This window comes from Gastrolobium bilobum, unplaced genomic scaffold (genome assembly GCF_033153095.1).
Source record: "Gastrolobium bilobum isolate Gb01-03AN ecotype WA unplaced genomic scaffold, APGP_CSIRO_Gbil_v1 utg609, whole genome shotgun sequence".
Taxonomy (NCBI): Eukaryota; Viridiplantae; Streptophyta; class Magnoliopsida; order Fabales; family Fabaceae; genus Gastrolobium; species Gastrolobium bilobum.
Window position 1 is genome coordinate 434,231 of NW_026899102.1, and position 72,089 is coordinate 506,319.

The 72,089-nt window shown below is 33.2% G+C and overlaps 6 protein-coding genes, 1 non-coding gene and 1 pseudogene across 10 annotated transcripts; 3 read left to right on the forward strand and 5 right to left on the reverse strand.

Moving 5' to 3' along the window:
• Nucleotides 1-1,364: 1,364 nt before the first annotated feature.
• Nucleotides 1,365-2,528, reverse strand: LOC133287260 (uncharacterized). Its single transcript, XM_061484829.1, has one exon. The coding sequence runs from the start codon at nt 2,240-2,242 to the stop codon at nt 1,607-1,609; it is 636 nt and encodes a 211-aa protein (XP_061340813.1). The 5' UTR covers nt 2,243-2,528; the 3' UTR covers nt 1,365-1,606.
• Nucleotides 2,529-16,679: 14,151 nt separating this feature from the next.
• Nucleotides 16,680-20,509, reverse strand: LOC133287253 (probable carboxylesterase SOBER1-like). Its single transcript, XM_061484819.1, has 6 exons — nt 20,273-20,509; nt 19,972-20,024; nt 18,344-18,467; nt 18,079-18,200; nt 17,145-17,252; nt 16,680-17,059 (listed from the first exon to the last, which is right to left on the reverse strand). Exons 1-6 carry the CDS (start codon nt 20,418-20,420, stop codon nt 16,970-16,972), a joined length of 645 nt encoding a protein of 214 aa, XP_061340803.1. The 5' UTR covers nt 20,421-20,509; the 3' UTR covers nt 16,680-16,969.
• A 2,298-nt stretch (nt 20,510-22,807) lies between these two features.
• LOC133287228 (mitochondrial pyruvate carrier 4) lies at nt 22,808-26,612 on the forward strand. 2 transcript variants are annotated; one of them, XM_061484794.1, is made up of 5 exons: nt 22,808-22,926; nt 24,281-24,325; nt 24,606-24,658; nt 25,777-25,850; nt 26,299-26,612. In XM_061484794.1, exons 1-5 carry the CDS (start codon nt 22,872-22,874, stop codon nt 26,336-26,338), a joined length of 267 nt encoding a protein of 88 aa, XP_061340778.1. In that variant the 5' UTR covers nt 22,808-22,871; the 3' UTR covers nt 26,339-26,612. The 2 variants fall into 2 exon arrangements, with proteins under 2 accessions (XP_061340778.1, XP_061340777.1); XM_061484793.1 differs by having other exon boundaries at nt 24,227-24,325; nt 26,299-26,607.
• A 543-nt stretch (nt 26,613-27,155) lies between these two features.
• On the reverse strand, nt 27,156-32,552 carry LOC133287263 (uncharacterized). Of its 3 annotated transcripts, none has more exons than XM_061484834.1 (3): nt 32,073-32,552; nt 28,077-28,250; nt 27,156-27,660 (listed from the first exon to the last, which is right to left on the reverse strand). In XM_061484834.1, exons 1-3 carry the CDS (start codon nt 32,415-32,417, stop codon nt 27,535-27,537), a joined length of 645 nt encoding a protein of 214 aa, XP_061340818.1. In that variant the 5' UTR covers nt 32,418-32,552; the 3' UTR covers nt 27,156-27,534. The 3 variants fall into 3 exon arrangements, with proteins under 3 accessions (XP_061340818.1, XP_061340820.1, XP_061340817.1); XM_061484836.1 differs by having other exon boundaries at nt 27,156-27,666; nt 28,068-28,250; XM_061484833.1 differs by having other exon boundaries at nt 27,159-27,666.
• Nucleotides 32,553-33,083: 531 nt separating this feature from the next.
• On the forward strand, nt 33,084-33,188 carry LOC133287274 (small nucleolar RNA snoR109). The gene has a single exon (XR_009748222.1). It is a non-coding gene; the product is annotated as a small nucleolar RNA snoR109 (small nucleolar RNA).
• A 5,504-nt stretch (nt 33,189-38,692) lies between these two features.
• Nucleotides 38,693-39,806, reverse strand: LOC133287239 (uncharacterized). Its single transcript, XM_061484804.1, has 2 exons — nt 39,380-39,806; nt 38,693-39,213 (listed from the first exon to the last, which is right to left on the reverse strand). The coding sequence occupies exons 1-2, from the start codon at nt 39,804-39,806 to the stop codon at nt 38,693-38,695; spliced, it is 948 nt and encodes a 315-aa protein (XP_061340788.1).
• A 17,624-nt stretch (nt 39,807-57,430) lies between these two features.
• LOC133287240 (WAT1-related protein At1g25270-like) lies at nt 57,431-59,307 on the forward strand. Its single transcript, XM_061484805.1, has 7 exons — nt 57,431-57,624; nt 57,747-57,809; nt 57,911-58,027; nt 58,142-58,391; nt 58,491-58,649; nt 58,763-58,914; nt 59,022-59,307. The coding sequence occupies exons 1-7, from the start codon at nt 57,431-57,433 to the stop codon at nt 59,305-59,307; spliced, it is 1,221 nt and encodes a 406-aa protein (XP_061340789.1).
• Nucleotides 59,308-67,514: 8,207 nt separating this feature from the next.
• LOC133287241 (WAT1-related protein At1g25270-like) lies at nt 67,515-69,374 on the reverse strand (annotated as a pseudogene).
• Between the last annotated feature and the right edge of the window lie 2,715 nt (nt 69,375-72,089).

Sequence of the window (72,089 nt, forward strand, 5' to 3'; positions counted from 1 at the left end):
TAAATTATTTAAGATTTTTAAATACAAAATGTTATCATGTTTTCTGTCAATTGAATCGAACATTGATTTTGATTTCTGTCGTCGTACATATGCCACAAAAGTCTTTACGACTAACAAACAAAATATGAATGAGAATCATTATCCTTTTGTAGAAAGAAGGATAAAACTTAAGACTTTAATTATGAGTGGTGTAATTACATATTATATGCTATTAAAAGTATAACTTTCAAATAATTGTATTCATAATTGAATTTATTGAATGATGTGATAATGTGAAAATTGCAATTACAAAAAACTCTTTACATTTAAAGCGGTGAAAATTAAACTCAAGTTCAAAATTACATTATGAGTTATATTAGTATTAATTATTATTATAAAGAACAAAAAATTCATAAAATCCTCTTACATATATAAATATACCACAGATAACCAACGTAATACCAGCTGCACCCCGCTTTCTTCCCAGAATTTTTGGGAAGGGCAAATTATGTCATTGAAAATGCTCTTCCCATAATTTTTAAGGAGGGGCAAATTAAGTCATGAAATTAAATGTAATTGTTAAGCTTCTCATGCGACATGTGCTGTAATGTGAAATGATCATAAATAAATTAATGAGTATAATTTTTTTCATTATTTCATGGTTCGATGATATCGTTTCAGACAATTTCACGCCATTGCCTAGAGAATTTAGTTATGGTTTATTTTCAGTATGAAACGTTTTTTTTTTTTTTTTTTTGATAACAAGTATGAAACGTTTTAATTAGTTTTTGAAGTAGTCAATCTGACCCATCATTATGGCAAGAATATATATATAAATTAGTAAAACAAACTCACAAGATGTCTAACAAATGAGCATTTTACTTTTTTTAAGTAATCTAAAAATTTAAGTATGCACTTTCCAGTCAATATACTTATCAAGGTTTAATTTTCCCTGAAATTCATGTATGCTTGTAAGTTTCCTCACGGAAAGAGAGAAGGGATAAATAAAGACAACTAAAATCTAGAAAATTTCCTCATAAAAAGGAACTAGTCAAATTCAACTTCGACATCATCTAATTAGGAAAGAAAGCAAACAAATTTGCCAATTTTGACCTCCAACATATCAATAAGACCCTAATAAACACCATTAATACTTCAGTTATACTAAATACCTAGATTAAACACTGACAATGCTAGAACCAGAAAATAATTTCACCTCAATTAAAACTGTCTTCGGTACCAAAAATTGAGGAGTAACTTTCTCTCTCTCTCTCTTTTTCTACAACTTCCAGGAAAAAAGAAAAACCTGTTCATAAACTTTTTACAATGACACAAAACTAACCCAATAAAACATCGTTTTACCATAAATTGAAAATAGAATGAACAGATTCAAAACAAAAAGAAGTGGATTGATATATATGATTTGATTGATTATATATAACAAAACCAATCCCCTGGTTCATAAAACCAAACATCCACTCCATTTTTTTAACATTGCAGGGTAATGATTAATGTACAACAAAAAAAAAAAGGAAAGAAGTATAAACCTACCTTACCTATTCTTTTCCTTTCCTTTCTTCTTGTTCTTTAACTAAATTACCTTATTTATTTTTTCTTCCAAATTCATTCACTGTCCCCAACCACCCCAAATCCTTTCTCCAACGAAACTCATGAACCTTCTCACCGACCCTTTTTCCTCAGCAACAACCCCATCACCACCACCTTCACCGCCACCGCCACCGTCACTCGTACTACTCTCCCCCACCGATTCTGACTCGCTACTCGCCGAACTCATTAACTCAGCCCGCTTCAACTCGCCCGAGTTCTTATTAGACCCTTTCTTGTTCCTCTTCTCTTTCTTTCCGTTACCCTTCTTCCCACCTTTGTTACTCTGCGCCAACCAATCCTCGAACGCATCGATGATCTCATGTATGAGCTGGCGATTCGGTGACTCGTCCCACCTAACCCAGTAACTCGTGTAGCAATTGAAGCAGCTGCAGTTGAACAGAGGGGAGTGATCGCCGTCCACGGAACCCTTAGCGACGGCGCTCTTGTTGGCGCCCCTCCGTGAGTTGCCGGAAAAGTTGGCGAAAGCAGGAGGGGTGGCGGCGGAAGAGCAAAATATGAGATAGGCCAAGACTTCCCTGTCCTCCGGCGAGAGCGCCGCCGCTAGGGTGAGGATGGTGGCCGGAAGGAAGGACAGCTGGTCGGAGATGACCGGCGGTGACGGATGAACCGTCGCTTTATGGTAGAGCTTCTTCATGGTTGAACAAAGAGACAGAGCTATAGAGAGAGAGAGAGAAAGTGTTGATACTCTTCTTATCTAACGCTGAACAGAGAGAGAAAGAAAACGGGAGAAAGGTTTGGACTTTGAAGGGTTGAAGAGGTATTTTTTTTTTTTTCTGAGTATAGAATTTAGAGAGAGAGAGAGAGAGAGAGTCGCTAGCTATTGGAGTTGGTGACGTAGATTTTGGGGTAGGGGTGTGTTCCAGTGCATCGCGAGACTTGGAGATGCCGTATTGGGGCACTCTTACGATGGGACCCATGTCTCTCTGATTTGTCCCTGTCTTCTTTTTTAGGTCTGGTTTTCGAACACTTTTTCTTACACGGATTTGGATTTTTTTTAATTTTTTTTCATGTTATAAAAAAATACAGAAATAAATGTAGTGAATGATAAATTAAAAAATAATAATAAATTTGAAAATATAATTTTTCATGTTGCATTTATCTTATGAAATATTTAAAAAAAATGGATAAAATTTACTAAAAAAAACTAAGTTCTATTATTTTTTTTATGGATATGAAATAAAATTTTCTCACTCAACATAACAAGCAAATTATGTTACTTTAAGGGGACGTTTGATATAGGAAATTTTTTTATTTATCCAAGAATCTCGATTTTTAAAAATATAACTTTTACATTCAGTTTACAATAATATCTGAAAATTTAAATTTTTAAAAAATTTAGCTTCTCAAAAATCCAAAAATACGTGTACCGAACGGCTCCGACATTTTTATCCCATTGTATCTCTTTCCTATTTCACACACACACTCGAAGTAATGTTTTAATAATGTCGGCTGCAACTGCCGCAAGTACGTCGTATGATCAATTAGGGTTTGTTTGGTGGGATTCGTTTGGCTTATTATCGACTTTTTTACCCGCTCACATGAACTTGTCACCTAGATCTATTATTATTAAAAGGATTCTACATGCACTTCAAAAAAAAAAAAAAAAAAGGATTCCATATCGTTTATCAGTATATTGCTTTTCCATAGTTTATCTAATGGATCTTTCCCTCTTACTAAAGCCAGGTTTATTGATGAAAAATATATAATTTATTATAATCTTTTTTTTTGTTAAACTTGATAGTTTTATCGATTTTACACGGGGGCGCCTTGTCTAAATTAAATTTTATTTCAAAAATAAAATAATATTTGCTCTCCCAATTCTCTACCCGTTATTATCTTTGTTTTATAAAAAATAATTGATGTTTTCATGCTAATCTGATCCAATTCCATTTACAATGCTGGCTTTGAAACTCGACTTTTGAGGTAAGAAATTTTTTGAGGTAAGTGAATGGCCAAGTATAAATTTCCCTAGTCCGATGTTATGTCAAAATGTTGTTTTTATTATCTTAAGGAATAAGAAGTTAACAAAAGAAGTTTTATTTATGTTGAAATCTTATCTTTTAAAAGAATCAATGGCAATTTTTTTTCATTTATCTAAGTTGACGTTTAATCTAGAACTAACCATGAATATTTTTATGTTGACCATGAAAGTTCAAGATCATAATCGATTTTATAATTAGATGTGATTTATATTTTCCTTGCATTCAAATACACAATTCAATCATTACTAAAAAAATACACAATTCAACCTTCCATGTAAACACGACATTCTATGGCCTTTGAAACAAGAATATGCAGTCCGGTCCACGGACCACGGTTAGAATTTTTAACAATATATTTATGAGTTTAATATTTATCATATTGTAAAAGATAAACTTATCTCTTATATACATATAAAAGTATATAAGTTCTATATTTTTTTTTCTTATTGATCATATACACTTTTATGTGTGTTGGAAATAAATTTATATTCTATAGTATAAAAAACATTAAATCTTCTATTAGTATAAAAACTATATAATGCTGTAAAATGACAGGATTATTTATTATAGTAATAATAGTGAAAATACCTTTTTAGATTGAGTGTAACATAACTAATAAAAGGAAAATTTTAATGAATTAAAATTTTGGATGACAAAGAAGAAGAAAGTTTTTTTTTTCGGTGGTTAAGAAGAAGAAAGTTAGTCTAAAGAGTAAAGAAGAAGAAGAAAGTTTCGTTATCATTTAAAAAGGACAAAATAACAATTTATTTGGTGTCAAGTAAATAAAAGGAGCAATAACTTGATTTCCAAATCAACGGATCTAAATTTCGTAATGAATTAAAATAAGCTGTCACATAAAGACGAATTTCATTGCTTATAAAAAGGGATTAGAATTCTCTTTCTTATAATATAAAGAGAAATGCAATAAAATAACACACTAAATTTTATACCAAATTGAATTTTAAGGACTATTGTTACGATTTTTCTTAACTTTTATTTTTTGATTTTCATCTATTTTGAATATATATTTTTTTGGTAGGATAACTATCGTAAACATTTATTATTATGAATTTGGGAGAGACCTCCGTTCTTGTCTATTTTCTCTCTCTTTTTTGGTATATATTAAATGTATTCTCATCCAATCTCCTTCGGTCACTTTATTCTCGAAGTACAGTCCCGTAGACTATCCCTTATTGGAAGGGCGAGTACATTGAGTTTCGCCACTTAAAAGAAAGATGAGACCAATCCCCTGTAGGCTACCCCTTATTGGAAGAACGAGTACATTAAGTTTCACCACTTAAAGAAGGATGAGACTAATCCTCTATCCGAGGAGAAAAAACAGGTACTCTCACTCCCAAATTTACTTAACTACCCTTGGAGTTAATAAAAGACTATTGATACTTTCATTTACTATCATTCATACACATTATGCGTATACCTTTTGAACAATTTATTAATTTATATTGTTATTTTAATATTGTTTCAATAAATACTTTTAAAATAAACCTTACTCATTAATAGCTATGAAAAATCTATTAAATTTTATTAAATTATGAGGATTTATTAAAAAAATTTAAATAAATTGCAGAAATTTATATTTCACAAAATAACAGCTAACTGAATAAGTTAGTATATTTTATTTGACTTCTTAAATGAATTTTATAGTTTAACAAAAATATTAATAACTATTAAAGAGTAAGGACCTAATTAAATTTTTTTTAAAATATAAGAAATATTTTTTAAAAAAACTAAATTATAAAAAATTATTTTAAAATGTGAAACTTCATCAATATAAAAAAAAAAAAAAAAGCGAAACATGTACGAATATAATTCTCCCTTATTCAAATGCTTACTAATTAAGAGAACTTAACAACCAAAACTATTTGATTAACTTTGACCACGCTAAATCTTATTTAATGCAAGAGAATAAATACCCCCTAAAAAGAAGAAGAAGGCAATATCCTCGCAAAAAGTCCACACCATGTTTGACAGAATATGCTAAATTTTCTTTCTTTCAAAATTCAAACTCAGCCAGAGTCAATTGAAAACTTTGTGGTTGTGAAGGGAGTCCAAGATGTGCGAGACTGACTTCTTCTTACTCCACAGAGGCTAAAAATTTTCTGAGGATCGGGTCATGTTTGGTTTTGAGTTGGCAAAACTGAGTTTCGATGAAGGAGAAGCAAAAAATTATTTTTTCTTCTCAAATAAAGGTTTTACCAAACATGTATTAGGCAAAGTGAAACTATATTGGTACCCCTCAAACCATGGTTTGGAGGATGCAAACTGTAAACCAAATATGGGTCTAATAGTTGTCATCATTTATCCTGTAAAGACCCGAAGGGCACCATATTTAAAGTAGCATTTTAGGGGCCGGGGGGAAACAAAATAAAATGGGTTTTTTTAACCATTTAAATGCCATTTTTTTTTAAAAAAAAAAACACTAAAATAATTCAAAACTAAAAAGAATTATTAAAATAAGAGAAAAGTGTTTATCATTTTAAATGACATAAAATTATGTCATTTTAAAAGAGAGATAGACACAAAAAAATATTTTTTATTTAAAATTTAAATTAAAAAAAAACCACTCACTTTCTCTCCCATGATTTTTATTCTTTGTGTCTATCTCTTTCTTAAAATGACATAACTTATGTTATTTAAAATGACAAACACCAAACCCTTAAAATAATACAGTAAAATATGTATCGAAAATGCACATTTAACTCACGTATGAGATTGGTGCACATTTAGGCATTGATTGAATCAGTTGTTGCCAAGTGGCGTAATCTTAATTAACCACCTTATGCGTAAGTGGTTATATTGAATTTAGCTTGATCTATTAAAACTGAATGAATAAATAATAATACAAGGCTTAACTCTATATATACAAGATCAACATGATCTGATACTGATAAGAGAAACTAACAAAAAGAGCCTAATGATGCATAACAGAATCTAACTGACTCCATTAATTACTCTAACAGAATCTAACTAACTCCATTAATTACTCTAACAGATTAACTGCATTTGTTTCGTTTCTTTGATGATTAGATGGTCCACGTGGAGAATGAGTTGAGAAGGGAGTTTCACTGCTACATGGCTTTGGTACATGAGAGCTGGAACTTGTGTGTAATACCCCCCCGCAAGCTGGAGTGTGGATACTAAGCAATCCCATCTTGGAAATGAATCCAGAAAACAGTGAAGGAGCCAATGGTTTAGTAAAAACATCAGCAAGTTGTAGTGCACTGGAAATAGGGAGTAAGTGAAGTAAACCAGATTGAAGCTTCTCACGAGTCACGTGGCAATCAATGTCGATATGTTTGGAACACTCATGAAACGTAGGATGTAACATCCCCGTCTCGAGCCGGTTCAATTAACATACACATGATATAAACAGAAACAGCGAAAGACTTAACTTACGAAAATATGAGCTAACTTTTTTCTTTTTCTAACTTAATTCTCATTCGTCGTAAACGAAAATCGGGCAGAGTTTCCTCTATAAATCGGACAACTGGGGATTTTCCAATCCCACACAGAAGCATTTCCTGATAAACAGTTTATACAATTATAATCAAATGCCCATCCATGGGCGCATGCATAACTTGGCTTAGTGCCACTATATCTAACAGCATGCAATCCAACACGTAAACATATCTGAATACTACCTCATCATATAATGTGCCTGAATACTCAAATGTACATGCATCAAACTGACAGACATGTACAAAACATATACAGGCCATATACAAAATAAAGGATCAATGTCATGATCCATCAAAGGCGGAAATACAAAATGACATGAATATACTTCCAAAAATTAGTAGCCTACAGCCACTCAAAATCCGATCCGTCAACTGCCTCAGCCACGTGTCGCGTCCCTATTAGTGAGGACTCACCGGGAATCTGGGCACCTGAAAATATGTCCCCAACGAGGGGTGAGATTACAAATCTCAATAAGCTCCAGGTTTATAGAGAATTCTCCATACCCCTGGCTCACTCCTGCATGAAAGTCAGATACAGAGTATACAAATACAACATATAACAGATATCATAACAGAACAGAACATATATCCATATCATATCAGAGATGTGCGCCGTCATTCCCAAGGGAGGACCCCAAGCGGAAATCAACGCACGTGTTCCCAAGGGAGGACCCCAAAGCGGAACCAGACACATCAGAGGCGTACACCATTAGTCCCGAGGGAGGACCCCAAAGCGGACATCAGGGTACAATACAATCAATGGCCAGAGATTGTTACAAAAACCATATTACAGAAGTCATATCAGAGCAAAACATATCATGATATCAATTAACTCTATATGAATGCATCTATACAAAGCATCTAAATCACAGTCATACAGTCCAACCATAGTTCACTAACCATGGTGGAGCACTCAAGCAGGAAAAGACTCCTTAAACATAGAGCTTACCTCTTGAAGCTTTACCAATACCCTTACTTGCTGCACAAGTTACTTATATATCTTCAAGAGATTCTGATTCCTTTTTAGTCCCTAGGTACACCTAGAGCAAGAATCCACAAATACCAATTAATAAAATGCCATCATGCCTAGCTTTCACATAAGGCATACATTTTATCGCTTCTTTTCATTTCTTTGCATTTTTGCCAATCCTATGCCAATACACAAGTCTAGACCTCTTTATAACCGTTGGTGTTCTTTAATTTAATCATCCATTCCCTTACGAATTTCCAACATAAATCATAGCATTTTACTTTAAAGGACCGTGGGCCTAAAATTAGGAAATCAATATATTTTTCCATGATTTCTTTTCAAACCATTTCACTTCATGACTTATCATTTTCATACTTTGAAACACACATATTTTATTAAAATAAAATATGACAACATCTTTCCCTAAACACCCTATATGTCGACTCCTTTAAGGGAATTTCCAAGGATCCTTCTCTTTTACAATACATTTTCCTCACTTAATTTAACAACTACACGTACATAAATATATAATATATACCAAGTTCCTATTTAATTTTTTTTGGGAATCTCAAGCTCTTTAAATCCTTCAAGGCCGAAACATCAAGGGTATGTTTCAAAGGATTTTCTTTCAAATTTAACATTCTTACTAACTCATCAAATTTCCTCTTATTCAAGCACATTAAACCTTCCCAATACATACAATAAATCTTTGCGCATCACCCCTAATTACCCTATCAAGGCCAAAATCTAGGGTATGTCACCATGGGTTTTTTTCCAATTTTTATACATGTTCATATGCTTATTCCATATTCCTATATCCAACACATCATCAATCCATCATCAATTCAAATTTTAAACTAATTTATTTCACACCAACACATGCTCACAATTTCTATGACACAAACCATCAAAATAACATCATGGAAACAAAAGTTTCTTACCATTAATCAACTTCCCAAAGCCTAGAAAGCAACCTCCAAGCCAAGCTCCATCAAAAACTCACTTTTTCCACCTTGGATGAATAGTGCACGAAAATAGGGTGATGGATATCTCCCTCCACAAACGAAATCAGCTCAAATGGAGGGGTGGAATAGCTTCCTTGGATGATTTCCTATGAGATTGGTATAATGGGTCAAAGATTTGGTTGCTTAATCATGGAGAAATCAAAGAAAAATCAAAACAAGCCCTAAGCTCTATTCTCCATGGCTGTCACGGTTTGGGAGGGAAGAGGGAGAGAGAGTGTGAGGAAAAGTGGTGACTTTGAGTCACTTAATGTACTTTTTAGCCTATGTGGCTTTACCGGATGTTTTTCCTACGCATGTTTTTACTTAAACGGACCCGGAATTAACTTAAAGCTACGGACATATTTTTATTTTTCTAAAATCATTTACATTACTTTTTATTTCTTACAAAACAATATTCATAATTCACAGTATGATTTTTGCACCGTTTTTGACTAAATGCACTGTGAATCACTAATTGTACTTCATTTACTTATGAAACTTAAACTTATAAACTTATCATTTTCTTGGGCCTATATTGACTTGCTTGGCATATATTGGACTTTCTTATTCTTATTTCATCAATTATTTGTTTCTGGGCTCTACCGGTTGCTTAAACAACAATACAAAATACCCGGTAGAAACACTATTCACGAGATTTTCATGGAAAGTGCCAGACTATACAATTTTTCGTTCTGAACTCATATTTGTCGTCAGAATTATCAAATTATGTTCCTAAAATTATTTTGCTCATTTAAGCTCTACCGGTTAATTCACAAAACTGTAAATTCTCCGGAAGAACGCACTGTTCATAACATAGTCATGATTACAGTCAAAATACTCGAAATCGCTCACTGAATCTAATTATGGCATTTAAATCCTTAAATTAAATCTCTAACTAAGATTTACCAGTTAGGGTCATTATATAGGATTCTTAGTTAGGTAAATGGCAGACCTACTGTCACAGAATACGGATGCTGGTCGTGACCAAGGGATGTGAAGATCATTGAAGAGATATTGAAGCCATTGAAGCTCACATGTCAAGCTTGCAAGAGCTCTGTATTCCGCCTCAGAAGAAGAGCGAGAAATGGTGGATTGTTTCTTCGAACGCCATGAGATGAGGGATGCTCCAATGAGAACACAATAACCGGTAATGGACTTTCTGGTATCAGGGCAACAAGCCCAGTCCGAGTCAGCAAACGCAGAGACCGTGAGATCAGAATGAGAAGGGAAAAATAAACCAGTGGAAGGTACCCCTTTCAAATATCGAAGAACACGTTTTGCTGCTGCCAAATGAGTGTCTTATGTGGGTGGGATTTGTAAAGGAGAGGGAATGGTATCTGGGTTTGGTGTTGCATGGAAAGGGAAGTGAGTTTCATAGAATTGTGACATTTCAGGATAAAAATAAATTGTGAGAGCTAAGGTCATATAGGAGATAACCCTTGGTGGCCTCTTTGTATCCAATGAACACAGCCTTTCTTGCTCTTGGGGAAAATTTAGTGCGGCCTGATTGAAGTGTGGATGCATAACAGAGGCATCCAAAGACTTTGAGGTGAGTTAAAGTAGGAGGAGTTCCATATAGTAATTAGAAGGGTGATTTCTGGGCAAGGTTGGGAGAAGGAATTTTATTGATTAAATGAATGGCATGAGTGACAGCATAACTCCAAAGGTTGCTGGGAAGTTTGGCTTGAAAATAAAGAGCACATGCTGTGTTTAGGATGTGTTGATGTTTACGTTCAACAATCCCATTTTGTTGAGGACACTCTACACAACTTGTTTGGTGTAAAATTCCCTTTTGGATGTAGAAATCACGCATCAGAAACTCTTGGCCATTGTCACTGCGTAATGTCTTAAGCTTGGTATGGAAATGATTTTCAATGAAAATGATGAAATTCTGCAGGTGTGAGCGTGTTTCAGTTTTGGTTTTCATCAAAATGATCCAAGTGAATCGACTGAAATCATCCACTAATGTAAGAAAATATCTATGTCCATGGATTGAAGCTACAGAGTAAGGACCCCAGATGTCAGCGTGTAAAAGCTCAAAAACTTTGCTACTTTTATTAAAACTTGTGCAGTAAGGTAATCTCCTCTGTCTAGCGAGATGACATACATCGCAAGGATTTATATGAATAAAGGGTATAAAAGACATTTGCTGAGACATAGTGCGTAAAACGTCTTCAGAAACATGACCCAATCGTTGATGCCATAGAGTGGAGTCGTCTTTATTCAATGCATTGCACTTTATTCCATGAGAAAGTTGATTGTGCTGACTTGTATTGACCACGTTGTTAACTATCACGTAGAGACCATTCTTGAGCTCAGCAGTACCGATCATCAGTTGGGTACTTATATGTTGAATAAGGCAGCAAGTATCAAGAAAGGTAATGGAGCAATTAAGAGAATTAGAAAGTTTTGATATAGATATGAGATTCACATGAAATTCAGGTGTGTAAAGAACATCAGTAAGGGTTAGTCTAGATGATAGTACAATTGTGCCAGAATGATTAGCAATAATGCGTGATCCATTGGGTAAAATTATGGCAATTGGGTTAATCTTTTGTAATGAAGAAAATTGAGATTTGATGTGTGTAATATGGTCAGTTGCACCTGTGTCAACTATCCATTGTGCACCTGAGGAATTTGGTTGTGAAATTGTTTTTGCATTTGAAACAGTGGCTGAGTTTATTGCATGTACTGGTACATCATTCTGAGTCACATTGGAATTCTGCAACAACTCCATAATCTGCTGATATTGAGTCTGTGAAAGATTAACTCCTAGACTTTCTGGTATAATTGGATCAACTTCTTGATGAATTGATGCATTTGCTGCGTGTGGATCATTAATTCTTGTTCTATAGCCTGGTGGAAAGCAATGAACATGAAAACAAGTATCAACAGTATGATTTCCTTTACCACAGTGAGTACACATGCGATTGGGAGCTGAGTTTCTTCCTCCGTAGTTGAAACTTCTTCCACGATTAACAAGGCCACCTCTGCCAGATCGACCACTATTATTAAAGCCTCCTCGATTGAAAGGAACAAAGTTACGATCTCCACCATTGTTAAATCCTCCTCGACCAGAAGGAACATAATTACAATCTCTGTTGATATTCAGAATTTGAGTAGCTGCAGAATCATTAGTATGATTTTCAACTAAGTATTGCATTTCTTGCTGCACAATCATAGAAAAGACTTTGTTAACGTTCGGTAAAGGATCTATTAGCATAATCTGCGAACGAACAGGAGCATATTGCTCATTTAATCCTTTCAAGAATCTGATTGCATGATCACGTTCACGGTAATCTCGCATTTTGGAGATTTCTCCACAAACACAGGGAATTGGACAGCTACATGTTGGCAATGGCTTGAGGTTTTCAAGCTTATCCCACATAGTCTTCAGCTCAGTGAAAAATTCAGTTACATTCTTGGATCCTTGCTGCAATTTATACATTTCTTCTTGCAGATCCGATGTACAAAACAAATCAGATTGAGAGAAGCGTTCTTGCAGATCCAGCCACGCTTCTCGAGCACGTTCAATCCATATTATAGACTTTGTTATCGATTCCGAAATGGAACGATGAATCCAAGCCATAACCATATTGTTACAGCGTTGCCAGACTGGAAAATTTGGATCCTCTGTACTTGGAACTTCAATGCTTCCATCAATGAATCCAAGTTTATTCTTGGAAATCAAAGCTACTTTCATACCTCGCGCCCAGGTATGGTAATTGGCTCCTGTTAACGGAGGAGAAACTAGCACCAATGAAGGACTTTCATTTGAATGCATAAAGAAAGGACTTGATGAATCTATGGCCTGATTTGCCATTGTTGAAGAACGAAGGATTTTCAAGAAAGGAAGAAGGAAAGGAAGAAAGAAGGATCGAAAGTAAGGTTCTGAGGCAAAATACCAGAGCTCTGATTAGAGCTCTGATACCATATTGAATTTAGCTTGATCTATTAAAACTGAATGAATGAATAATAATACAAGGCTTAACTCTATATATACAAGATCAACATGATCTGATACTGATAAGAGAAACTAACAAAAGGAGCCTAATGATGCATAACAGAATCTAACTGACTCCATTAATTACTCTAACAAAATCTAACTAACTCCATTAATTACTCTAACAGATTAACTGCATTTGTTTCGTTTCTTTGATGATTAGATGGTCCACGTGGAGAATGAGTTGAGAAGGGAGTTTCACTGCTACATGGCTTTGGTACATGAGAGCTGGAACTTGTGTGTAATAGGTTAGCTCAGCAGATTATTCTACTTTCTTGAATAAATATTAGCCACAGTTGAATTGTAATAAATTGACCGTGGCTAATGTACTCTCCCAATATGCATTTTATTGCATTATTTTGATAATTTTTTTAGTTTTGAATTGTTTTAGTATTTTTTAAAAGGGAAAAGTATTTATCATTTTAAAAGACACAACTTATATCCTCTTACTCTCACAAAGAGGTTAGACCCACACCTTTATTTTTTTTATCAACTCTCTCTCCTCTTTTATCTATCTCTTTCTCTCTCTTAGAGGTCGTTTGGATTGACTTTCCAAGAAAGTCCTTTTTATCACTTTCTTATTTTAAAAGTACTTTCTATAAAAGCTACTGCTATTTTGGCTTTTGACTTCTGCTTTTTTTAAAAGCTAAAATTTTTAGCTTCAGAAAAAAATAGGTTTTTGACTTTTTTTATGACTTATGCTTTTTTTAAAAGCAGGCATCCAAAAAGAATTTTTTCGAGAAGTGCTTTTTTTTCTTAAAAAAAGCAACTTTTGAAGAAAAAAAATTCCCATCCAAACAAACCCTTAACATGATACAACTTTCTATCCTTTAAAATGATACACACTTTTCCCTTTTTAAAAATATTGAATTATAATGGACAAAAGAACATTGTTGATTATTACAACATGCTTGTTACTAGATACTTAACATGTTTTGAGAAATGAATTATTCAAATGTTTTGAGAACCAAAATGATGCACACTTTTTCCTTTACCTGAAGTAGGGGATAAGAACCAAAATAACATGTTTTGAGAAATGAATTATTCAAATGTCACGTATCAGAAAAAGTCATTTAAAATGCCACATTTCAAGATTTATTATCAGTTTCATCAACTCCAGTTTCTCAATTGTGATCTGTGTAAAGATTAATTCAATCTAAAATTTTAAGGTGTTGAATAAAGATTTTTTTAATAGTTTATTTTATTCTCTAACACCCCATGCAAGAGCCTTTTGGATTTGAAACATGAAAGTACAAACACAATTTGATAAAAAATCAATTCAACCTAAAATCTTAAAGTGTTCGGTGAGAGTCTTTTTAATTATTTATATTATTCTATAACAATATTGACAAGGACCTATTATAAGAAATAACGGGTCTAGGACCTGTTGTCTTAAATAGCAGGTCTAGGACCAGCTGTTTCTGACAGCATATCTTTGTCCAGATGATATTTGACAAAACAATAATTTAACTGTGTAAAAAAATATTGTCTATTTGTCACGTGTCGTGCGGATAGGGGCCACCGTCAGAAACAATATGTCATGAACTGTTATTTATGACAATTGATGTTCTTTTAGGTGATACATTTTTTTTGAAATGTAATATTTGGATAATTTATTTTTCAAAATGTGTCATTTTAGTCTTTGTCCCCTCCAAAATAGTTGTGAATATTCTCGGCTCGAATATGATTACCTCTTGAATACATGTGATTTATTAAAAAAAAATGTTTTACTCCTAGAAACTTTTTCAATTAATGAAAATCAATCTCCCATAATATCTGTTGTTCGTTCATTCAAATTTCGATGTCAATTAGAAGTGAAAATAAATTTTTTCATATTTTATTTTTTTATGATATGTTATATTGTTATGTAAAAAATCTCATTCATTTATAAATTAATGATCAGCAATTAATATGATCTTTTCCTGATCTATATTTTACAAATTTTATTATTAAAATCGTAATCATTGGTATGTGAATAAACAATAAAGATTTTTCACGTGAAATGATAATCTTAAAAGAAAACATGAGATAATTCATTTTTATAAGATATAATTTTGATTTTTTAATTTTATTAATAACATCTTTCATTAACTTTTACTCTAAACTACTTTTTTTAATAAATAAAATTTAACCTCTCACAATGCACGTAATGCATTTATTGAGAATTGTTAAATGAGAGGTATTTTTTTTTTTTTTTCAAACTCTTGCCGATAGTCGGCAAATCAATCCATCCTTCATCTTAGGCACAAAATAGGAACTCTTGTCCTTGAAAAGAGGATGATGTAATGCCCTTATTCTACTTTATTTCTTTTCTTCTCTTATAAATGATATTTATCGTGACCCATTAATGCTCTCATTTTGATATGATCATGGGAAAGATCTCATCTTTCATTTATAAATCAATGATAGTGAATTTTAATAAAAGAAGTTTGTAAAACGGGAAAGAAGAAATTATTATTTTAATTACTCATTATTGATTTGTGAATAAAAGACTAAGAAAATTCGTTCCCATTTGTTACCCTTTGACTCCACTGGATGTGGATTCTCGAACAAGAATACATGTAACTCTAGCTTTTATTTATCATTCTTGGTATCAACAAATTGCCTACTCGTATTACATATTAGAACAACAAAAAAAAAGTAAACAAATCTCCTCAGTAGAGTTATTTACTTATTTGAATCGAGCTCGCTTGGCTTGTTTGTTCATTGTAGCCTTGTAGGGATGCATTTATATTATAATTATAATTTAATTATTAAAAAGGGAAAATACCACTTGACAATCTCTAAAGAGATCTTAGTTCGTTTGGTACTTGTCATTCTTTTATTATTCATTTATTTTTAAGAAGAGAGACGCTAAGTGGATTAACGCTTTGTCTTAATTGCGCCTCATGTCATTGTTATCCCAAACAAGATAAATAACTTTTTAAAAAAATATTACTTTGATAATATTTTTTACCTAGAATGGTCAACCAAATTCATTATTACCTATAATTTCATATACAATTTATGCCAATGGGTTTTATTTGTGTTTGGGTCCACGTCTGACAAAAATCTGAACATGACACAAATAGAGTCTCGTATTAAATCTCCGACATGAACATTATATGAATAACTTGCTAATCTTAAATTTTTGTGTTTTTGACATTGATATGATATTACATAACACAAGTAATATACATACTGAATGTCCTTTCACCAATTAGTACTAATAATTAAACAATAACATGTAGTACTAATAATTAAACAATAACATGACATAAATAACTCACTGATAAAAACATAATTAATTATAAAAATGCGGGTTAATATCATGTTGTAAGTTACACGCAACAATACATGTAATTTTTATCACTTTTTTGCCAATTTGAATGTAAATGCGGATCAACCCAAACATGAAATTATCATTGTGTTCTATCACTGGTAAATTGCCATCCCTAATTTCATAAATGATTGTTAACCAAAAATAAAATAAAAAATAGATCTTTAGCTTAAAACAAATTATTGCATTCACGAAGAGGGAGAAAAACCTAAAGTATATTTTTGTCAAAAAGCTAATGGTGATATGGGAAAATGAGTAACTGGTCAAGATTTTGTTTTTTTAAGTAGAGGTCAAGAAATTTTCGATTCATGTTAAACATTTAAAATAAGGATGCCAATTCCCTGTAATTTTTTGGGATCCTCCTACAAATTGTAAAATTACAAAATTGCTTTTATATATATATATATATATATATATATATATATATATATATATTACACATACGCATATACATATAAATTTATGTTTTTCCATTCAATATTACCATAAATATGCAATGCAGGTAGCCATCGCTATCTCCCCATTTGAGTAGGAATAACTGTCTTGCAGACCATACCAAACTACACCAACTAGAAAAAGAAAAATATTGCAAGACCAGAAAACATTAGGAAGAACTCTGTAGGCGTGCCTTGATCCATAACTCAAGATATCGCAGCTCCTCATTGCTTATAGAGTGGGCAAGACCAGGATAAGCCTGCAATTAGAATAAATGTCTATATCATGATGAACACGAGGGTCAATGAACCAATTATTGAAGTGTTGTAAACTTGAAATATCACCTTAAACTCACAGCTAACACCAATTTTTTCAAGAAACGGGGGACCTGCTTGTCCGGCCTTGAACAAGACTGTACTATCGACCATCCCATGAGACCATAATATAGGTGTCTGCAGATATTTATTGTATACAACGTCAGTATAAATAAAGGAGAAGGATCCGTTTACAAACTTTTTTTACAAATTACACTAAGTATGACCGATCGTACACTTTTCATTGAAGTATGACCGATCATACTTAGTATAGTTTGTAAACAAAAAATTTGTAAATATAACATTTCCCATAAATTAAATAGATAATAAGTACATATCAGATGAGTGAAATAGTAATTGACACTGTCTATGTAAATTATAATGCCTTAAAAATCTCAATACCCCATTGATTTATACCGAGTTATTCTGGGGTCAGGCTCATGCTTCATATGAAAAGTGGTTATCATGACAAAAACAACTTGAGATTGTGCAGTGTCATTGTTCCAAGGAAAATTCTATATCAGCCGAACACAGGTCCCATTGAGGACAACCACATGACTGCCATCTTTGCTTGACCGATGATGAAAATAAAAAATCCATGAAGTTCAAGGTGGTGTGGTTTTGTCGGTACATATATAGCACACCTCTTGTTCCACAGATAAGGTTTTAAAAAAAAAAATATTTCCAGCTAAACATTTTATAGCCTATGTGTTTGAGATGCAGAAGGAAGTCTTTGTTTCCTTTTAGGCCTATGCTGTTGGGATTCATGCTTCTTTAAATCACAACTAGACATATTGCATCAAACATTGCATCATGTTGAGAAAAACCTCAAACAAACAAGCTCTTGATCTAGAGGCAGTGAGTTGTGAACCAAGAGAAGGGACCTAGTTCGACTAAGAGGAAGTATGACAAAAAAAGGAGAGGGAATAAGATGGGACATAATGATATTCTTGTAGATTAGTACCCGCTTTGCCTCAGGTGTAATTTGTTCTATAATAGATGAATTAAATGGAACCCAGCCACTAAAGACTGCTCCTCCACCTAAAGTTTTTGGGTACAGTAGAACACTAGCCAAGGTCAAGGCACCTGCAAAACGTTGTCAACATTATCAAGATGTTTATACATTTTCTTTTCTTTTAAGGAATTGGTAGGAGTGAAGAGAGATGTACGCATATATAAACACAGACATGCATAGACACATACAGAGACAGAGGAAGCAAGAAAGAAACCTCCTTGACTGAATCCGCAGATAAATACATTGTTAGGGTTTGTGCCGGTAGCTATTTCCTTGTCTATGAGAGCATGCACATTCCGAACAGCTTTAAGCAAACCATTCTCGTCTTTTGGAGAATCCTGAATACGTAAGCAAAATAGTTTTCAACATAAATCGATAAAATCAAGTGATCAATAACTTCATCCTGAACAAGATAAAATATAAGCACGCCGATCTTAGTAAATATTAAGAACTTATCTCTTGACTCAATTGTGTAACAGGGAAAAACTGAAAGTTATATGACTAAATTATCTCTTAAAAAATGGATGACTCAAGTTTCTCAGCCTGTACACTTAAATTTTTTCGTTCATAAAGTTAAGTGAGCTGATAACTGGAAAAAAAAACCTTCTATAAACTTGTTACATGACATTGAGAAGATATGGTGTGACTTCTGATACTTAATACAGAAAAAAGATCGTGTTTATAATCACATGCGATTTAGATAAGGAGGCACACTGGTGGGCCCCAAATAAAAGAAGGGTGTAACTTGCATTGCACAGAAATTGGCAACTTATATAGGGGTAGGACTAGCCAAGGACAAAAAAAAATGGGGAAGATTTATATATCGATGGCAGTATGCATAATAATATATGACCAACTATCAATAATTCAATATGTATATCTGAGACAGAAGGTGGGGTGAAGTTTATACTTTATTCCAATATTATGTTGCCAGTCCACAAGATTATCGGCAGATTAAGTATTATGATATGGTATGGCAGAAAATAAATATGGAAGAATACATGTGAGGAAGAGGTGTAGGGGATTAGAAGACCCACATGCACAGCATATGTTAGAATTAAAGGGTGATTCATATTGGGGGATGGAGGGAAAGTTGGTTAGAGGAGTCACATTATTTGCAATCAGTTTGTTATAAATAGAAAGGGGAAGACTGAGGAAGGATCATCTAGGAAAGTTAGGACTCATGGGCTCTTGGGAGAGAACCAGAACCTCTGGGCAATAGTTACCATTTAGATCTTTTTCTTCCATTTTATCTTTGTCATCTGTATTTCTCTTTTACTTGCTCTGTAATTTTCCCTTAAACATCATATTGTAACACAGTGTTAAGGTTCAGAATTATCAATCCACGCTTCTTTCTTAATCTTTTTCCCTTCTTTGCTTTGGTACCTAACATATTATTCACTTGAGAACTCCAACGAATTCAGGTTATTGTCAGTAACTCAGTACATCGAGGCATTAGCAAACAAACCATTATGAAGGCTAATACAGAAGAGAACTCTGCACATTCCATGATTCTTATTTAGTTAACACCAACATGAAAAAATTACAAAAGGGTGATGATTTACACAGAATCATGCTCACTGCCAAGTAGACATGTGGATTCTATCACAATAAAATACACATACTCCAAATTTACTTTCTGAAGGAAATCTGCAACATAGAAAAAAAGTGGGAGAATGGAAATATAAAAAAGCAACGAGGATTGCTATTGACTGATAAACTGTACATTATTTTCCTTTCAAGATTGACACTACAGCAGTGAAATTAAAAAAGAAAAAGAAAAAGAAAAAAAAGTACTTTTTAAAACTAAAAATCAAAGAGAAGAAGGAAAGCTGAACTCACAGCTGTCACAGGAATCTCATGAATGTCAAACCATGAGGGCATTTCATGGCCATCTACACGAAGAAACAGATAAATATATTCATTAGCTTTCATAGTGAAAAAGCATGTGGTATTTTAACGGAATCATATCTACAACACCACCGGATGCTTTTAAATTTGGTTGGATGCACAGTTAAATATACAAAACAAACAGAAAATTCAAGAGAAAAACAATAGAAGAATAGGAGGAGATATAATTATACAGAACAGATAGAATACAAGCAATAATAAATTGATAGAAAAGAGAATAATTAGGACTTACAGTTGCAAGTGACTGGAGAGGAAAGCGCAGAGGGAAAGAACCATTTGGTGTTGGTGAATTCGGGGGAAGTGAATAAGGTCTTAATGGGTTCGTTGGCAGGGCCTGAGTCACCAAGACCGTGAAGCCACACAACAACGCTTCGAGACATCTGATTCTGCTCTCTCTCTCTCTCTCTCTCTCTCTTTTTGTTGGTTTGATCACATTCTCAGCTAAGGTTCTTCTCAATTTTGATAACCAGATATGTGAAAAGTCTTTAACTACCCTTCTCTTTCGTCAATTCCATGTTCTTATTCCTATCTCCAATTGTTTTTTTTGTAAACCCAGCCCATCTGAATCATCTGACAACTCCACATGGGTCTTGCCCAACCACAGCGTTCCAACATCCTCGTATAATAGTATTTGGTTTGTTTTTTATTTTTTCGAAAATATGATGTTTCTTATTTTTAAGGTTTTGTGAAGAAAATGTTTATTTTCACTATTTTTTTGGCATAAGTATTATAAACAAGAATTTCTACCAAAAAAAAAAAAACAAGAAATAAAGTAGAAATAAAATGAAATTTTAAATATTATAAGTGAAAAGAGATAAGTTGAAAATAAAAATGATAAAAATAAATAAATTTAACCAAATCTCAACCTTCACATCAAATTTCTCTAACAAATCCAAATAATCTCTATTTACCGGACTTCTTATAAATCCATAAAACATCGATTCAAGAGCTTAAATTTAGAAGTGAACTCCATCAATAGTTTTTATATATTATATTTCTTTAATATATCTTCTCACGCAATAATTTTTGGGTTTAAAGTATGAATATTGCACAAATCTATTTTTTTAAATTTTACCTTGTGCTGATTTAATTTCAATAAAAAATAAAAGCGGTGAGTAGTAATCTTTGTAATCATCGACCATGTAAAGCAACTATTACATCTAGAAATTTAAACTTTTGAATTAAACGAGTTATTTATCATATTATCAAAGCCATGGTGACTACAGACTCATACTATAATAAGAAAACAATTTAATTCAAGATCTTAAGCTTAAAATAAAGACAGATCAATAATTTATATATTATATCTTTTTAACATAAATCGCGGGAATCTTGTGTTTACCATAGATACTTTTGATTTCTCAGTCACATTTCTCAAATGGAGGACACTCAGAAGCACGTTTGATAATGTCCTAAAATATTTGAAAAGAAGAAAAACAATAAAGAACAAAATTACCACCCTTGATCGTTTTTTTTGTTAAAGAGACAGGGTCAGACACCCAAGCAACAAAAGAAACTACACACATTTCTATAAAAGAGTACATTTGCCATGTCAAGAGACACCAAATGGACAAGGAAAGGTGCCACCCGATGATGAACAAATAATTCAGCTGGTTTGAAGCTATCATCAATTTCACAATAATGAGCCAAAGTAAGAGCATTATCTATTGACCACAAGTTCACAGCAGCTTCTTTTTTTAATCTTCCTAGAAATTCACAACTTCGTTTTTCTCCATTTAATTTTGGATAACTGAACATAGGTTATCTTGCTAGGTTGTGACAGTTCGCAATGCAGGAGGAAACCATATTCATGATTACTCTAGTAATATGTAATGTACTTACGATATAATTTTTAGAAAGTTGTGAATTTGGAGTATAAAGGATTTTTGTAACTGCATAAAGCCTCACAAATTCATGTTAGCTCCCCAAAATTGATTCTACAGTGTTAGAATTCATGAAACTGATTTTGAGTTATCTGGCAAGTTAAAACTCATGGCAGAATGCATTTTAATCCCTCAGACAGAACAAACATCAATTCTTATTTCTTCTAGCTAGAATGAGTTTCTAACAATTTGGTAAAATTTACTGACGTGCCACCAAAAAAGCCACATTTGTACAATAATTTAAGGGGTTGGTATTTCTTCTTAAAATTGATGATAATTTTATTTCTTATATACATGAAAATGAATAGAGTTCAATTAAAAGAAGAGAAAGAAAGAGAAAAAATAAGATATTTATTTTTATGTATTTATAGGAGATAAAATCATCTCCTATTTGCAGAAAAAATATTAACCCACAATTTAAATATTTATTTTTGGAAATTTCACTCTCAAGTAATTTAACCCATCCTAACCAAACAGGAATCATTTTTACAATGTTATTTTTAGCAATCATTTTTTTTTTTTTTTTTAAAAAGGACTATAGCTTGGGTGAGCAATGAATTTAAGTGCCAATGATCACTTATTAACTTCCTCGTTCGCTCTAATTCAAGTCTGAATTATCATAAAAAAAAAAAAAACGAGAATATTTTATAACCATCAAATAAACTATTCACTTTTTTCTGCGACGATATTTTAGCTTTGCTTAGCTATTGATTTTACCAATTTGCCCCAAACCTAACATAGGTCAACGTGAGAGGTAGGTTGACCGGGTTTGAATCACGTGTCGCGCTTTGATTGACTAAGATTGTGGAGTCGATCTCATCCATCCGTAGATGACTGAGCTATATATTATAAATAATAACTTTTCATTCTTTCTTTGTCGCAGTAGCAGAAGCTGTACCCGTTTCGCGTTGAATCGAAGGTAAGAAGAAGAAGAAGAAATTTCAATTCATGGCGGCTTCAAAGCTTCAAGCTTTATGGAATCACCCAGCTGGGCCTAAAACCAGTGAGTTACTTCGCTTTTTGTTTTATCGAATCCTTTCGTGTTTTTCTTATATATTTGTCGTTTTCTCTTCGAATGGCGCTTCGGATCTTCATTCCTCAGTTGTTGATTTTTCAATCCAACCCATTTGGCTTAGATTAGAATTGCTGATTTAATGTTTTGTTGAAAGGTCATGTGCACTGTTTGGTTTATAACCTAAGTTTTTTTGTTTTTTAATAGTAAATATTTTTTTTTGGTCCTCAAAAAACTTCACGAAGTCCTCTTTAGTCCCTAGTAAATAAGAAGGTTTAGTCTCTAACAAATAAAAAGGCTCACCGTGGTTTCTAAGAAATTCAAAATGGACCCATCTAGTTGAAATTGACCCATTTAGTTGAAATTGAGGTACTCATAAATTCAAAAAAAGACTCATATTAGTCCCTCGTAAATTCAAAAGGACTAAAATGAGTCCATTTTGAATTTCTTAGGGACCACGATGAGCCTTTTTATTTGCTAGGGACTAAAGGGACACTGTCAAATTTGATGATCACCAAAAATGATATTTACTCTATTTTTAATTAACTTGATATGACTTTGGGCCTTACCTTGAGAAAAGAAAAAATGGTCTTTTTTGGTTGTTAAGGGTTACACAAGTTTTACTTAGATGTTGTGGATTTGTGGGATTCGTTTATTAGTCTCTGTCTTATTTCATTTTACTCGAGTATATTGCTTGGTGTGTTTATCCAAATCAAATTTATCTTGATGGACTTGCAATCTCTACACGCTTCATGCCTTGGGGTTTTAATTGCATCATGAAATTAGTTATTATCAAAAAATCAAAAACCATACAAGGAAAATGTTGGAAGTTCAAGGAGTGATGGTTGCATAATGAGGGCCTTTTGGAGAGAAGTTAATTAATATTTATATATGTTCTGTGCAACTATTGAGATTCGGATGTTACGAAGTACTAACTGAGGTTAGATTCAGGTGTTGAGACACAACTTTGTGATTTATCAACCAACTTTTGAGAGTAGCTTCAATTTTAACAGACCTAAGAGTATATTGGTGCTTATATGGATGTCCTTGAATAGCTGTGAATATGTTTTCTTAAGTAATGACTTAGGTTTGAATATTTGACACCATATGTCCTGTTAAAAGATTTTTAGAATCAGTGGCATTCTTAATCTCCAAGGACTCAAAACTCCGGTCTTATTTCTTGTGTATTAAGTGCTAGCATTCCTTATTAGTCACCAATGTTGTTATTAAGTGTTAGCATTGTCATTTTCAACCTATATCAATTCATAAATTAACCATTTATTTTATGCAGTTCACTTCTGGGCACCTACGTTTAAGTGGGGTATCAGCATTGCCAATATTGCTGATTTCTCTAAACCACCTGAGAAACTTTCCTATCCTCAGCAAATAGGTAGGCATGTGCATATACAACTGCATTTACTATTATGTATTATGGACCTCTCACACACACATGCTCACGGGTGCGCACCCGCATGTGTTTTTGCTCGTCATTCACTCTTACTGTCTTACATACATGTGCATGTCTGGATTTCTTGAAAGGTACAGACGTGCACAAGTGGATGGGTTTATAGAATGCTGTATTCAAGTTGCAAGCAGTTTTAGCATATATTGTCATGTTTTGGGTTTTATTTACATCTATAGGTTGCCGATGCCTTTTGTTTTTTACACAGCGGTCACAGCTACTGGACTTATCTGGTCACGTTACAGCACTGTAATCACTCCAGTAAGTTTGATTTTTTTAAAGACAGATTGCTCTTAACTATTTCAGCCAATAATGATGTATATGTCGACAATGAGAATGATGTATAGACTTTAAATGCAAGCTAAATTTTATAATTTTGCTTCATCACTTACATGATATGTACATAATTCTGGTTTGTAATTGCATAGTTCTCTTTTCCTGCATTGCAAAAGTATGACTTACTTGGCTTGTTGGTTATATGACATCAAATAGGTTGTGACGTGGTACTTTTACTATGCAATTTATTCTTGTTTTTCATGGTCTAATTAAGTGATGAGATAAATAATATAGTTCTTTTGGACATTTATTATTTTCTCCATTATCCTTGGTGTCGCATAGTGTTTCATCTTTTGTATGCTTTCTCTGAATTTTTATTGTATACCAAACAACTCCCCTATGTGTGTGTGATAACTGTTCACTCCGAGTGGATCGTGAATGTGTATGACTGAATGTCACTAATAAATCTAGGATCTGTACGCTCGTGGTGGTCTGTGGAAGAGACTCCGTAAGGGATGACAGATCATTGTATACTATGGTGGAGGTGCAAGGCCAAAGGTGTGGGATGTGTGTACAGTGACAATTACTATAGTAGGGTTCGAAGAGTGTGTACATAAGAGGCTTAATCCATTATTTATAGGTGGGGTTACTTGTAGGTGAAGAATCCTAATGAGGGTTAAACTGTTGGGGAGATAGGATAGTGGATTATATATTTTATCTCTTTTGCTTGTCACTTATCTTGGTCAGTTGCTTCTAGAAGCTGTGGGACCCGCTATGAGGGTCCAGAACAATAACCATCTCTGCCTAAATTTTAAATTTACATACCAGGCTCAGTGTATAACTTGAAACATACATACAAGAATTTTGATCTCTTAATTAACACAATGACATTTAGGACTACTTTTTTGCTTGACAATTACTTTCTGAACTTTTGTTTACTGATCATAATGGCTAAAGAGAAATAACAGTGGGAAAAATGAAAGCTACTTTATAGATTAATTTCTGAGTTATTATCAAGAACATAGCTTTCTTTTTTGCTTCTGGGTACAATACAATTTTGCATAATCCAGATACATTTATGGCAATTATTTTCTTTTTTGCAGAAAAATTGGAACCTATTTAGTGTTAACGTTGCAATGGCAGGGACAGGCATATACCAACTATCACGCAAATTGCGGTGAGTGATATTTATCATTATTTATTTGAGTTGTGGTACCATTGCTACTTTGTGGCCTAGTTTTTATGGGTTTTAGTCACAGAAACAAGACATTTGTGCATGTGGGGGGGTTAAGGTTGTGTACATCTAACTCTTCCCAGGCCCCAGCATAGTGGGAACCTCATACATTAGCCGTACTTTGTTTTATCAATAATTAATGAAGTTTACTTTCTTGAGTGTATTGGGTCTAATTGATCAGAATATCAAATCTTGATATTTTCCTCAAAATTTAAAATGTTGGCAATAAGTGGGAAGAAATACATTTACAAGATAAATGAAACTCTGCCTTATGTTTTAGATTATCTTTGGGTGATAACCTACGCTATATTTTGGTACTGTTGCAATGATTGTTGTTGGCACTAGACATGCATCTCCATGATACATATATTTAACTTACGCTACTTTCCAGGCATGATTATTCCTCAGAGGCAGCTGCTGCAAAAGAATGACGACGAAGAATTTGAAAATCATAAGTTATTGTGTATTTGGAGTCGGATGCCCTGATTGTAATTCAAACTGTTAAATCATTCTCAAGTTTGTGTATTTTGCTACAGTATTTGATTGTTAATAGAATAAGGGACTCAAGATAAGTGGGCAATTAAATGTTACAGTTCTAATGGGCGTCTCGATACTTTTTATTATCATTATAGATCCATAGCTCTTCAAGCTATTACATTCGCTGTTTATCTGCAAATTAAAGTGGTTACCATTACTATTAGGTCTTCAAGCTATTACATTCGCATTTAATCTGCAAATTGAAGTGGTTACCATTACTATGCTCGCCAGTATGTGCTATTGTAGATGGGTTGAATATTGCCTAATCTTCTAATCTAAGAGTGAAGGATTCAGTTCCAGTACAGAATAACAAATTTAGACTCGGAAGTTGTTAAACTGGTTGGACTAAATAAAATCAGTAGAATATGTAGATTAATATGGGAATTACTGAAAGTTACGAAAGTGGGAGAATCCCCAAGCATATGTGGACGATGATGAAATAATATAGCATATGTACAGAAAAATGGGTCATTACTGTTCTCTGTCTACATATTCGAAGTGGCTGACATAATTAATTGTTTTTCAAGTTTATTAGACAGTCACTCTGTACGCATAAAACTAGAAGATATTGCTTTTCAAGTTTATTATACTGTTACTATATACATATAAAATTAAAAGATGAAATAAATTCGCTAACTTTAGTAGTAAGTACAGTGCACAAAGAAAAATGGTTCTACCGTAACCACAATGAGGTACTCAATCGCACAATTTCATCAAGAATGTTGTTTGAATTAAACAAGAAAAAAAAATATTCATTTTAGCTCCAGCTTCTAAGTCCAGGATGTCCTATCTCAATAAATATCAGGGGGGCAAAATCTGTCCAAGGATGGGAAAAGGTATATTTTTTGTTCCCGCAATACATATTACAAATTACAATTCAGTCCAGCAAGGACACTTGAATAATAATAATAATAATAATAGAAAAATCAATACTTTTGGCATATGCCGTCACAATAATCCAACCTAAATTAACCAGTGGGCGTTCCCTTTCATCAGACAAATGTATAGACCGAAGCATTTATGTTCTCACTGTCCAAAGAGAATCATGAGGCCCCTGTTCATATACCAGTAACACTTAGTTCACCTTGCGTCACTGGCCATCTCTTGTTTGATTAGTTTTCGAATCAGAATCATGTTCGTCATCATGTGATGTCAAGCCCAAACTTAAATCCAATGTACTTTCATTTAAATCTTGACGTACTACTTGATTTTTGTCCTGAGACTGAAATATAAGACCAAAGTCAATATTGAAAATAAAATTATAAAAAGAAATTAGATCAAGTAGCTCATTAGTCACTGCTGTGGAGTGTGGACTTTAAATTGAGTTTGGGCAAAGACAAGTTTGGGATATGTAGATTACTAAGTTACATGATAGTAATGTTCAATCCATAACTTTTCAAATTGCATAATGCATTAATGCTTGTTTGGACCACATAACTTGTCCGAAGTCCATAAAGACAGATGAGAACCATCATTATCTAATTTTAACTGCAGGAATGGTGCCTTTTCATCAATTTATATCAGCCTAGTATAGATTATGGATTGCAGTTATTACTTTCTAGACAATACTTCGGAAGCATGGAAGAATATGCGAAAAAACAAAAAGTAAATGAAGAGACAAGCAAAGTTCACCTGACTTTCTTCCATCGGAACATCATTTATGTCAGGTTTTTCATCCAAAGTCTCATTCTTGTGAGTTGGTTCAGCTGCACTTGCATCAGCATCCATAGGTTTAGATTCATCTTCAACCTTCTCAGCACCCTCATTTTCTGCAGCCTCATTTCTCTGCTCCTCTAGTAAAGCAACCTGCATCATCCAAAACACCAGATTACTTCGTCTTCCCAATCCTCATTACCAATTAACAGAAAAAACCAGTATTAATTCATTATCATCAACCAAGTCTAATCAGAACCAAAAGCAGGAACACTGAAATGATTCCTCGACAGTGTGAGTGTAACAAAGAGGACTTCAAGTACACCATGGAACACAAACTCCAGCTAGTCAATTATATTTATTATTGTTGAAAACCACAGTTTTGTGATAATTTTTAACAAAGATCATATGTATAATACTATTGAATTTGAAAGCAAAATCACTGGTGATTCTTGTTCTGAGGGGTAAACTCTACCTAAGAGCCAGAGAATGTGTTCATAGAGAATATGACAAACACCATTGAAGGTTGCACATATCATCTCCAACAAAAGTGTGAAGTACACAATGCAACACTACAAGTCTACAACAGTACAACACAGACAAAATCCCAGGATTACGCCTAGGTATGTGATATGACTCCACCCAAGATGCAGGTCAACCGTATGAAGAAATTCAGGGAGTTATGCACCTTTATTGCTGACTCAGCAAAGAAAGAAAAGTTTGTTATGGAAAATGGTTAAGAGGTGTGAGACAACATGTGTTAAATGCGGAGGGAATTCTGAAGGAATATGACATTTTAGGCATTGAAGACTTTGGGCTTGGTAGAGACCATAAGCTCTCCAATTCTTCTGGGAATTTGTTTTCTGTTTATCCTTCTCCCTTACTGTTATTTCCATTTCAGCATTTGTCTCTTGAGTTATCTGTCCTGTAGTTTGTCACTGTTATCACTTTCATGGTCAAACCTTGTTGTTAGTTCCAGTAATTTCAATACAGATTTGAGGTTTTCTTATAGATCCATCTCTTTTTTAGTTTCTGGTTTGTATCAGTATGTGATCAGCATCCAATCCAACTATTGTTGAGAAACAAAATCACGTGAAAGCATCATTAACGAGAGGAGACAGATGACTCTTTGACAGCCAATCTGTGGCTAACTACATTAATAACTCTACTCTGAAATTATATCAGTGATGCAGTATTGGCAAACCACTTTCTTTAGATCTAACAAACTAAAGATGCATCAGGATGGTTAAAAGTAGAGTGATCCCCCATTTTAGTCCTCAAATGATTTTCAGAACATCAATTTGGTTCTCGAATAATATCTTTTGACATGAAAATAGTCCAGAAGTTATCAAGTTACTGTTTACCGGGACCAACTTGATATTATTTGAGGACGAAATTGATGTGGCTAATTTTTTGAGGACTAAATTGGGGGTTTATGGTTTAATAGAATTATTATGCTTGTCTTAACACACTAAATATACCATTACCTAAAATAATATTAGAACAGACAAAAAAGCTTAACCAGGATATTCTACCAATAATCCTACAAGTACAAACATTTATCAGGAAACGAAATGATATTATCAGCTGTTCAGAAAATGAGATCAGCTATCCCATAGATGTATTCAACTAAGAACCACCTGCCAACACAGGAAGCTGAATTACCCCCGCCCAAAAAAAGAATACATAAGTTGAAGAGATAGATCAGGATATCTACAAGTATAAACACAATAACGAATTACTGAAAAATAGTTTGGCTGTGGGTGAATAGTTCTGCCAAATAGATCCTCTTTTCCCATTAGACTCTATCTAAGGCGACAACCTGCTTTGCAAAGATATCCTTCCTTTCCACTTCCACCAAAACAGCCCTGGTTTCCCTCCAACACTCTTTGGTTCTCATTTCGTTTTCCTTTTTCATAGAACTCTGGTTCTGATATTTGAATCATGTCACTTACTTTTATCATACAAGTTCCATACTTGCATTCATCATGTGTTATTTTCCAAATCCTATCCTCAGTCAAAACCACCACCACTTTTTGATAGGTATTCTCCTTAATTACCTTTATTTTGTTACCACTCAGACACTTTTAGCACAGGACTTACCATATTTCCATCTTGGTGCATTCATAGTTTCATTCTAGAGTGAATTTCATTTCTTAAACAAAGAACTTGCACACTTGAAGGTTAATAGAAGGCGGGACAAAAAATTATAAACCTTTTTTCTTGTTACTGATTCTAGCTTCTTAAAACTTTTGGCCAACTGTATCCCAAGCAGTACTGCAGAGTAGGTAGTTTCACATGATGACATTTGGGAATATGAATATCAGCCAGCTAATCTACACCCCCAATATTATTTCTTGGAGTTTCCTATAACAAAAACTAATTGGTTCTTATACTTTTGTCATCTGGAAAGCCACACACAAAAAAAAAGGCATTTTAGTATTTTACTAAATAACGAGAGAAAAATTGATCTTAAAAAATAAGAATCCTCACAATTCTTATCTTTCTTCCTTTTCTCCGTCGGTTTTAATCACACTTGAAAAACAGATTCTATGAGGTATATGTGGAAGAATGATAAATACCCTGTGCTACCTAATTCAGTCGAATGTCAATTCCAATCAAAATTATATCTTGGAAAATTTGAATACTCTCTCTCTCTCTCTCTCTCACACACACACACACACATGCACAGGGAGTAATATATGGCTCAAGTTTAATTTAAAACTCTTATCAACATAATTTAGTCCCATAATATCTTGATATCTTCAATATATATAAATCTAAACCAGAAAACTAGGAAGCTGCGGTAAATGACCAGTTATTTGTAATTTCATTGCTCCATTATTTTCTTATTATCTTCTAAATAAAAATACAATTAAAAAATAAAAAATAAAAATGGAATGACCATATGAAGGCATATCAAGACACAAGTTTTAATAATGCTTGAAAAATAAAGGACAACAAGAAAACAAGTAATGCCAAATAAGACCCAATTTATCAGGATATCCAATATTGTAGTCCTTACATTCCAGTTTAGCCAATGTGAAGTACGCTTCAAGTGCATATTACTTGGGTTACCAACCACAGAAATTGAATTTGTCCCCCAAATTTGATGAATTTGAGAAGGGGGAGGCTTATGTTGTAGTTGCTGTTGTTGATGAATTTAAGAAAATTTAAATGCAAAAATTGACAGAAATACGAAACTAACTATTCAGCCACGGAAAACCAACGAGGATCCACAAGAACATATTTGATAGCATCCTTGCACAAGACTAATAACATATTTGGTGGACATAGGTGTAAAGAACCACTTCAACCCAAAACCTTAAGGTGTTAGGTGAGGGCATTTTTAATGGTTTATATTATTCTCACATCCCCTCACGCAAAGAGCCCTTTGAGCTTAAAGCGTGAATATTCAAAGACCCAATTTTTGGTTTACCATTACCTTGTGTTTATTTAATTCCATTAGAAAGTTGGGGATTGAACTTGTGATCTCGTGACTATTGAAGCTCTGATACCATGTAAAAAACCACTTCAACCCAAAACCTTAAAGGTGTTGGGTGAGGGTCTTTTTAATGGTTTAATTATTCTCTAAAACATTCAGCCGCACCCAAAATGCATTTTTTCAGCCCTTAAATCTATACATATTTTTGGTATGCATATGCAGAACATTTGGTTGTGGCACATTAACTAAGCAGGGCAACACATATTTTCAACGCATTGATAAAAAGAGAAAAAAAGAAGAAGTCCTCTTTAATGCACATTGCCATTACCATACAAATGCTTTTTTCATCTTGGTCCCGAAAAGGAAAACCAAGCTCATAAAACCCTAGTCTAAACTCCAAATCCTAAGCACCAAATCTTGTTATGCTTCTCTCAATTCATCGATAAAACCCTAGTCTAAACTCATGAAAACACAATCAAGATTCAATCCAAGGCCAATAAAACAAAAGGAGTGCATTGTAAACGAAATACCGGAACATATTTGAATTTCCTCCGAGGTGGCTCTTCCGTTGGTGGTGGTGGTTCCGCAGCCGCAGCGTCCTTAGTGTTACCATTACCGTTGGTGTTGTTGGCGTTGGTGTTCTGGCTTTGGGTTATAGGGGTCCATTTGTAAAGAACAAGATGGGAACCGTTATTACCGTTAGAAGTGTGATTGTGACTGTGATTGTGATTGTGATTGGTGTTAGAATTAGAGGAAGCAGTGGAGGGCGAAACGTGAACCCATTTCTTCTTCCACTTCCTCACCGGTCCAGTGAACACAGTGGCCGGTCCGTACCGGGTTGAGGATCGCCCGAGTCGGGCCCCAACTCCCTCCATCTCAGATCTGCCGGCACTGACTCAGGTGGTGACTCGCTGAGCCCTCCGATTCGCGTTACCAAAAAGTTGTTATTTTTTAGTAATAATTGGAGTTTGGATTTGGAAATTCTCTCTCCCTCTACAAAACCCTTTCTTTCTCTCTCTAAACGCAAAGTCTCTTTTACATAATATTTATAAAAGTGAAAAAAGAATAATAGATATGTTTCATAATAATTTTTTATTTTATTATTTCATTTTAAAAAATATTGAATTATATCATATCTACTTAAAAAAAGAAAATTACGGTTCCTTTCCTTTTTTTTGGAAAATTTTCTTCTCATATTAATATTTAATTATACTGGTCACTTCTTATCCATCAGATTGGAAGAAGATGAACGGCCATGATCTGTTCTCAGCCCAGAGCTACATGCTGACTATAAATACAGAGCTAGACCCCTTGTAAAGCCCAAATGTTTTCTAGGGTTAGGGTTACAGATGGGGTCGTTTATGCCTCTTGAGTTAGCAGCCACAATTTCTGATTTCCTCAAATCTTTCAAATTTTCTGGTTGTTCATCGTTCTTTCTGAAATTCTTGGTTATGAGTTTATCTTTTTGTGGGGAGGCTACATGTACCAAGGGAAGGGTGGAAACGAAATAACCAGTACCCTTGATCTTGAATGTGCCATAGTGGCTGTAGCCAAATGAATTCGATTAGAGAAGCTATCTGGCCGGTTGTTGTGAGATCCATTTTGGTTCTCTGTCAACAAATCTGCTTACCGAGCTTCTTACATTTCATTTACTCTGTTCCTTCCAAAGTTCAATTTTTATTTTGTTTTATTTTTTTTTTAGTTTGTTTCACCGTTTTAATATTGCGATGAGAAGGGGAGAAGAGGGAAACAAGCCTAAGATTTGGCTTTTTTCGAAGACCTTTCTCTTACATTGAAAACTTTTTTTTTTTTTCTGAAAAGGGTCACTTTCCAGGCAATCTGCTTTGTTTTATCAGCAGCTTGCGTCTAACAGTGCCTACATTTACGTATTCTTTTGATCTGAATAAATTTAAATTGTTTGTGAATCTCAGCCAACTTGCGGCAATGAGAAAAAAACACCACTTTTTGTAGTTGCAATTTTTATGTCTAAATCTAAGGGCTGTTTGGGAATTGGAAAACAAAAATATAGTGTTGAATCAATTTTAGCCATTGTGATACTAACAACAAAAAAGTATGTAAAAAAAAGTACCAAAATAATCACTTGCAATGGGTAAAATTGAGGGAGAGAGACAGGAGTCTTGACTTACTAATCATAAAAAAAACTGGAACATTATCTGGCTTAAATGTAAATTTTCAGATTTTTTTTCTGACAGTGTCATGAAAAGATGGATTGAAAATGTAAATTAGCTTCTGGTGTGTTATGTTGGCTGTTTTGGAAAGAGAGAAAGTATTCAACACAACTAGCATGAGACCTCAAGATATCTGACACCAGGCCCTTGTGACAATTAGAAACATTGAGCAAGCTGATGATGTGCTGTTATCTGCTGGGTAAGCCCCAAAACCAGCAATAGAAACTTTGATCAGATGGAATTTTCCTCCGGTTGGTTGGCTAAAGATAGTGGCAGCAGAATGGCTTGTGGAGGGGTCATAAGAGATAGGACTGGGGAATGGCTTACTGGTTTTTCTAGAAGATTGGGTCAACAGACAACTCTATTAGCCGAGCTTTGGGGTTATCTTACTGTCTAGAATGGGCTTAGAGTCATGATGTGAGGCAAATAATCTTGGAGGGGGATTCTGTTGATGCGCAACAGCTGGTTACTAAGACATGTGACCCCTGTCCCCTCTCATCCGTTTTTCTTTTTGATTCAGAGGATTAAAGGTCTGCTAGCTAGACCTTGGAGAGTGGAGGTGGTTCATGTCCATAAAGAGGGGAATAAAGTGGCGTATTGGATGACTACTCATGTTAAAATATCTGATTGGGAAACTATTTGGTTTGAGATTCCTCGGAAGGGTGTAAAGATTGTTGCTGAATGATTCTATGGGCATAGCTAAGCCCAGGAATATCTATAGCTAGTTTTTGCTGTTGTTTTTCTTTACATTTTCTCTCTTATCCAAAAGAATAAAAAATAAAAAAAAATTGTAACATGAACCACATGTTATTAAACTCGATTCAGTTATCAATCCGGTCGAGGTACTGGGTTACTGTCAATCCGGTCGAGGTATTGGATTACTGAGTCACTGATTCAATTATGGGTTACTCAATTAATGGGTTACTGGTTGAAATGTATGACTATGTAAGTATATGTAAATTTATAATTTATTTTAAAAAAAAATCATAGACATTCAAATAGCTATAAAAAATAATATCAGTTTTAAATATTCTAATATAAAAAATTGATCCCACTCTAATAACTTCGAATAAATTAAATACATGTATTAAGATACGATGGCTGATCCATTTTTTTTCATTCCCCACATATTTTACCGAATTATACATCATTGTTCAACAAATTATCAATAATTAAAATTTAGTGTCAAAGAATTATATATATAGGGGCAGAATATTCTTACACTGGTCTAAGAGTTAGAAGTCTTACACTCAATATTGACCATTGATCCACTTGTATCAATGGCTCACATTACTAAAAAATTTGAGCCCTTAGATATAATTGGGATCAACGGACAAGATTGAGAGTGTAACTTACACTAGTGTAAAATGATTCTGACCCTATATATGTATATGTATATGTATATGTATATGTGTGTGTATATATATATATATATATATATATATATATATATATATATATATATATATATATATATATATATGAGCTTATCGTTTCTCAAGCTGCCAGAGATAACTTTATTTCCGGCTACTAAATCATAACCGTACAAAGATGGATCAATGGTGATAAAGGAAGAGAGAAAAAAAAGAAAATCATAACCATTCAAAGATGAATCAATTAATATAAGAAAATAAATAAACAAAAACGTAGTTTTGAAGTGGCTGAAAATAAACTTATCTCAAGTTGTCGGAGAAATATTTCTCCAATGTATATATATATATATATATATATATATATATAAACCAGCCCATATCCTAAAATCAATAGTTTTACACTAACCAAATTATATTGTTTGGGCTAGTTATTGAAATTAGCCTGGATCTGCATGTCGTCAAGCCCATTAGATATTTGCAGTTTGCACTATTTTGTTTTGTTTGGCAGTAGTTAAGTTGAGCATATCTAGACCACACAGTCCACAACAAACATCCCATGAAGCAGTAGTGTTTGGTTTCCAAAAGGACAAAAAAAGTAAATAAAAAAGAAAAGAAAAAAGAGAGATGTACGAAGTGGATGACGCAAATCACAAATTTCAACCGTTGATGATTTTATAATCAACAGCCAAGATCACTCTTCCCACTTGCAGCCAAAAAGACATAAATCACACCCAGCCAAAAAGACACTGATAGTTTTACTTAGTTTTGTGGCATTGTTGGTTCCTACATGAGATTTGCTTGACCCTTCTAAGCTAGCATGGATTGTTAGTTATATTTTTGCCTCTGCTTCTGTGAAAGTTCAGGAGCTTGGTTGGTGGTCGCGATTCACGTTTTCTTCTTTGCTGGGAGTAGATCTGCTGTGTGTTTTGCCATTTCCATGGTCTAGACTTCAGATCTAGACTTTTATTTTCCTCACGATGTCGTCTTTTTTTTTTTTTTTTTTTTTTTTTATAAAAAATATACATGACTCAACAGGTTCAAATTCAAACCGACCGCCTCACTGATTTTTTTCAAAAAATCGACCGGGCCACATCAGATATACTACTTAATCGATCCAACATGAAAATCGAAGCAATTATATGATAGATTCACCGGTTTTTGGATCGACATGGCCGAGCCGATCCGATTTTTTCAACACTGATATGAACTATTAGATTTAACTAAGAACAATGAGTAGTAACATAGGGATAATATATATATATATATATATATATATATATATATATATATATATATATGGGATTAATGTTTCTCATATTATAATAGATAATTTTATTTCCTACACATATATAGAAGTATGCGGGGCTTATATTTTTTGTTTTTCTCTCTTCTCTTTACTTGGCCCCATATAAGATTGGAAACATTAATCCACACACACACATGATACCGATTATACTTATAACTGAAAACTTTTACTACTAAATTAATTATCGTTAATTTTCGTCAATCTGACGGTTATAATTTTTGAGAATTAATAATTAATAAATAAGTGTGATCCAAAAAATTATAATCGTTAGATTGATGGAAATCAACGATCATTAATGTAGTAATATATAGGGAAATACAATTGTCCCCTACAACACGAAAATTGTTCTCTCATGTCATAGATCCATTGATTTTTGTGATTGAGTTTTTTATTAAAATGGGCCCCACTTAATCTTCTCTCTGCAGGAATCATCTCCCCCCTCCTGCAATATGATATTCGACAAGCTCATGTATATAGGGTTAATGTTTATCATGTTATAGGAAATAATTTTACCTTCTACACACATATAATATTATAGGGGGCTCATGTAAAAAGAAAAAAAAGATGAATCTCATATATTTTTATGTGATGTATAGGAAATAAAATTATTTTCTTGAGAAACATTAACTTTTATATATATATATATATATATATATATATATATATATATATATATATGCAATAAACAAACTGTTCTCATTAGTTTCATCCTAAATTCTATTTTGGAACAATGAAGACCAGATTCTGTTGAGCAATGGAAGAATGGAAGTGAAAACATGCGTATTGTGTTGTTACCTCTTTTGGACAAACTATAATCCTCCCTTCGTCAGTAAAATTTTAAAAATGATATCATGATACATAATAGTAAAAATGGTACATTTGAATTAGGAGTGTTCATTAACCGATCCAAACCGAGCCGAAAAGCCAAAACCAAAACCAAAACCAAAAAATGCTTGTATATTTTAATTGGATTTGATAAGTTTTTGATTTGGTTGGTGAAAACTGCTGATTCAATCCAAAGCGATCAAATGTATTATCCATTTATTATTTTTGAAAGATGGTGACTTGAAATCTTGTTGTTTTGTAGACTTTGAATCTTGGATATTATTGATAGCAAACTATTTTGTTTTAGTTTTTATTGTCTATTAATCTATTTTAACTCTTCATGAGTTTTAAGACTTGTTTTAGTTTGAAACTTGAATTTTTCAGTAGTTTGTAACTTTGAATGACTTTATTTTGATATAGCTAATGATTTGTATTGCTGAAATTTTAGACTTTTTGAAAAATCGAAAACCGATCCAATCTAAATCGTATAAAATTGGATTGTATCGAATTTAAAAAAATACAAATCGAATGAATGATTAAATGATCTAATCGAAGGGCTTGGATCATATGATTTTTACTTCAAAATTGAAAATCGATCTAATCCATATCACGAACACGACAAACTTAAATAGCAAAAAGAAGAAGAAGAAGCGGTACACACTACTCTTTAGAAGCAATTTTATGTATGACACTTTATGATAAATGGTATAGCGAATTTAAAGAGTTTTTTCTCTATCTTTTTTGTGAAAACTTCAAAAATTCTCCTACGAATTTTCTTAATTATCACTTACTTTTTTCACAATTTTTTTGAATCATTTACACCTTTATTTAGATTTTTTTATCACTTATCCCTTTGACTTAAAGTTTCTTTATCACTTACCCCCTCACTTAGGGAGTAAATTATAAACAAACTTTAAATCAAGGGGTAAATAATTCAAAATTATAAGGAGGAGATAAATGATTATGAAAAAAGTTAGGGGACCATTTTTTGGTTGAATAATGGGCAGATAAATTTATCTTTGTTGAATAATTTATCCAGAGATGCGATAGTTTATTCTTCATGATGTGTTTGGCGCTTATAATATCATTTTGCGGGACCACTCAATCAGGCAAAGCAAGTTGGATGCAGACCCCTAATGTGCCATTATTTTTCAGCCATTCTGCAAATCGGATTAATGTGCTGAAAATTAGATATTTGAAGGCTCTACAGATCCCTTGCCAAGAAACCAATTCTCTACTGTACAATGATTTTCACTATAATTACTATTCTAAATAAAAAAAAAAAAAATGCTAGCATTTTGCTTACTACATCTATCTACCTATAAAGCAAAAATACGGCAGAGCTGTGCATCAGAGAAATTTGTTCTCAAGCACTTTTTTGTCCTAAGGCACTTCACACAATCACTTGCCAACTCCAACCACCAAAAAAGCACTTCTATACAATAGAATCAGGATAACTATAATTGCATATCAAAGTTATCGGAATTAAATACAGCTGTCAAATAGCCGATTCTGAACCCAGTATTGCTCACATAATCATCCCTGCAATTGAGTGTTTTCACAAGCCGTGCTTCAAATCCAATCAACCTTTTAGGAAATAAAGACTCAGCAGACAAATGTGATGGTTCCTTTTTAGTTGCAACTACATTAGTTGTTCGCTTGTAAGAACCAAACCACTTGGCTTGCATGTACCCATTCCTCCTCCATGGAGGTATGTGCAAGTCCATTCTTTTCATGGAGCATTTAATAGCAGTGCACATGAACCTCACAACCCGCTTGAGCTCTTCCACTTTACCAACAAATATCAGTGGGAAAACATCTAGCAAGGAAGAATATTGATTTGTGGGACGACCTATTTCATACTCAGCAGAAAGGGACACTTCAACTATGTAACGTTTTCCCGAAAAATTGACATCAATGTATTCATAATCACCCGCTGTTAAATTTCCATTTTTCTCCCACTTGGATTTGCAAAGCCCTGTGCAAAGAGGATATAGAATTCATTAAAAAAAGAAAAGAAAGTCCCATAACTTGATCATCATTTCGATATAGAGCAAATAGCAAAGCCTATTTTGGAGCAATAACTTGAATGCTATAATAAAAAATAATTATAAGGAACATAGTAGCATGTAATTGTTACTCACCAGCATCAAAACCTATCTCCCGCAACCGAGACATCAAGCGGCGTTTGAATCCGGGCAAGGAATATTCCCCAACAAGTCCACATGCAAGTTCAACCTCTCTCCTAATTTTTTCTTTCGCGTCCCTTTCATCCTCGTCATCAACTTCATTCCCAGCAAACAAACCCTGCAACATTTCCCTCGTCACTGATTTTTCAACCTCTTCTTCATCACCCTTTTCTTGATCTTCATCACGTTGAAGAACAACACCCACATCTTCTCCTTCTCCTTCTCTCTCGTTCTTCTCCATGAAAGACTTCACGAGATCAGACAAATCGGTTAAACTCTCTGGCGAGTGCTCGCTCCCGCTACTCTCGCAGAGCTTCACACGCGCCACATCAGCGTCAAAAGCCTCTGCCACCCTCTGAAACCTCCCTGAAATCCTTGCCATGTCTAAAAGCATCTCTTTCTCTATTGTGCGTTAGAGCTCAAGAATATATATATATTATTGGGAAAGTAATGATGGGGTGAAGCTATGTCTACATATGTCGTTAAAATGGTGAAATGGTGTTTACATTGAAGGACGATTGAGAAGAGGGAAATGGCGTCATATTTATAGATAATGTTGAATAGTATGTAATTGCTTCACTTGTGGGACTCTGTGCTGTAGAAATTACAGCATTAATGTAGGACATGCTAGACTCATTTTGCGCAATTAACATAGCCTCTAAAAGCGTCCGGGTACGTGAGTCAAATGTTGTTTGAAGAGGAAAAAACAAAAACAAAAACTGGCGTATTACTCTGAGACTAAAATATTTACTAAATTTTTTTATCTAAATATACGCGAACATTGTTATTTCTCAATCTGTCACGGGGACAAGTTCGCTACCCAGTATAACGAACTCGATTTGTTGACGTGTCACGTTTTTAGTGGACACCAAGTTAACTTGGTTAAAACCAAGTTCGCTACCCAATGTAGCAAACTCCATACTTTTTTTTTTAACTTGGTAACAAACTTGCTCCGTGTCAGATCGAAAAATAACATTGTTCACGTAACATTTTGGTGAATGTTACTATTACTCCGTGGTACGCGATTAAGTGCAGCCAAAACTTTTTTATGCCAAATTAGACTCTGGTGAACTTATCTAGCCTCTTAAAGCGTCCGGGTTCGTGGATCAAATGTTATTTTTAACAAAAAAAAATAAAAAAATTGCCATTGGCATATTACTTCGTATTACAGTATTAAGCGCCGTCAAAACTTCTTACATGCATCACACACACAATTATTCTAATTTATTAATCACAAGAACTATTTGATATAAGTGGTACCAAAACTACCAATGACTAATAATCTACTTTAAATTAATGTACTCACTCTTTAAAATGATGTGACTTCTTCTCCTTTAAATAGCACTTTTTTTAAATACTTTATTTTATTTGACGTATCATCATTGTGAAAATTCTTTTTCAGATATTTACATATGATGTTATATTGTTCTAACTATTTACATTTATTTTTTCATATCTTTTAATCTATATCATCCAATCATTTCATTTCATTTCAAAACTTAAAATATTTAGAAAATAACAAAAAAATTAGGAAAAAAAGAATAAGTTATCTTTTTATTCTAAATTATAATCTAATTTATTTAGAGGGGTTTAATTTCTTAGTTCATTCTACTTCAAACATTTTTCTTTTCAATTTAAAATTTAATTCTTATGAAATAATTAAGCATATATTTATTTTGGCTTTAATGTTTCTACAGTTAATGTAGATAAGTTATCTACATTTACTTCTAAAATAATATCATTTGGGATTGAAATATTAAAAAATTATAATGAGAAAGACTATTATAGTCTTAAAATAAATTATAATTACAAAAATATCTTGATTTTCGTTACAAAATGATGTCATTTTGAACTCAATGTAGATAAATTATCTATATTAACTGAGAAAAAAGAACTCATTTATTTTAGGTTCTATTTAAATTAATTATACATATCTTATTTATTATTTTAATTTGTAATTAAATACTTAATTTTTTTAAATTTTCTTAAAAATTTAAAAATATTCGTAATATACGAAATATTTATTAATTTTATTAAATCTAAATTAAATAAACGGTGAGTTGAACTCCCGAGAGAAAGAAAGTGTGGGCCATCATCGGTACTCTCAGTCAGCAACATAATTTGGCCAAGTGTAAAACTTTTCTACTCAAATCCACCTCATCTCGTGGTTCTTCAAGATATCTTCATTGTTACGTATGTATCGAGTTTTTTGTATATTTTTTTTTATTTAAAATATGATGTGTCTTATTTTTATTTAAATTATTAATAAATAATTTATTTTAAAATTAGTGAACGAATAAATAAAAAATAAAATACGTATCACATTATTAATAAAAAATATACCAAAAATTCGGTGGACCCGTCCCATTAATTTTTTTTTTTCGTTTTTCTTCGTTTCCTTACATTGCAATGTGGAAATTGGGCGCTGTCGTGTTTGTCTGAGTTCTGGTGAGCACCGTTTTCTGTTATAATGTTGTGTTAAAATGCGACGAGGTTCAATGAATCACAATTAAGTGTCTCCATTCATTGAATCTTACTCAGATTTTCTCTCATGCGTTTCTTCTGGTAGTGTACGGCAGCCTTTCTTTTTTTCTAAAAAGAAATTGGTTATAACAATTTTGAAAAAAAAAGTAAAGTGGATTACCACAAACTGAGAAATGAACCCTCGTGTGAAAAAAAAATTAACATAGTTATACTAAAAGATTATAATCATATAAAGATGAATCAATAATTATGATTTTATAATTAATTATTTCAATATAACTATTTATTTCAATATTTTTTTCTCCATTTTTTTTAACATAACAAGATCCATATACCACGAACGTAAATTAAATGGCATAGGTTATTCTAATTTAATTAATGATCTTGAATATAATTTTTAAGTATGATTTTTTTTTTTTTTTTTAGTAATTTGTGGCTAAAATTGGAAATTTGTTAGTTAATCAATAAATCAGTATAAAAATAAAAACAATAAAAAGAATGGTCTCTAATGTCATATTTTTATTTAATTTTATTTATAAAAAATCATTTCCTTAAATGTTAGACTTAAATTTCAAAACCTAAGTAAATAAAGGAACTAAAGAATAAAGCACATGTATAATGTACACATACCCGATACCCCAGTCTAAAATCCCCTAAGACCCGATCTTTGACCAAAACTTATAACGATGCTTACAAATGACTTCAATAAAAAGATCATTAATAATATTCAAACTGAAGAGTTTTTACACTATAAATTTTTGTTGTAGCAATTAAGTCAACTTCCATTAGCAACACTATTTTAGTTTACATTGAAATTTATTTGCACTCATTCCTTGGCCTCACAATTTTTGGAAGGGAATAAATTAGAGTAATCATAAATATTCAAATATGTTGGGATTTCTTCCATTAAAAGTTTAACTCATACTCAAATTCCCATATCTTCAGACAAATTATTTTTATAAATAAAGGGTTAAACACAGATTTTCTGAATTTTACTCCTGTTTAATATCATTATGCACACACACCGTTCATTTGACTTCAAGTATATACAATAATTTGTCACCCATTATAACGATATCTTCCAGTAAATTCCGTGAACATTGGATCAAAAACAATCCAAATTGGACTAAAAGAAATAATTTTATGCAAAAAAGAGCAAGCATGATAAAATAGCACAAAGGATGCATACGACCCAATCCTTAACCTTACGGCTGTGTTGGGTCAAATGGGTCATTGGAAAAGCTGGGCTGTTTCTATATACCATGTACAATCTTGGGAACATTCCTTCATCATCTGCTTCTAAAAACAATGGTGAATCAAGTTCAGGTTATAGTAACCGTCCTTTCATGTCTGAATCACCCTAAAGGGTTCTACTATAAATAGAAACTCTTATAATAGACGAGCTTTTGAGCCGTTGATTTAGTCTTTTTTTTTTTTTTTTTGATAACAATTTAGTCTTATCCTCTACTTAGTAGCAACATTATTTTTTAAAAGTAAATTGTGAAACAATTATTTTTCTTTTAAATTAAATAATTCATAGTAAGCACATAAAAAAATTTGCCAGTGAATTTATGGAATAGTTTTTATTTTTCTACAAAAATTCATTTTTATATCATCATATTAAACTTTTATTTCTTTTACTTATTTGCCCTATTCTGGTGCATATCTCACATACAAGTTCAAATAAAGAAGAAAAAGAGAAATTAAGAGGCAAGATTAGGAATCATAATTTGGATTGACACGATATGACATGAATTTAATATGAATTTATTCAACACAAACACGACACAAATTTGAAAATGGGTCCAAACTTTCAAGACGAACACAACCCATTTATTTTGTGAATTGACACAACACGACACGAATAACCTGCAGTGAGTCACTTGTTATGCGAGTAAAAATAATATGACACGACACGAATAAGTTGTTGACATTAAAGTATGCCTCTTATTATGCGGATTGACTCGATACAACTTGGATTGTCGTGACATGACACGAATAATCTTTAAGAAAATTAATGCCGTTCAATTTCATGTTTGCGAGTTGACAAGCAATACGACACGAATTTTAAAGAGTTAATCCAAACACAAATTTTTCATGTGTTTTAAAAATTGTCACACCTTGACAAGACCAAATCCTTTATGCTATGAATGGTTAAAATTCCACTAGATAATTTATGAAATACTTACATAATTAATTTGGCACAATGAATAAATAAGTTACTGATATATTATAATTAATAATGCACTAATAATTTATTTACACAACAATTTCTTTTGGATTGATTTCATGTATGAATGTGTATCCAAAGTATTTACAGTCAACTTATAGGTGCATCACATGTGTATTGTAAAATCTCCAGGCTAATTATAACCAAAACGAGTTATATATTTTAAGGATTAATGTTGCTCATGTTGTAGGAGATATATAATTTTACCTCTTACACATACATAAAAATGTGTGGGATTTATGTTTTTTATTTCTCTCTTTTCTCCTCACATGGCCTTATATGGGTTTCGCATAATTTTGTGTGTGTATAGAAGATAAAATATCTCCAACAATATGAAAAACATTAATCCCTATATTTTAACGTAACAAGGTGATCAGAACCTAACATATGCAAGATAGAGGTCCAATCCAATAAAGGCCCACAGAGGCGTAAGAACCATCATGTACAAACTGAAGGAATCTCGCTTACTTGGCTAGCAAGCCAAAGTGACTTAACATGAAAGAAGACATCATGAACGGGAGCAGCATCTCGGGCAACTTGACCGCCAGTTGAACCTAATGAACGAACAAAAGCACCAACTTGCCACTACATCTACGAAGACTAGCCTAACCACAGGCTTCACGACCAAGGAATAGCCTGTGAAAGGTTGCCTATCTCCACCAAATGAACACCGCTCTATGAGAGGCGACATAAAGCAAGACATTCAACACTATAAATACAGAGGTGTTCAACCCAGGTAAGATATCTCTCTTTAAATACTTGAACCACTTTGAATATTGAACTGACTTAAGCATCAAAGTGCCTTACAGGTTCCCCCTTCCAATTTCTTCCAAACAGCACAGACAATAATCTCTCGACCTCCCTATCTCGCTAAGCAACCCAACATCTCGGCAAGACTCCACTCAATTTTTCTTCTCTTCATCAACATCCTTTAACTTCAACCGTGTGTGATCAGGCCCAGCCCAATATCTGTTAGACCGATCATTGGCATCGTTTGTGGGGACGATAAATTTCTACTCCCACTTCATACAAATAAAAAACAGGGTTGATACTCGGAGCAAGATGACAAAATCTCATAACGCATCCAAAAATAAAAGATGGGGAGGCTAGGCATCTAGCCAGAGAACAGTCTCATCTATAGCTCCAATTTCTCCTCAGCAAAATAATCCGCCATAAATTCAGCAAGTGGTTGCAACAAATAAACAAATCATGGAGCTCCTGAGACAACAAAGCCAGAAGCTTGAGGAACAACAAAAAGAGATACTAGAATTGAAAAAATCACAGATTGATCATGAAATGCAATCGAATATAGAAAAACCTGATGAACATGAAGAAAACAAGAAAGGACCAGAGCAATCCCAAAAAGATCCTGGTCCGTCACAGGAAAAAGAAAAAGAAAAAACTGAAACTCCTTAAACCTATATTATCCATGTTGCTCAACCACCATATAGATCAAAATTCCCGTTAAAATCTCCAAGGATAGTTTCCAAAGTGGCTCATCCCTTCACCTCACAAATCATGGATTTGCTAATCCCCAAGGACATAAAGATTACCACTGAAAAATACAATGGCAAGGGAGATCCACAGGAACATTTAGAGCAATTCCAGAAAAACATGATGGCTCAGGACATTCATGACGTCATAAATTGTCGACTCTTTCCAACTACATTACAGGAAGTAGCTCTAAGATGGTATTTAGCCTTACCACCAAACTCTATCAACAACTGGGATAATCTCACCAGCCAATTTCTGGTGAGTTTGCAACTAGCAAAACTCAATATAAATTAACCCATGTGTTGAAGAAAGTTAGGCAAGGCGCTAGAGAAACCCTGCGAGATATTCTGAACAAATTATTTGATGAAGCTTTGCTGGTAATAGATCTTGACCCTCAAGTCTTTTTACATCTTATTACAGATTATCTATAGAATGAACCGTTTTCCACGTCTTTGGAAAAACAAAGGATAAAAACCATTGAGGAATTGCACGCAAGATATGAAAATTTCATAAATCTAAAAGATTATCAACGATGTCACGATGACCCAATTGAAAAATCCATATCCAATGAATTCAATCGAGATTTCAGAAGGATATTCAAAGATATTAAAAAGTTCGGAGACTATACGATGTGAAAAATCTCGCATTAAGAAAAAAAGTCTTTCAAGCTGGTTTCGTCAACTTCACCAAACCCGCACCAATCAAGAGAGATAATTTGGATGAAACCAAATTTTGCGAGTTCCGTGAAGATGTAGGACATTCCACGGAGGAATGTTTTGACTTGAAAAATACGATCGAAGCTTTGGTCCTGGAAGGCAAACTCAAAGAGTTTGTTGCTAATTGCAAGAACGAAAAAAATTCAAAGGAAGTGAGATAAGAGCCCGGATCGAGATAGAAACCCTCCTAGAAGAAACTACCAAGATAAGAGGAATTATAGGAGAAAAAACTATCGGCGAGATGCCCGACAAAGAGAGAAATATCTCCTTGTGAAAGGAGACGCCAAGGCGAACAACCTATATCACAACATGAACACAATCAACATGAACTCCCTAATAATGTCGCTAGGGTATTGGGGACCATTGTAGGAGGTGTTGCATTTGGGGGAGAAACATACTCCCAGAGAAAAATGCATTCAAAGGCTATTATAACAGTAGCCAACTATCAAAAATTTCAATCTTGCCCAAGGAAGAAGAGTCCAATATAATTTGATAAAGATTACTATGGTGACATAGTACCTGAACACGATGATCCCTTAGTTATTTCAACTTACATGGCCAATTTGCAAGTTAAAAGAATTTTCATCAATAACGGCAGTTCTGCCGACATCATCTTCTGGGAAGTTTTCTCGGGATTGAACTTCCCTGAGGAACAAATGACACCTTGTTAGACTGACCTGCTAGGATTTTTAGGAGAATGCGTACAGGACAAGGGAACAATTGAACTACCAGTGACCTTCGGTATCCTCCCTAGAGAAAAAGTTACTAAGGTATGCTTTTATGTTATTGATTGCCTATCTACTTACAACATTATTATTGGCAGGCCAACCATGGTTGTTCTTGGGGAAATTATTTCCATGCCACACTTGCTTATCAAGTTAAAGACCCCCCAAGGGAGGGTTGTGGCAGTAAAAGATGACCAAAGACTAGCAAGAAGTTGTTATAACATCAGTCTCAAAATAAATACTAAACCAGCTCCAAGATATCATCTCACAACTGCTGAAAAAGGAAGGCATCCATTAATATGATTTTGGACGTACACAAAGAGCTATGAGATGTTCGCCCCTAACCGAATGGGGAATTAAAGGAGATTTAGGTTGGCCCTCAACTTGAAGATACCACTAAAATTGGGCAACATATGCCCAAGGAGGAAAAAGAAAGGATAGTTTGAACCCTTTTAAAAAACAAAGATATGTTTACCTAGATAGTTGGTGACATGCCAGGCATTGACCCAACGTTTTGTTGTAATATTCTCTCCCAAGACCCAAAAGCCAAACCTATGGCTCAGAAAAAAAAAAAGAAATATTGCTCCAAAAAACAGAAAATCATTGATGATGAAGTTAGAAAACTTTTGGAAGCAGGGCTCATCAGAGAGATAAACTATTCTACTTGGCTGTCTAACGTCGTCTTTATGAAAAAAGAAAACGAGAAGTGTAGTATGTGTGTTGACTCCACAAATCTTAACAAATCTTGTCCAAATGACTCTTACCCATTACCCAATATTGATAAATTAGTGGATAACTTATCAAGTTATCAAATCTTATCTTTTATGGATGCATATTCAGGGTACAACTAAATTTCTATGTGTAAACCTGATGAAGAAAACACGACTTTCATAACAGACAAAGCAACATATTGTTATACCATGATGCTATTTGGCTTGAAAAATACTGGTGTCATATACCAGAGAATGATGAATAAAGTTTTCTGTGGACAAATAGGTTGCATACTAGAAGTCTGCATCGATGATATGATTGTGAGAACTGTTAAAACATAGAGACATATTGAAGATCTCGATGAGGTGTTTCAACAGTTACAAAAGTACAACATGTGAATTAACCCCACCAAATATGCATTTGGAGTGCCGCCGAAAAATTCTTGGCCTTTATGCTGACATACATAGGAATTGTAGCCAATCCAGATAAATGCAAAGCAGATATTGATATGGCTAGCCTAAGAAACATGAAGGAAGTACAACAGCTGATAGAAAGAATCACCACATTAATAAGATTCCTGTCAGTATCAGCTCAAAAATTCTTACCCATGTTCAGACTCCTAAGGAAACAAACTGCCTTTGAATGCAGTCAGGAATGTGAAATGGCCTTCACCGAGATTAAGAAGCATCTCGCTAACCTACCAATCTTAGTGAAGTCTAAACCAGACAAGCCTCTGATTCTTTATCTCGTTGTGAACTCTGAAGCAATAAGCTCAGTTTTGATAAATGAATCAACAAATAGGCAGCAACTTGTTTATTTTGTGAGCAAAGCGCTACAAAGACCTGAACTGCGATATCAACAGTTTGAAAAGGTAGCATTTGCATTAATTATAACATCTCGTAGGTTGAGACACTATTTTCAGCCAGATAAACGAACGGCAACACCAGCTTGCCACTATATCTGCGAATACTAGCCTAGCCACGGGCTTCACGACCAAGGAATATCCCGTGAAAGCACCTATCTCCACTAATGAAAATGAACTCTGCCCTATGAGAGGCGGCATGAAGCAAGACACTCAACACTATAAATGCAGAGTTATCCAGCCTAGGTAAGATATCTAATTTGAATACTTGAACCACTTTGAATATTGAACTGACTTGAGCGTCGAAGTGCCTTGCAGGTACCCCCTTCCAGTCACCTCCAAATTGCATAAATAATAAACTCACGACCTCCTCATCTCGCTAAGCAACCCAACATCTCGGCGAGACTCCACTCAATCTTCCTTTTCTTCATCAACATCCTTTATCTTCAACCGTGTGTGATCAGACCCAACCTAATATCTTTTGTACTGTCACATGTTAATAAAGTTGTGTTGCGATTAATAATTATAACACCTTTTATTATCTATGATGGACTAGAAAAAAAGAAAACATGAAAGAAACTGTATGTATATATTCCTTTAGTGAAGGAAGAATTACAAGAATATATATATGAGCAAAAGGAAAGAGAAAAAACAGAAAATACAACCAACATTAATAACAGAATACAACAGTGATAACAAAAAAATACAAGCAACAATAAAAAAGATACGACCAAATAAAAGAAAGGAGAGTGAATGTTTATAACTCCCAACTTGGTCAACAAAATTGAAAATTTAAAAGGAAGTAGAGGCTTAGTAAAAAGATAAACAAGATGTTTGGAAGAAGGAATTGTGAATGTCTTAAGTTGACCTTAAGAATGTGTTCACGGACAAGGAGGTAGTCGATCTCTATGTGCTTCGTGCACTCATGGAACACTGGATTTGCTGCTATATGCAAAGCAGACTTATTATCACAAAATTATCAATAGGACCCGAGGGCAAAACATGAAGATCTTTAAGCAGAGAAAATAACTACAAGAGTGTTGCTAATGGAAGTTGACTTAATTGCCAAGAGATATTGTTGGCCAAGAAATGAGTGCAAATAACTTTTTTGGTAAACTTAAACAATGTTGCTAATGGAAGTTGACTTAATTGCTACGACAAAAAATTATAGAGTAAAAACTCTTCAGTTTGGAATATTATTAGTGATCTTTTATTTAAGTCATTGGCAAGCATTATTATAAGTTTTGATTAAAGATCAGGGCATATTAAATTCTTATAAAAAGAAATTTGGATAGTTTATATTAAGTTATGTAAATATTATTATTGTATAAAAAATGTAACTTTTATTTTTCTTTGACTGCTGTAACAGAATCGTACGTCTAAGGTGATTTTGCTATTCTATAGCATGAGCAGTTGCAAATGTATTTTTTCATTGCCCTCATATGCGTGCAATAATAAAAATATTTACAGAAAATAATGTACATGACTTAGTTTTTTTAAAAAAATAAAAAATAAAAAACTGTATTTCAAAATCCGCGATTCTAGAGAGGTTTGCAATATTTATTTCTCGTATACCTCTCCCCTATGAAGCACCGACACTTCAAAAACTCTGATGTGTCGTGTTCGACACTTTTCGACACTCTGACACTCTAACACGTGTTATAGAAATTTAAAAAAAGGTTTAAAGGTTGCATTGCGTTGAGTTTTTAGTTTCAACTATTAGATTCACTTGAAATAAAAGGGTATTTGAAATATTATTGAATCGTATTTGAATCTGTACATAGGGGTCTCTATTTATAGAGACTTCTTGACCTAATTTTGACCTAATGGGCTTGGCCCAATATACAAGTAACAAACTAAATAAATACAAATAAATGACTACATAATTACTAATAAATGACTACATAATTACTATTTAATACAAATAAATGACTACATAATTACTAATAAATGACTACATAATTACTATTTACAACACTCCCCCTCAAGCTGAGGAATAGATATTTATCATTCCCAGCTTGCTAGCAAGTTCTTGAAATCTATCTGAAGGAAGCCCCTTTGTCAATAGATCAGCTAATTGACGCCTAGTGGGAATGTATGGAGTGGTAATCAACCCGCTATCAAGTTTCTCTTTGATGAAATGGCGGTCGACCTCAATATGTTTAGTCCGATCATGTTGAACTGGATTATGAGCTATACAAATAGCGGACTTATTATCATATAGCAGCTTCATAGGTCCCTCACATTTTATTTTTAGATCATCAAGTACAATTTTCAGCCACAGTAACTCACAAATGCCTTGAGCCATAACTCGAAATTCAGCTTCTGCACTTGATCTGGCGACCACATCGTGTTTCTTACTTCTCCATGTCACCAAGTTACCACAAAGAAACATGCAATAACCAGTGGTAGAACGACGGTCAGTCACGGATCCAGCATAATCAGCATCTGTGTAGACTTCTAAAGATAGATTGCCATCACGTCGGAATAACAACCCTTTACCAGGAGTACCTTTCAGATACTGAAGAATTCTCTCTACTGCCTGCATATGTTTCTTCTTTGGATCGTGCATAAACTGACTGACAACACTAACAACATAAGCTAAGTCTGGTCTAGTATGGGCCAAATATATCAATTTCCCAACTAGCCGTTGATATTGTCCTTTATCAACTGGAGGACTCTCCTCTTCATAACCCATCTTGTGATTCTGCTCAACAGGAGTATTAGAGGGTTTACACCCGAGCTTTCCTGCTTCTTTGAGAAGATCAAGAATATATTTCCTCTGGTTGATAAAGATTCCTTTGCTCGAATGAGCTACTTCTATCCCTAGAAAATATCTCAGTTTCCCAAGGTCTTTGACTTCAAACTCAGAGGCAAGCCGTGTTTGCAGAATCTGTCTCTCCACAAAATCATCACCTGTGATAATAATATCATCAACATATACAAGGAGCACAGTAAGCTTCCCATTTTGGGAGTGCTTGAAAAAAAGAGTGTGATCTCCTTGACTTTGTTTATATCCTAAGGTCATCATAACCTTAGTAAACTTTCCAAACCAGGCACGAGGTGACTGCTTCAATCCATACAAGGCCTTTTTTAATTTACAAACTTAATTTTCTCCCTTCACAGAATCAAAACCAGGCGGAATTTCCATGTAGACTTCTTCTTCTAACTCACCATTGAGGAAAGCATTCTTCACATCAAATTGGTTTATATCCCAATTGTAATGGGCAGCAAGGGATAACAAAACTCTCACCGTATTCATCTTTGCAACTGGAGCAAATGTTTCTTCATAATCAATGCCATAGGTTTGAGAGTAACCTTTGGCAACTAATCGAGCTTTGTATCTCTCAAGAGTTCCATCAGAATTATATTTCAGGGCATAAACCCATCTGCACCCTACTGCTTTCTTTCCAGTAGGTCTATCAATAACCTCTCATGTTTTATTTTTCTCCAATGCATTCATCTCCTCTTGCATGGCTTGAGCCCAATTCCTATCTTTCAAGGCTTCATGTACTGATTTTGGGATTGCAATAGAGTCTAGTGCTGAAACAAAGCTTTTGTGCTGCACAGAAAGATTAGCAGAGGAAACAAACTGGGAGATAGGGTATTGAGTACAAGAGGGACAAGATTTCTTGGGACAAGCTCTTTTTCCTTTTCTAAGAGCAATGGGTAAATCATCAGAATCAGTAGTAATGGGTAAGTCATCAGAAGTATTAGCATCATGATCAGAAATATGAGATTCAGGACTTACCAGTGGTTCAGACGATTGAGGTTGCTGCTGAGACAATGTGGGCTGTTTCCTTCTTTCAGGTGTCATAATCTTTCGTATCTCTGGTGTACTTGATGTATCAATCACATGAGAATCAGTCACAGGAGGATTACTCACAAGAGGATCAGACACAGGAGGAACAGACAAAGGAGAAACAGACACAGGAGGAACAGGACCAGGTGGAGGATACACTGACATAGGTAAAGGAGTAGACACTGATGATTCAAACTCAAAGAAGGGAGGTGATGAGATTTCTGGTGAAGGATTCTCCCCCTGAAGATGAGGATCTTGGAAAAAGGGCTCAGATTCCTGAAATGTAACATCCATAGAAACAAAAATTTTCCTACTACTAGGGTGATAGCACTTGTAGCCCTTCTTATCAGGAACATAACCAAGAAAAACACATTTAATAGCCCTAGGGTCCAACTTACTGCGATGATGTTTATGAACATGAACAAAAGCAACACACCCAAACACTCGTGGAGGAAGACTCATCATAGTTGGAATAGAAGGGAAAAAAGAAGTCATAGAGTGAATAGGACTTACATGGTCAAGTACCCGAGTGGGTAAACGGTTGATAAAGAATGCTGCAGTAAGAGTAGCATCTCCCCAATAGTATTTGGGTACATGTGTCTGAAACATTAATGCACGAGCCACTTCAAGAAGTTGACGATTTTTTCTTTCAGCAACCCCATTCTGTTGGGGGGTGTCAACACAAGTAAGTTCATGAATCATACCGTTATTTCTTATAAATTGGGAAAAGCTATGATTAACATATTCAGTACCATTATCTGTTCTTAGTCTCTTGAGTTTTTTACCAAACTGGGTCTCAATCATTTTATAAAATTGAAAGAACAGTTGTGGTACCTCATACTTTTCACGCATTAAGTACACCCAAGTTACACGAGTGCAATCATCAATAAAAGAAACAAACCATCTATTTCTAGAACCATGAGGGACTTTAGAGGGACCCCAAACATCAGAATGAATAAGATCAAAAGGTTCAACACTCCTAGTAATACTAGAAGGAAAAGACACACGATGATGCTTAGCAAATTCACAAACATCACAATGAAAAGACTCAACAGATTTAGACAAAAACAATGACGGAAATAAAGATTTGAGTAAACTAAATGGAGGATGACCTAAGCGCTTATGATGAAGCCAAATCAAAGAATCAGCAGTTGATTGACCATGAGAGATCAAGATGTGATTTGTTACTTTATTTGCAGGAGATTGTGACACCAGATAGTACAACCCACCTTGCTCTTTAGCACTACCAATCGTCTTCCCCGTGGCGAGATCCTGAAAAACACAATGGGTAGGATAGAAGGTTACAGTACAATTCAAATCTTTTGTAATTTTATGAATAGAAAGAAGATTCGTGGAGAGTTTAGGAACATGAAGAACATCCTTAAGATGTAAGGACTGCTGTAAATTTATGTCACCAGATCCCGCAACTGATGTATGAGAGCCATCAGCTACGGCTATTGTATGAGTTCCAATGGTAGGATGATAAGAGGTAAAGGAGTCAGCACAACAAGCCATATGATCAGTAGCACCAGAATCAACAACCCAAGAATGTTTAAAATCATTACATGAAGAAAGGAAAGAATAAGTTTTGGAGCTCATACCAGTCATAGTCAAAGCACTAGTATCAGATGGCTTACTCATAGAATCAAGAATGGTTCGGAGCCATTCCAACTCATCTGGACGAAATGCAGGTTGGGTCTTATTACGTGTAGGAGTTATTTCAGAGGAAGTAAAATGCGCTTCACCACGCAACTTTGCCATCTTTTCTAAGATAGATTGCTTTCCATAAAGGCGAAAGCATAAATCCTTGATATGACCTGTTCTTTTACAATAAGAACACCATCGATCATCTCTCTTAGGTCTAGAAGAGGTACCATCATAAAATTTTGAAAAAGAACTCCTTTGAGAAGAGGCCATACTGCACAGAAAATGGTCAAAGAAAAGCTCCAAGAAGCCAAAAAAATCACAAATAAATACCAAACGATGTCCGATCAAAGAGAGGAGCACAGATCCAGAAAAAGGATGAAGGGACGATCAAGATCGCGGTGGTTCGATCCGGAAAAATGATCTCATGCGCCGCCATGCGCCGGTGAGATTGGCTGCGCGTGGGCTTCACTCGCGGTTGAAGGGGCGGCGCGTGTGGGCGCGTGCGGTGGCCGTCCGGTCTGAAATTTCTGGAGCAACGTCGTCCGGTGAGCGCGGTTCTTTCTGGGTCTGTTTGGAGTTGAAAAACCACCGGGAAAGGGTCCAATTGTGATGAACAGATGCTGTCTTGTGATGAAGAATAATGGAGACGATGAACAGTAACAGAGATCCAGTATAACAGAGATCTTCTCGGTCCAAGAGGTCCCCGGAAAAAAAATCCGGTGGCGGCTGATGGCAGCGAGAGACAAAAAGAATAAAAGGTTCTTGTTCTAAAGACAATAGGCGCGGAAGCAGAGCCCTCAGGATCGAGAGCTCTGATACCAACTTGAAATAAAAGGGTATTTGAAATATTATTGAATCTGTACATAGGGGTCTCTATTTATAGAGATTTCTTGACCTAATTTTGACCTAATGGGCTTGGCCCAATATACAAGTAACGGACTAAATAAATACAAATAAATGACTACATAATTACTAATAAATGACTACATAATTACTATTTAATACAAATAAATGACTACATAATTACTAATAAATGACTACATAATTACTATTTACAACAGATTCGTTGAATTTCGATTACTATTTTATTGAGTTTAATATAAATATTTGGGATGTCTTATGTTTCTTTGCAGAATTAATGAATATTATAAGTTTTGTTTATTTTTTGTTAAATTATTGAATATTAAATATAATATATACACTACATAAATTAAAAATATTATTTAATATCAAAACGTGTCGTAACGTGTCGAAATCTAACATTTTTTAAAATTAACGTGTCAGAGTGTCGTATCGTATCGTGTCACGTGTTCCGTGTCAATATTGGTGCTACATAGCCTCTCCCTATAATCTCATGGGATTGGGGTACGTGTACATTGTGTACGTGCTTTATTCTTTGGTTACTTTATTTACTTAGGTTTTGAATTTTGAGTCTATCATTTACGGAAATTACTTTTTATAATAAAATTAAATAAAAATCTGACACGAGAGACCATTTTTTTTTTTTTGCACCGTGTATGACTAATCTCATATTTTAGCCATAAATTAATATAAGAACAATAAAATTTTCATACTTAAATTTAAATTCAAGATCATTAATTAAACTAGAATAACCTGTGCCATTGAATCTAAGTTCGTGATAATCTACTTACTTTTTTTCAAAGTTATTAGGAACCATTTGTTTTTAGAAAAAAAGAAAGGCTGGCGGCATGCATACTTCTTCCAGAAGAAATGCATGCGAGAAAATTTAAGTTAAGATTCAATGAATGGCCACACTTAACTGTTATTCAATCTTTTGGGTATCCATATTTAGAGTGCGACTGCCAAACGTAGTCACACAAGTTGAGATGTTAATAGACCGAGCCGAGTCGAGCTTTGTTCTTAAAAGATTAAGTCTGCGTTTAAATGTGTTAGCTTGACTAAGCCTGTTACTTGTTATAAATATAATTATTGGCCTGCGGCCTGACTTATTTACAAAAAAATAAAAGCCTGATCTAGCCTGTTTTAAAAAAATAAGACAACAAAAAGTTATCTAAACATAATATACAATCAACACTATTAATTCCATGAATATTCATAAATTCAATATATATCCAAATAGCATAATATAGAACAAAATCATTTAAAAAGTCTGTTTAACCAATAAAATAGAGTGAAATGGATTGAGGAGAAAAAGAGAACTATTACAAGTAGTATAAAAAATATAAAATGAAAATGAAAAATAATGTACTAGGCCAGCCTGGGAGGCTCTAAGGCCGAACTTTTGAATTGGAGCTTGTGACCTTTTTTATTAAACGAGCTTTTATACAAGTTCAAGTATGATATCAACCATCAATTTTAGATATGTAAGCTCAAGTCTTCACAAACCGAGGCAAAGGCCCCTGAAAGACTCCTGATTTGTTTAACGACCCTACACAAAGTATTCAACCAGTCAATCTTATACGGCCTTATTCTTTTTTTTTTTGGGGTAATATGTAGGGTCAAAACAGCCCCACAGAGATTATACGGCCTTATTCTACAAATGTTATTGTAGAGGCAATTTTTTTTTGGTCGAATTGATTTGTTATCTGATGGGAAATGAATTTTTTTAACATATTCATAAATCCAACAGTGAATATTAATCACGAATTTGTTTGTGTTTTTTAAAAAAAAAAATATTTTTCGATAAAAAGTATATCCAAACTTTTTAAAGATAATTAGATAAATTACTAAAATATAGAAAAATTTTATTAATTAAAAGGAGTAATTATTTTTTTGAAAAATAAGCTATATAATAAAAACAAGCAATTTTTAAACAAGCATATTCAAATTTACCAGAGTCCAATCTCCCCCATTGTCCTAACGCTAGGCCAATAATGTTACATTAAAAAAAACAAAAAGTTTGACTTGTTGGCGGCTTGGCGCAAATGAGATTTACTCTAAATAAATTTTTGGTGCAACTGCTGTATCAAAGATTCAGTGCATCTCATTAATTAAAATATTACATGTTAGTTAAAACAAAATTTCTGTCAAATTTTTTTTCTCTTCTCTGATGTGTAATGTTATCATTGATGAGATGCACTAAATTTTGTAATACATTTATTCAGAATCTTGACTGTCTAACCTTGACTCTTGACGGTCTAACCTGAAATGCATTGAGAGCACAATCTTGACGGTCTAACCATAATTGCAAGGCGCGTATATCGCAGTGCTCTACACAGCACACTTGTTTATATAAACAAACCATCGCTGGGATGCAATTTCCATAACTCCATATCGTTCTTTATTTTCTTCAATCACAAACCATTTTGCAGCAGCAAGTTGTGATAGACATATATATTAAGATTACACAAAAAATGAGAGATATAAGGAATGCAATGCATGGGTTGAAGCCAGCCCTCTTGATGTTGGCGGTGCAGATTGTAATTGCTACTGCGACTGTGCTCTACAAGCTTGCCATAAACGATGGAATGAGCATTAGAGTAGTTACTGCTTACCGTCTCATTTTTGCAGCAGCATGCACTGTTCCACTTCCTCTTATTTTTGAAAGGTCCATATCCCCACAACTTCATTTTGTTCCTACACTTTTCCCTATAAAATTACCTGAATACAGGTGTACAATATTAATAACTAGCTAGGCTAAAATGGTTTTTCCTTTATTATTTTTTACAGGAAGAACAGACCGAAGCTGACTTGGAGGGTGGTTTTTATGTCATTCTTTTGTGGCCTATTTGGGTAAGTAAAGTTTTTTTTAGGCACGTATGTATGTTGCTAATATATTGTACCGTAAGTAAAGATTTTAACAATTTTTTCACATGATCGTGTAAATATAACAGGGGAACTTTATTTCAAAACCTTTACTACGAGTCCTTGAAATTGATATCAGCAACATTTGCTTCCGCTGTTTATAATCTCATTCCTGCCGTCACTTTTATCTTGGCTGCCGCCTGCGGGTATGTATTCACACCAATCACTTTTATTAAGTTTTCATTTCAACAAAGCTGTTTAATGTTCAGGCCACGTATGAGATAGATGATTACTGATAACTCACATTGTTTTTTCCTTAGTTTCGAAAGATTAAATTTGCAAACGATAGCAGGCAAGACTAAGGTGTTAGGAACGATAACAGGAGTTGGCGGGGCAATGATGCTGACCTTTCTCAAAGGTGTAGAAATTAACATTTGGACCTTCCACATTAACCTTTTGCATAAAAATGACCAAACGGGAACACTAAATGGTGACTCTGGTAGTAAATTGCTTGGTATTTTTTGTGGTCTTGGAAGCTCCTTCTGTTTTGCATTATGGCTCATCATTCAGGTCAGCATAAGTACTTTGATATCAGTTATTTTATTTGCAAAATTGAACTTTCTTTGGATTTATGGTTCTCTTGTCATTAATCACCATATGACATTGCAGGCTAAGATGAGCAAAGAATTCCCAAGCCATCTCTCGAGTACAGCTTTGATGAACTTAATGGGGGCAATACAATCTACTGTTTTTGCCCTTTGTGTTGAGAAGGATTGGAGCCAATGGAGGTTGGGTTGGAATATTAGGCTTCTCACTGCAGCATTTTCGGTATGTTAATTACCTAATTAGCAATTAAAACATTGGTTTTAAGAAATAGGTGGTGAAATTATGATTGATAATAAAATGACATGTGCTAAGGTGAATTGGTGGTGTTGTTACAGGGTATTTTGGCCTCTGGAATAATGGTTATTGTCATTGCATGGTGTGTCAAGATGAGAGGCCCGCTGTATGCCTCTGTTTTCAACCCTCTTGTGCTTGTGCTTGTTGCCATTGTTGGTTCCTTAATGTTGGATGAGAACCTGTACTTAGGAAGGTATATATACACCAAATCCCAGTGCACCTAAATATATTATAATTGACTTTTATGATCATTTTCAACTGACATATTCATGGTTTGGTTTTTGAAACATGTTTAATTAGTGTAATTGGAGCAGTGCTAATTATGATTGGATTATACATGGTGTTGTGGGGTAAGAGCAAAGAAATGAAAAAGGTGACTCACTTAGAAATCACTCCAGGAATTGAAGAAATTGAGGTTGTTGTCACATCCACGACCATAGATAATGATAAAAGTAACTGCAGCAACAATAATCATTCCTGTATTGATGGCAATTTTATTTGCAAGGATAATGATAATTCAGCAAAAACTGAACACGAAGTACATGACATCGAAGAAGAAATAGCTAACAGGGACATAGAATCATAAAGGGTACATGTTGGACACAATGCCATCTTTTCCACTTGCCATTGTTATAGGCAGGCCAGGAGAAAGGTTTTTGTGATCCCCCTTTGTATTTCCACAATTTTTTGATCACTTTAGTCATTTCTTTTATTTATATATTTATTTATGCCCATATTTTTCAAAGGAAAACCATTAAATTTTTGTGGTCTGAATCATAAATTTCTTTTTCCTTTGGAAATATTTTGCTTGTGTTCCCACCGAGATGGGACACTTTTAAAAATTATAAATTAAAAATAAACATGATTCTTCACATAATATCAAAATGTGAAGTGATCAATTATTTAACTCCTCCTCTTCAAGTCGATGAAGTACAAACTTCGATTGTAAACAAAATTAAAGTTTAACCAGCAATTATATTTTGTTCTGATTAATTAAGATATAAGTATATATATAATTTGGTCTGCAATTAATCGATAGCTTGATTAGAGGCTGAAGAGCAACTCACATACAAAAATTGGAATGGAAAGTATTTTGTCAAGAAACAAAATAGATTGACAAACCGTATTCTTTTTTGTTATGTAGGAAATTAAAGAAAACTCATTTAAAAAGCGCCCCCACACAAAGTGGACAATTTACATTTAAATTTATATAATAATTATTATGATATTTTTAACTTAATTATTCCAAATTTTTACTAAACCAAGAAACAACAATAAATATAGTGAAATTCAATAAATATGATTTCATCAAATTGACATCTATTCTCATGATCTAGTCCTGAAAAATTTAAAATTTCTTCTATATTCCTGTAGTACTGAAAGTTCAGTACATCATCTTTTACTAAATTTGAAAAAAAAAAATATAAATGGCTTTTATCATTTTACCCATCTTTTTATCGTTATTCTTACTTAAGTTTCACTTTTTTCTATTTTTAGTAAAGAAGTAGGTACTCTCGTAGTATTAGATATAAGCTTCTAGTTCTGCTACTTTCGATTTTTTTTTACTAACAACTTTTGAATTTGATGTTTATTTATTAAATGGAAATTTAGAAATCAAATTCCAAATATTCATTATTATTGGTATATTCATGTGCGAAGAAATCTCACACTGGTTAATAATAAACAAAAGGTGGTCTACATAAGTGGGAGAACTTATTAACTTAACGTTTTAAAGTTTTGGCATATGTAATAAAAATATACGGTACCATTAGGATTTGTCTAGTGGTGAAGAGTTAGGATTGTTTATACGAGATCATAGGCTCAAACCTTAGTGCCACCATTGTATCCAAAGAAAATACAATGCACTTGTGTTTTAAAGTTTTTATCATTTGATTTAATTGAATAAAAACTAAAAAATTAATAAATAATATTAATTACATTTTTATTACCTTTAATTAAATTACTTTTGATTAAATACTTAAAATATTATCATTTTTAGTATGTTTTTTAATCATTCTAGCTAACGAAGTATAAAAAGACAATAACAAAAATTTTAAAAAATAAATTTTTAAAATTCTTTAAAGTGTTTAATAAAATAAAATAAGATTCCTTCTTTCAAATGATTTTTTTAACAAAATTATATATATTTTAAAATAAACAAATATTAATATTGAAGATGCTATGAATTCCATAACCTTGAGAATTGGGGCTCTTTGAATTTTGTTTTCAAAAAACACTTTTTCAATTTTCAGAAAAAAAATAAAAATAATTGTTTGATATGGCTTGTTTAGAAATCTAAAAATTTTAATTATATTTTTATTTTTAAAATCAAATTTAAGGAATATCTCTCCATTATTTTTTATTTTATGATTTGTTTTTTAACTTTTAAAATAAAAAATACTTATTTTATTAATTATTCTATAAAATAATTTCAAGAAGAAGAAAAAGTAAAACACAATCAAATAAAACTTTGGTCTTAGTTAATTAACCAACCTGCACATCTTTCTAGGCAAAAGCAACATCCAACAACAGTTGGGTAAAAGAATTGTTCACTTAATACTGATAGGATTATTTTTTTTAAAATTAATACAGTCAAATACGCTCATAACCGGTGCAAGTCCCACAGTGACCTGTGTGTTACTTTCTGCCACGTAGGCAAGTCCAGCACATATTTGGTGGGCCACTGGCTGCCACTTTAGTCCCGCATATCCCGGATACACGTGGGACTAGTGCCACATCACTTAAATGCGATTTCTCTTCTATTAGTGCCACATCAATTCAATGTAGACTGTAGACTGCTTTATTATATTGGGAAAGAAAGGGAATTGAAAAAGTCTTCATCGCAACTTTCATTGCTGCAGTCGGTGTCGGGCGTAATTTAGTCTAAATTTGTTTCTCTTAATTTTTTTAAGATTAAATTTATTCGAATCATGACTTAATTATTGAACGAATTAAATTAAGCCGATATGATATTACGATGAAATATATAAATTTAAATATCATTTACAATTAAGTTACAAAATTTCAAAAAATTAAAATTAAGGAATATTTTATAATATAATGATATCATTTCAACCCAACTACGGTAAGTGGTGACTGGTGACCATATTTTGTTATAAATATTACATATTTTGTTAATATTATTAATTTAAGCCAGATCAATATTTTTAAAAAAATATCATGTAATATAAAACTAAATAAAAAAGGGTAATATTTTTTTTTTATGTTATATAAGAAAAGTATTATCTTCTATAATCATATTTTTCAAATGGGTCTCATAAGATTTTTTTTTCTCACCTCTAACTTTTTTTTCTCTCCTATTTATTTATTATTTTGAAAATATTTCAATCGATTTATAATCCGATCTCAATTATTTTCTCTCTCTCCTATTTATTATTTGGGTAGGAGATAATACTTTTTTCATATAACACAAAGAAAAATATTGCTATAAAAAAAAAATATTACCCATAAAAGAAATTCAAAATATGAATAAGACAGAATCTAAAAATACATACGATTTTATTTTTTAGAACCTGAACTTCGAATAAATTTTTGTTGTTACTGTTGTACCTAGATTCAATGTATACTATTAATGAAAACATTACACATCATAGGAGAGAAACAAAATTTGGCATAAAAAAGAGAATTTTAACTGACATGTAATGTTTTTATTGGTGAGATGTACTAAATCTTTAGTGTAACCGTAGCACCAGAAATTTATTCTTAACTTCACATAGTTAGTTTTTGAATTTTGATAGTCAGACAAGAGACATGAGAACCACTCACGTTGCTACATTAGTATATTGAAAAAATATCAATATCTATTTATAATTACTATAATTAGTAGTTTAACAATGCAATTTCATCGCCCAGATCCGGTTGCCATAATAAAAAAAAAATAACATCTGTCATTTTAAATGATATAAGTTTATATCGTTTTAGATCTTAACTGTTGATTTCAGTTCATCAACGGTTATAATTTATTGGATCAAAATTATTAATTAATTAATAATAAATTTGACCCATTAAGTTTGACCCAATAGATTATAACCGTTGATGGACGGAAATCAATGGTTATGATTTAAAATAATATAAGTTTATATCCTTTAAAAGAATAGATGTTTTTCCCTAAAACAAATGTTAACTTCTCTAGATGTCTTTCTTTTTATACATATTTAAGGAAGGGTCATAACTCATACAGGGGCGGACCCAGGAGGTGCTAGGGTTGGCGGCCGTCTCCCAAAATTTGAAGAAATTTTTTTAACATAAGTATAATGCAAGAAATCTCTATTTTTTCTCTCTATTAATGTGAAGTAGTTTTTTCGCACCGCAGAGTTTATAGAACCTCTTGTATTCTCAAGTGCTATATCTATTGAAACCCCTCTAACTCTGACTGCATTTTTTCTCCCTCTAGTAAAGTAAATGAAATAAGCTAAAGCTAAAAAAAATTAGAAGCTGCTTGATAATTACATAAAAAGTTTAGCTTAAAAGCATATATTTCAAGAAAATTATCTCTCTATTTATCTTTATAACTCTTCGTTTAAAAAAGAAACCACACAATTAAAAAAAAATACAAATAAGAGTTTAAAAAAAGAGTTTTTTATTATAAGAATTTTTTTCAAAACCTGTTTAACCTAGTTTATGCTTATAAGTAGCTTCTAGTTTAAAAAAGAAAAGATCCAAATAAGTACAAATATTTAATTTTTCGTATTTTGATCTCTCATATATTATATTTGAAGATAGAAATAAATCTTTAATTTTTATCGCTCACACGAAAATTTTCTGAGTCCGTAAACACATACCTGTGACAAGATGGTTCCATATTCTAATAGCAGGTTCAATTGACCAAGTTGAAAAAGCAGTAGGGAAGTAAGACACACAGATGGGGGTGATGACTTCCATTACGCAGACAGCTAAATACATTCATTACATACGATTCTCAACAAACTGAACATGACACTGACAGTGACACTGACAGTGACACCGACTGCAGCAATGAAAGTTGCGATGAAGACTTTTTCAATTCCTTTCTTTCCCAATATAATAGAGAGAAACCGCCAAATGCGGCAATAGTCCCGTAACTCTCATGGTATCTCAAATATCAAAACTTTCCGGTCAAAATATGTTTACGGAAAAATGAATTAATGTGTCAACTCTTGCACTGTTTGTCAAATTATAGATCCAAAGATTTGGTAGAATTATTCAGTGCCCGGGAAAGCAAAATTGATAGTGTGAAAATATTTACTAAATTGACCTTCACAATGTGTACCATCCGTAAATTTTCAGTAATGTTGGGGTTATTTTCGTAAAGTAACTTAACATTCCCACAAATATATTACAACCAACCAAACACAGTAAATTTATTCATAATTTTTCGGGTAAATTTGATCTTACCAAACAACTTTTTAGTAACTTTCCAGTAAAATATATTTCTCACTACATTTCAGTAATAATTATTTCCTGGATTAAAAAATATTTCTCTTGTACCAAACCCTCTCTCCTGAGTGTATGGTATTTTGCCTAGAAAGATGGGCTGGTTCAGTTAATTAAGCTAACGGTTGTGCTTTATTTTTATTTTTATTTTTTTAAATTATTTTTTTGAATTATTTTTACAAAACAGCCTTATCAAATATATATATTTTTTATTTTTTTCTGAAAATAAAAAAGTATTCTTTGAAAACAAAATCAAAACAGCCCTAACTCTCAAGGTTATGGAATTCATAACATCCATCAATATTAATATTTTTTATTTTAAATATATATCATTTTGTTAAAAAAATCATTTCAAAGAATGAATCTTATTTTTTTATTAAACACTTTAAAAAAATTTAAAAAAGTATTTTTTTAAATCTTTGTTATTGTGTTTTTATTCTTTATTAGATAGAATGACTAAAAAACAATACTAAAAATGATAATATTTTAAGTATTTAATCAAAAGTAAAGGTATTAAAAATATATTTTTATTATTTATTATTTTTTTTTAGTTTTTATTCAATTAAATCAAATGATAAAAGCTTTGAAACACAATTGTGCTGTATTTTTTTTTTGGATAGAATGGTGTGAAGAATCAAAGTGATGATGTGGTTGCCACGTACTCAAAGATGATACACTTAATGATTCCACGTCAGCATAGTTTTGATGATAACAAACAAGTCAAAGAAGAATGCTCAAAGTCGAAGCAACATCCAAAAGAAATCAAGCATCAAGCAAATATGAAAGCATGCAAGTCAAGCATCAAGACAAGTCCAAGATCTCAACGGTATATTTAGTTAGGACTTAGGAAAATATGTAAAGATATATAGACTCTACCATTGCATGAGCTCAAGTCATTCATATCATAAAGTGATTAAAGAACCTCAATCTAACAGGTCAAACATGCATTAAAAGGTTTTTGAAATGACTTAAGCATATAAGCATCATGGCAAAATATAATTACAATATTTCATGGCATTAAATCACTCGTTCGTTTTAAAAGAAAGCATCCTTAAAGAATTGACAAGTCAAATGGTTTTATATGTCCAATATTGGTTTGGAAAAGGTACCTTCATGATATAAACTTTTCTAGATAATTTCCATAATCAATTATATGCATTACAAGTCATAGAAACCATTTTGAAAGAAAAGAAAAGAAGATTTCGCACAAAAAGGATGCTGCCATGAAATATCCGGATATTTGATTAATAATATCTGGATATCAATATCTGGATATCTGACCAAGAATATTCGGATATCAATATCCGGATATGTGCCAGACGAATATCCGGATATGTACGGTCTGCAACGGCTAGAAACGGCTAGTTTTCAAATGAGATGTCATTATAAATACTCACATCAACAGTAATGAACAGTGGACGACCATAGATCATTTATTGAACCTTTATTACTCATTCTAGCCCATTATTGCTCATTGATTGCTTACTTTACTCATTGCATACACTTGAGCTCATCTTTCCTTTGAAGCTATACATCTATTAGTTCTTCAATTTGTGCAATCTGTACTTTAAGAGTACTTAGCCACTTTTAATCACCTCAATCTTACTTCTTGAATTGAGAGAGGAGTGAACCCTATACTTGAGAGGTCACCAAATTACTAAGAAAATTTGGAGTGAAAATTTGTGAGGCATCAAGAGCCCGGAGTCTTGAAAGGTTGTAGAGGTTTGTCAAGCATCCTCAAGCTTGATAGTTAGTGAAAACAATTGATCGAGCGGCTTCAGTCTGGACGTAGGTCACGGTGGTGGTGACCGAACCAGGATACATCTAGTTTGTAATTTCTCTAACCTTTACCTCTTTACTTAAGTATTGAAATTGCATCTTTAGATTGTCTTTATCCATTCGTTTGCTTACTTTGTTAATCTTTCACACTTAGATTTTTCCATATTAAATCACTTTATTGAAGAAATAATCTTTAAAATATCAAAGGAGGCACTTTGCAAAAAGATTTTGTAAAACTCAATTCACCCCCCTCTTGAGTATTGAAGCCACTTGTCAAACATGGTGGCACTAAGGTTTGAGCCTATGACTTCATGTAAACTATCCAAATTCATCACTACTAAATCAATCCTAGTGGTACCATATATTTTTAATATATATGTTGAAGACAGTTAACTCATTACTATCTGAAACAATTAATTAGTTCAAGCCAAAACTTTAAGACATTAGGCTCATAAGTCCTTCCACTTATATGGACTGCAATTAGTTTATAAACAACCAATGTGAGATTTCATTACGCAAGAATATCCCAATAATAATGAATATTTGATATTTGATTTCTAAATTTCCATTTAATAAATACACATCAAATTCGAAAGTTGTTAATAAAAAAAGATTGAAAGTAGCACAACTAGGAGCATATCTTTGGTACTACGAGAGTACCTACTCCTTTACTAAAAATAGAAAAAAGTGAGACTTAGATAAGAATAATCCTAAAAGAATGGGTAAAATGGTAAAGTCATGTATATTACTTTTTTTTCAAATTTAGTAAAAGATGAACTGAACTTTCAGTATTACAGAAGTATATAAGATATTTTTAGTACTAGATCATAAGAATATATGTCAATTTGATGAAATCATATTTATTATTGTTTCTTGGTTTAGTAAAAATTTGGAATAATTAAGTTAAAAATATTGTAATAATTATGATATAAATTTAAATGTCAATTGTTCACTTTGTGCGGGGGCGCTTTTTGAATGACTTTTCTTTTATTTCCCAGCATTCCCATTTTTTAATGTGAGTTGCTTTTCAAGACAAGATAGTTAATCGAGATTTTATGTAAAATTGAAAGGAGAATAAAAAATAGTAAAACGTAAAATCGTAACGTAAAAAAATCATAAAAGCGTAAAAGCGTTTGGAATATTGGTAAAATGTTTTAATAAAAAAAATCGTAAAAACGTAAAATCGTAGTAATAAATCGAGATTTTAACTACCATAATTCAGCCTCTAATCAAGCTATCGATTAATTGCAGACCAAATTATATATATACTTATATCTTAATCAATCAGAACAAAAAATAATCACGGGTTAAACTTTAATTTTGTTTACAATCGAACATTGTACTTCATCGACTCGAAGAGGAGGACTTAAATAATTGATCGCTTCACATTTTGATATTATGTGAAGAATCATATTTATCTTTAATTTACAATTATTAAGAGTGTCCTATCTCGGTGGAAATACAAGTTAAATCTTTCCCTTTTCAAGGAGATGCTTGCAACAATGGGAAAGTGGAAAAGATGACGTTGTGTCCAACATGTGCCACTCATGATTCGGTGTTCTTGTTATCTATTTCTTCTTTTCAGTTATTCTCGGTGTCTTGTACTTCGTGTTTAGTTATTGATGAATTATCACGATCCTTGCAAACAATGTTGCCCTCAATACAGGAATGGCTGTTGCTGTTGCAGTTACTTTTATCATGATCCATCATCGTGGACGTGATAACAACCTCAATTTCTTCAATTCCTGGAGTGATTTGTGAGTGAGTCAACTTTTTCATTTCTTTGCTCTTACCCCACAACACCATGTACAATCCAATCACAACTAGCACTGCTCCAATCACACTAATTAAACATGTTTCAAAAATCAAACCATGAATATGTAAGTTGAACATGATCATAAATTAAAAGTCAATTACAATATATTTAGGTGCACTGGGATATATACCTTCCTATGTATAGGTTCTCATCCAACATTAAGGAACCAGCAACGGCAACAAGCACAAGCACAAGAGGGTTGAAAACAGAGGCGTATAGGGGGGCCTCTCATCCTGACACACCATGCAATGACGATAACCATTATTCCAGAGGCCACAACACCCTGTAACAACACCACCAGTTCACCTTAGCACATGTAATTTTATTATCAATCATAATTTCAATACCTTACTTCACAAAACCAATGTTTTAATTGCTAATTATGGAATTGACATACCGAAAATGCTACAGTGAGAAGCCTAATATTCCAACCCAACCTCCATTGGCTCCAATCCTTCTCAACACAAAGGGCAAAAACAGTAGATTGTATTGCCCCCATTAAGTTCATCAAAGCTGTACTCGAGAGATGGCTTGGGAATTCTTTGCTCATCTTAGCCCGCAGTGTCATATGGTGATAAATGACAAGAGAACCATAAATCCAAAGAAAGTTCATTTATGCAAATAAAATGACTGATATCAAAGTACTTATGCTAACCTGAATGATGAGCCATAATGCAAAACAGAAGGAACTTCCAAGACCATAAAAAATACCAAGCAATTTACTACCAGAGTCACCATTTAGTGTTCCCGTGTGGCCATTTTTATGCAAAAGGTTAATGTGGAAGTTCCAAATGTTAATTTCTACACCTTTGAGAAAGGTCAGCATCATTGCCCCGCCAACTCCTGTTATCGTTCCTAACACCTTAGTTTTGCCTGCTACCGTTTGCAAATTTAATCTTTCGAAACTAAGTAAAAAACAATGTGAGTTATCAGTAATCATCTATCTCATATGTGGCCTGAACATTAAAAACTTTGTTGAAATGAAAACTTGAAAGCTATAATAGATTTGGTTGGTGTGAATACGTACCCGCAGGCGACAGCCAAGATAAAAGTGATGGCAGGAATGAGATTATAAACAGCGGAAGCAAATGTTGCTGATATCAATTTCAAGGACTCGTAGTAAAAGTTTTGGAATAAAGTTCCCCTGTTATATTTACACGATCATGTGAAAAAATTGTTTAACACCTTTTACTTAGAGTACAATATATTAGTAATTTACATACGTGCGTTAAAAAACTTTACTTACCCAAATAGGCCACAAAAGAATGACATGAAAACCACCCTCCAAGTCAGCTTTGGTCTGTTCTTCCTGTAAAAAATAATGAAGGAAAAACCATTTTAGCCTAGCTAGTTATTAATATTGTACACCTGTATTCAGGTAATTTTATAGTGAAAAGTGTAGGAACAAAATGAAGTTGTGGGGATATGGACCTTTCAAGAATAAGAGGAAGTGGAACAGTGCATGCTGCTGCGAAAATGAGACGGTAAGCAGTAACTACTCTAATGCTCATTCCATCGTTTATGGCAAGCTTGTAGAGCACAGTCGCCGTAGCAATTACAATCTGCACCGCCAACATCAAGAGGGCTGGCTTCAACCCATGCATTGCTTTCCTTATATCTCTCATTTTTTGTGTAATCTTATATGTCTATCACAACTTGCTGCTGCAATGGGCAGTGTAGAGCAATGGTTTGTTTATATAAACAAATGTGCAGAGTAGAGCACAGAGATTTCCAGATTCAAAGAAGCACGTTTTATTCCAAGTCAGTCAATCTGCGATTATACGATTTTATTCCAAGATCCTGTGCGACAACAAGTCAAACTTTTTGTTCCCTTTTTTTTTTTGGAAAAGGACTTTTTGTTCCTTCTGTCGTTAACGTTGTATTTGTTCCAAGATCCTGCGCCTAGTGTTAGGACAACGGGGGAGATTGGTCACTGGTAAATTTGAATAAGCTTTTTTAAAAATAGTTTTTTTTTTTTAATATTAAGAAGGGGCAAAATAGCTTATTTTCATAACTTCGTTTTCTTAAAAAAAAATAAAAATTAATTAATAAAAAAATATATGTGTGGATACCCAAGATTGAATACTTGTGCTAGAGTATCAGGTTGACTAGTTGAATACTTTTGTCTACGTCTGGCATTCGCACTCTGAGTATTGATACCCAAGATTGAATCACAATTAAGTTTGGCCATTAATGGAATCAATCTTAGATTTTCTCTCATGCGTTTCTTCTGGAAGAAGTATGGCAGCCTTTCTTTTTGTCTACAAAAAATGGTTCCTAACAATTTTGAAAAAAGTAGAGGAGATTATCACGAACTTATGGACATGTTATTATCCTCACAATTAAGATTAAATGTCACATGTTATTCTAGTTTAAATGGCACATGTTATTCTAGTTTAATTAATGATCTTGAATTTAAATTTTAAGTATGAAAATTTTATTGTTCTTATATTAATTTGTGGCTAAAATTGGAGAAAAGTAAAGTAACATATGGACATTATTTGAGACCCCATGTTTATGAGATACATATGCCATGAATTACCGGGTAATATGTTTTATCTATATTGAGTTATGATTGAGATATATTTAAATTATTAATCAGGTTAAAATAAAAAGGGTGAGTCCTCAATAGTCTAAAATACAAACGAAATGTCGTATGTTTTATTTTGGCCATGAAAGTGATAAAGTTTGCAATAAATAAGAAAAAAAGAAAAAGTTAACCAGTTAGCTTTCACATTTTTTTTTTGATAGCCAGCTAGCTTTCACTTTTAATTTATAAAGTATGATGCGTTTATTATCATATGAATGTTAATTAATCAGTTGCAGACAGGACATTACGAGTAATCTCCCGGTGGAAAAATAAAAAGAATAAAAAGAATGGTCTCTCATGTCAGATTTTTATTTAAGTTTATTATAAAAAAAATAATTTCCTTAAATGTTAGACTTAAAATTTAAAACCTAGGTAAATAAAGTAACTTAAGAATGCACGTATAAAAGCCTATGATTTGGTCTAATGACAAGGGACTTGGGTAATTTGTATTATCGTATTTGTTCAATTGTTATCTTTGTATAAAAAAAGAATGCACGTAAATGATGTACACGTACCTCAGTCTTGAATCCCAAGGAAGCACGGACACTTGTAAAAACAGGAAGAGTCGAGTCTGACACGCTCCGACACGGTGTCGGACACGCGGTTGACTTTTTTCGACACGTTGACCATTCCGACACGCGAATTTGATCGTGTGTGACACGGTCAAATGTCATTTTCGTAATTTTTTTTTAATTTTTTTAATTTTTTTTTAAAAGTTAAAATATATTAATAAAGCTTCCACCTAATCATATCAATTTTATCTTTTTGTCTTTTTTCTCCTTAAGTATATAAGAGATCATCTCAGCATCATTGTTGTCAATTCCTATCACGCTCTTGTTGTATCTTCTTCTCTCTGATCTCTCTCTAATATGATTTGATCTCTCTATATGATATTATATCTCTCTCATCCCAGTTCTTATTTTTTTATTAAAGTTTCCATCTTTATAACGTGTTGATGAGTATTATTAATTTAGTTTCATTTTTTTTGTTAAATTATTAAATATTAAATGAAATATACAGTATGTAAATTAAAAATATTATTTAATATTAAAACGTGTCCCAACGTGTCGAAATTCATAATTTTTTAGGATTAACGTGTCGGAGTGTCATGTCGTGTCGTGTCACGTGTCGCGTGTCGTATCGGTGCTACATAGCTGAATCCCCTATAATTATAGTGAGAGGTATATAAGAAATAAATATTGCAAACCTCTCCGGAATCACCGTTTTTGAATGTACAATTTTTTAGTTTTTAGTTTTTTTTTTTAAAAAAAAAACTAAGTCATGTATATTATTTTCTGTAAATATTTTTATTATTGCACACATATCAGGGCAATGAAAGAATACCTCTGCAATCGGTCATGTTATAGAGTTAGCAAAATCACCTTAGGCAATTCTGGTACAAGAAAAATAAAAGTTGCCCTCTTTGTAAGATTATAATATGCCCCGATCTTTAATAATGCTTACAAATGACTTCAATAAAAAGATCACTAATAATATTTAAACTGAAGAGTTTTTACTCTATAAATCATGCGAGTAACTTATCTCATGTTAAAATTTCAGATGACCTGGTCATTTGATCTTCTTGTGTCTATCTCTTTCTTCATATGCAATAAATAGGTAGGGTACAATTATCATTAATTCTCTAACATTTGAACTTCCTTGATTTGTAATTTTCTTAGGATTCTTTTGACTTCATCTTTTTGGGGTTGTTTTTCCCCTCTAGTCTACCAAAAAAAAAAAAAAAATAGAT

Bases quoted from the DNA above. Each gene is read 5' to 3' on its own strand.
- LOC133287260 (XM_061484829.1), bottom strand. From the start codon at position 2,242: ATGAAGAAGCTCTACCATAAAGCGACGGTTCATCCGTCACCGCCGGTC.
- LOC133287253 (XM_061484819.1), bottom strand. From the start codon at position 20,420: ATGTCTCGAAGCGTTGTTGTGTGGCTTCACGGTCTTGGTGACTCAGGC. The intron at 20,025-20,272 runs GTAAGTCCTAAT...TTCTTCGTGTAG, and splicing joins CTCTCCAGTCACTTGCAACT to ATGGCCATGAAATGCCCTCA. The intron at 18,468-19,971 runs GTGAGTTCAGCT...TTACGTATTCAG, and splicing joins ATGAGATTCCTGTGACAGCT to GATTCTCCAAAAGACGAGAA.
- LOC133287228 (XM_061484793.1), top strand. From the start codon at position 22,872: ATGGCGGCTTCAAAGCTTCAAGCTTTATGGAATCACCCAGCTGGGCCT. The intron at 24,326-24,605 runs GTAGGCATGTGC...TTTTTTACACAG, and splicing joins TTCCTATCCTCAGCAAATAG to CGGTCACAGCTACTGGACTT. The intron at 24,659-25,776 runs GTAAGTTTGATT...TCTTTTTTGCAG, and splicing joins ACAGCACTGTAATCACTCCA to AAAAATTGGAACCTATTTAG.
- LOC133287263 (XM_061484836.1), bottom strand. From the start codon at position 32,417: ATGGAGGGAGTTGGGGCCCGACTCGGGCGATCCTCAACCCGGTACGGA. The intron at 28,251-32,072 runs GTATTTCGTTTA...TGGATGATGCAG, and splicing joins GGAAATTCAAATATGTTCCG to GTTGCTTTACTAGAGGAGCA. The intron at 27,667-28,067 runs GCTTGTCTCTTC...CTTATATTTCAG, and splicing joins AAGAAAGTCAGGTGAACTTT to TCTCAGGACAAAAATCAAGT.
- LOC133287239 (XM_061484804.1), bottom strand. From the start codon at position 39,806: ATGGCAAGGATTTCAGGGAGGTTTCAGAGGGTGGCAGAGGCTTTTGAC. The intron at 39,214-39,379 runs GTGAGTAACAAT...CTCTTTGCACAG, and splicing joins GGAGATAGGTTTTGATGCTG to GGCTTTGCAAATCCAAGTGG.
- LOC133287240 (XM_061484805.1), top strand. From the start codon at position 57,431: ATGAGAGATATAAGGAATGCAATGCATGGGTTGAAGCCAGCCCTCTTG. The intron at 58,028-58,141 runs GTATGTATTCAC...TTTTTTCCTTAG, and splicing joins ATCTTGGCTGCCGCCTGCGG to TTTCGAAAGATTAAATTTGC. The intron at 58,650-58,762 runs GTATGTTAATTA...GTGTTGTTACAG, and splicing joins TTCTCACTGCAGCATTTTCG to GGTATTTTGGCCTCTGGAAT.